Genomic DNA, 54,233 nt, shown 5'->3' with positions numbered 1-54,233 from the left:
ATAATTGAACTTAAATAAATGTTATTATATAATATTTTGATAACTTCATTTAATTTTTGTAACTGCTTTTCTTTCGCTGGTCTTGGCTTTACCGTTTTTTTTGTTCTTTCAAGTTCAGACATTTTAAAAATAAATTAAAAATAATAATAGATCCTCGACACTCCCCATATTCCCTCAGACTAACCGCAACACATTATTCGTGCTACAACATCACTATGCTGCTGCCCCTAAATGTAAGTTTAAAGTTGGTCAGTAGAAGTTTTTACACCAAGCTTCTACACAAATACTTCTACAGTGTTTCTTCCAGACTTTTTTCTTCGTGGGGGCACTTGAAATTTTCGGGGGGGGGGGGGGGGGCGGACACTGTTAAAAGTATATATTTTCTGTATAAATTATATAAATTTCATTTCGTTCGGGGGGGGGGGGGCGCGGTAGTTTTTTTTCGGGGGGTTTCGACACCCCCCCCCCCCCCCCGAAGATATGCCTGGAAGAAAACTCTGTATTTCTATTACTAGCTTTATTACGCCGATCTTCTCGTTCAGTTGCGTTCTACCGATACTTGCCATAAATAAGATTCGTTATTTGGCCTTGACCTACATGGAAACCCTTATACGGAATTTCCACTTACATAATACGTGCTTGAAAAAAGGAACCAACGTACCCATTTCTGCACGTGTTTGTTTTTAAAAATCTTTTTCAAATAGACCCAAACCTAACAGGGTAGCTGACATAACAGTCAAGTTTTTTTTTACTAATGACTTAACAAAGGAAAGTGTCCCCCCCCCCCAAACTTTTTCTCCCGTGCCCTAGCGAACACCTTTTGTTACCTGTATCCAGTTGCCGTGATGTATTGACATGTCGCCCGTGGCCTGACCGCGGGCTGTCACTGGCTATTGTGCTTGAAACATCCTCTACCTGGACCGCTGAGATGGACTCTCTCCCCTCCCCCCACCAAACCCCTAATCCATATTGACACGTTAATCTTCTTTTGTACTGACCCCCCGCCCCACCCCCTCTTCTTCCCTAACATAATTTGTACAATTTCAAAGTGTCCTTTGACTCACCCCTCCCCCCCTTCCCCATACCATAATGGTCAAACTATCACCGTTAGCGACGCAGTGGAAGGTACCTGCTAACTAGGTTGTCAAGCCCCCCCCCCCCCCGGGGACTGTTTAACTTGGCAATACACCTGAGCCGAGTCCCGCAAGAAACGACGGTCCCCCCAGTCGCGTCAAATTATGATCAGGCTATCGGTCACTTCCGGTATAGTTTGTCTCCAAGTTTCTTCTCCACCGCTCTGTTGATGCATACAGTCGCTGGGGTTCTCAACGTGTGAATGGGGTCTACACGATTTACTTAATGAGCATTGTTGTCCCTAGATCAAGAAAACATTGTGATTTATTACCGTTTTTTTTTAATTTTAATATGCTTGATTTATATCATATCTTAATGAGGTTCTTTTAAAGTGCGGGATGGACAGTGTTTCTTCCAGACTCCGGGGGGGGGGGGGGCGGACACTAGTAAAAGTATATGCTTACTATATAAATTCCATCTCGTTTGGGGGGAGGGGGTGGCGGTAGATTTTCATCGGGGGCAGAGTGGGCCCCCCCCCCCCCAACTGCGGACTTTGATAGATTTATTTTAAAACAAAAAAAAAAACCATAATGTACATCTGCTAGTGTGAGAAACTATGGCTCTCCTTAAAAACTGCCGGAAAAATTTTGGTTTTCTTTGTTTTATTGTAGTCTAATCAAGTGAGGGCGCCTAGGGTATCCTTACAAAGCACTGAAAAACTGATAGTGGCCACTGATGTTAACACTTCACTATTGTCAAGTCCCTCGTTGTTAAGTTATTGATAATGTGGATTCGAATAGAAGGATGAGGAGAATTGTAATAGAAAAATTGCATTGGCATATTATTAACGATAGCGTGATTTAAATGCTGTAATTTTTTTTGTTCTGTTTAGCCTTTATGGTTTGTCCATAAATGACGTCACACTCTTTGGGGAGGGGAGGGAAATTTTGTGACATTGTGTGACGGGGGGGGGGGGTGTAGGGGGATTTTTTGACGATGTGTGAGGGGGGAGGAAACACTTTATCATTTTAAAAAGTAATGTTAGAAACCAAGTGTAGTGGTTAGTTCAGGTTTTAAAAAGACCGTTCTTGTAAATGGTATTTGAAAAGTTCAGTAAGTATTTTAGAGAAAATATCGATGTTATAAACATTCATTTAAAAATTGAATTTCGTGGTGGGTTGTAAGAGATGGTGGAGTGGGGGTGGTCTTGCTGTTTTTCACGATGTGAAGGGTGAGGTAAACATTTTTAAAATCGTGACGTCATTTGGGGATCACATCTAACGTGCTAAATAATGCAACCCCCCCCCCCCCCCCCCCCCCCCCACACACACACACACACGAGTTTTCAAGTTTTTCTTTACTGTTGTGTTCAGCAAAGCTTGCTGATAGACACATCTGACTTCACTTACAACAAGCTTTCAAATTATGAACTTGAACAACATGTCGACCCAACATTTGTCCATTATGTTATCACGTGAACAAGTTCACGGTGACAACAAATCGTGTCAACATATCCTGGCCAGTTCCAGTTGATATGTTTTCAGTTCACTTCACTGAGTGATTGCTTTAATTGTCAGAACCGTGGAGAATTTTTCTTAAATCGTGCGATGTTTGACTGTTTCTTCAGTAGACGGAGTTTGATTATTTGTATCACTATACAACACTGATTATATTTTAGCATGGGATTATTTATGGCAAGTAAGTGGAGATCTTGGTTGTTTGGTTTGGGCGGTTTAGTTACAGTAAATATGCTTACTATCTAGTTCTTAATCTTTTACGAGACTACACTACGCATACTTCTGTGTAAGAGAGAACAACATTGAATATAAGTTTTGAAAGTTGTCCTTTTATAATTTATTGATTTATTTTAAAATAATAGTTATATCGCCTGGATATAGTGTGATAATATATAATTGTTAAAACTTGCACCCTTATTTATGTTCTAATTTCTTTACTGTAAAGAATAGTGGTTATAGCGAAGAAGTCATTTTTTTTTATAGCCGCCCATGAAATCAGCACGACGGGATGCCTTCCCTTGTATTTAGTTAGCGTTTCGTGTGGGCATTTATTTGTCTGCAAAAATTCAGGTCCAAGTTTTCGATTTTGCCCTGCTTTTTGTGTTACTCAAGCGGCTTGTTCAGTTGTGTCTTAACATGATTTTCTCACCTTGTTTTTTTTTTTTTTTTGAGTATTCTTTGGTAGACTTTAGAGAAATCCCGTGCTAGCGAAAAATATAATCATTAGTGACGTCGGGATTAGCTCATGGGGAAAAGGGTGTTAGAATTCCATAATTTGTATTCAATAATGCTAATAAGATAAATCCTGCGTATAGTGGAGGTAAATATGGAAGCGAAACAAGCACGCTGTTGCCTTTTGCTGTAGAGAACAGTAAGAGATGGCTGTCATTTTTTGAAAAGGAGGGGGGGGGGGGTTAAATGGCGGGGTCTAAACTCCCCCCCTCCCTCCTGCTTACAGCGCTAAAAAAAGAAAAACACGAATACGATAGTTGTATAATCTTTTAAATTTTCTACTAAAAACGATTTTTTTTTTTATTTTGGCAGTTGATGCGACAGCTCTAGAATAAAAAAAAAAATAGTGACAGTTTACATGAGTGTCTGGTGGAGAAGTGGTCACATTTTTTTATATTGCGGCTGGGAGAGGTGGCTTTTGCCTTAGTGTAGGGGAGGAGTGGCAAAACCCATTTGTCGCATCTTTAAACATGTAAATTCTGGGGCGTAAAACTAAACCCGCCTAAGTGCTAAAATGTGTAGCCGGGTCGTTGTATAAATCAGTTTTATCGCTTTTTCTTTTCTTTTGTCAGAAATCTTACCTGATCTGTATTAGTCTTGAGGTTTAAAAAATAATCAGGAAACTGTTGGTATTTTTTATGTTGAGTTTGTTTGCGAGATGAAAAATGTTTTTGTGGGTTGAAAAGTTATCCGGAAATAATAGTCATAAAAAAAAGGCCTAGCCCTCACACCCAGGCTGTCCCCAAATTGTGGGGTGGGATGGCGACGGTCATGGGGATGACTGTTAGATGACCCTGGGATTGTTGGTCGCGTCGTGGGAACCGGAAGACGGGGTATTGTGGTGAAAGACGTCGGAATGCCGAGGTGTGGGGCGGGATGTGGATGGGGGGGGGGGGGTGAATGGAGAAAAGAAAGTTGGAGTTTGCTGAATTTTAAGGTGGAGATGGGGGAAGTGTATTTTAATGGGTGGGGCAGGTTTGGCTTAAACACCGTAATTTTATGGAGGGTCAAGGTTGTTGGGTGATTCACCGGAGTATTTTTTAGAGCCAGTATGCAAACGCATGCGTTTTTAGCTTTTTTTCACATTTTGAAAAAAAATATCAGAATTTGTCCCAACATTGTAATAAAAAATTACAATTCCTACATATCCTATAAAGTTATCAAAGATTAATTTGCATCTGATTATGTTACTTGAATCAGCTATGGTACTAGAGTCAACCAGTGTTTCTTCCAGACTTAAAAGTATATAATTTCGATTTCGTTGGGGGGGGGGGGGGGGGTAGACTCTTCAGGGGAAGGGGGGAGATGTCTGGAAAAGATGCTGGAGTCAACTTGAGTACGGTATTCATTTGTATGGTCCCTAATTGGATGCTTTGCTAATTCGCAACCATTGTTGCCATATTTGGCAAAAAACGTGGGTCGGGCAGATTTATGATTAAAGCGAAAAGCACACAACACACGAATTTTGGAAATTTGATTGTGAACGTACCCACGTTTTTTGTCATCAAATGTATGAACAGTCATCACAAGAACCTGCACAGCTCGAGGAAGCACAAAATCTACGAGCAGTCATTGGTAGATCCCCTAGGGTCGGAAGAAAAATTTATTTTCTACTTTTTAGTCCACAAGAAAAACGTGGTTTTTTTTTAAAGTTTTTTTTAAGTATTTTTTCTATTTTGTTGGATGGGGTAGCTGGTGAAAAGGGGAGGGGGGTGGTGGACATTCCCTCCCTCAGCAAAGTTTCCACAAAAAACCACTGATTGTATTCGCTAAGTATAAGACATGACATTTACAACTTTTGTATTTAAATTTGTTTTGGGCATACATTTAAATCTATCAATTTTTTCCCCCAACAGATTCACTGCTGTGTCCACTGTTGATATGGAATTTGAAAGAATTGACATGAACCAATGTCCAGAGATGCAGGGTAACCCCCTGCCTAATGCCTTCGCTAACACTGCTAGGTGTCGCCCATCTACAACTGTAAGTTTTCCTGATAGCTTGGATTCTACTGTCTAGATCTAGTCCTAGTTTGCTTAGCTGTAATCATATGGTAGCTCATGGTTGCTAATCCGAAAAGTCCCGAGTTCGAACCCTCGGGCAGATGAGGCTCGTTAGCTGGGGACAGCCACTCCTCTAGGAGAGACAACTCCAAAATCAAACAACTGCTGCCTTGTAGTTTGTTCTTGGTTGGACAAAGGCTATGGAAGCAAATCCAAAAAAAGAAAAGCAGGCTGAAATCAGTGTCAATGGCCTCAATGGCGCATAACCAGTTGAAACTTATCCTTAATTGTGATGGAGGCGTGGTCGAGTCTGCAAAAGCTCATGGTTTAAATTCGAAAAAGTCTCGACTTCAAACCATCTGGCAAATAAGGCTCGATCCCTTCCAACACTAAAAATTAAGAATGAAGAAGAAGAAGAAAAGGTAGTTATGGGTCTTTAAGTTAACCCATTGAACTTGATGGTAAATAGAACATAATGTAGAGTTTATCTGTTATGTGACAGAAGCTGGTGTGGTCTAGTTGATTACGCTCATGGTTGCTGAACCGATAAGTCCCTGATTTAAAAAACCCTGGCAGATGAGGCTTGATAGCTGAAGAAAACAACCGTTCTTGGAGAGACAAACTCCAAAATCAAACAACTGCTGTAGTTTGTTCTTGGTTGGACAAAGGCTATGGAAGCAAATCAAAAAGAAAAGCAGTCTGATGTCAGAGTAAATGGTCTATATGGTGCATAACAAGTTAACACATATTACTTAATTGTGTTGGACTGAATCCCCTATAATTAAGAATGCAGGAGAAGAAAGAAGTTATATGACCGTGACATATGATGGTATAGTGTATTGTGACTATAGCATATGATGGTATAGTGTACTAAGTACTATTCCCAGCCGCCTTTACTTTCCCATTTACGAAATAAGGTACCATTTAGAGCTGTGTGGGCTCAGGGACATCCTCTAGACATCCATCCAAGAACTGAACTTGAGACATTCTAGTTACCATTACAGTCCTGCTTGTTTTGTTAAGCAATTTCTTTTATATTTTCTAAATTTTTGTCTTACTTTTAAAAAAGCTAGTTCTACTATAACTATCTCTTTAAAAAATGATTTATGTGCTCTACAGTGTGAGCCTCTGATGGGCTTTGGTTTCCGTCGCGGTGGTTACCAGTGTGTCTGTAACCCTGGTTACTACTACCCCTGGTGGCATGACGGGCCCTTCATGGGCCTGGAGCTAGAGCAGGCCACCAGATCTGAGTGGGAAGTTGGATTTGACTGCCTCACTGTAGCAGGTATGTTTTTTTTTATTCTGGAAGTTTTGATTTGAAAATACCAATTTTTAAAATCTACTGACTGTTTAATATCTTTTTTTTTCTCTCAATTTAGCATATACTTCTAAAACAAACATAATTTAAATCAACTTATCATTTGTACTTTAATAAAAATGAAAATAGTCTAGGATAGAGGATGTAATAAATTGTAGATTGGAATAGTATCTGCATAATTTTTTATCTCTAATATTACTTTAATAAAATTGAAAATAGTTTAGGATAGAGGATGTATTAAAATGTGGATTGGAATAGTATCTGCATAATTTTTTATCTCTAATAAAAATGTTAAGTAATATAAGGCATGTGAATTTTAATATTTTTTTAGCATAATTTTTATCTTTCAAACTTGTTTATATTTCAAACTTGTTTATAAAAATGGATATAACACTGAGTGGGTAATTAGAAAAACATGGAATGGATTATTTAGCACAATTATTTTCCTCCACCAGATCGACAGGTAATTCCCAATGTGATGCCAACATTTGTGAGGAAAAGGAGGTCAGTAGCTTCCAGCAAGGATCTCTTCCTACAGGAAGTCTTGCCCCAGAATCAGAGCCCACGTCTGACCAGAGCCTTGAAGCGGACGCTCATCCCCAGGATCCAAGAACTCAGAGAAGAGTTCCAGCGCCAGAAGAGAGAAGCTGATGCTGCCAACCCTAAAGTTACCATCAAGAAGAGATTCACCGCTAAGCAGAAGGTGCTGTATTCATCTGTTGATTTTAGTAACTTTCAATTGTTGCAATTGAAATAGTAGTAAAGTTCCTTTCAAACCTGGCGGTCTATGGGGTGAAGTACAATTCACTTGTTTCTGTGACCTCGGCATATGAAGGGATAGTGTGGTCAGCACTATGCCCAGCCGCCTTTACTTTCCCTAACGTTAGTTAGGCACCCATTAGAGTTGGGTGGATTCAGGGATGGTCTACTGACTTGAACCCGGATTCAAACTCGAGACTTACGTGCTAGCAGTCCAGCTCTCTACCGCTAGTCCACCCCGTCCCTCAGTTAAAATAGTAATACCAAGAAAGAAAGATTCTTAAAAACAAGGCATGTTTTGCTTACTACTCAATGTTTTCAAAAACGTTTAACATTATCTACTAGTTTCTCTACATGTCCTTGCTAATTATAAACATATTGGAAAATAATTCATGGGTTTTAAAGTGGTGTACCTCATTCTTCTATGTTTTGTTCTCAGCCATTCGTCAGCACCGCACACAGGCGCCAGAAACGCGAGGCCACAGACGAACAGGCTGTGAACCGCATGATGAAGATCCTACAGAGGTACCAGCAGACAACTCCAGTGACTTGCAAGGACATGAAGGCCTACGAGCTTCTGCTCCCCGGTGATGCTGCGTATGGTATGAACACCCAGTTTGAAGCCCAGGGACGCACGGCTCTGCGTCTGGCCCATTTCTTGTCAAACTTCTTGCAAAATGTGGACGAGTACGAAGTGAGTGCCTTTGTTTCTTGAGTTTCTTGTTTGTTTACTGTCCAAAATCAAGTTATTTGAAAAATCTAGAACTTTTTCCTTTAGAAATTTAAAAAAGATCTTTAAATACTGATAGTATAGTTTTTTTTAGTTATCACTTTTAGGTATATTATGGTCAGGGCTATATTTGTAATTAAAGAAATGTTAAGACAGTAGTTCTGCCTCATGCAGAACTACTCAAAGGACTGAAATAAATGGCAGAAAATATGAGAAAATTAACTTTGATGATTAACGGTGATTGAATGAAGATAATAGTTGAGAAATGATACAACTGCATATAGTTAAAAATACATTAGCTTATTACTTAGTATAAAAAGTTCACTTTCTGTTCAAATTTTAGGAATTCGGTAATTTGAGAGGCGATCGCCGTTTGAACGAGTCCCAAATTTTTGCCGAAGTTGTTGCCAACGTCATGGCCGACTGGAAGATAGTCGGCAGTGGCGTCTTCTTTGACCGCTACAAATTCCGCATGTCGCCACCTGTCAACAACACTGACCCACGTTTTGTCAACGGCATCACAAGAGAGTTCTTTGGTCCCTACGCCTGGAAGGTCAAGGCTACAGGTGTTGGCAGTGTGGGAGGGGCTGACTTCTTCAGGGCCATGGATTTCGCTGGCTTTAAAACTTACTACACTAATGAGCCTTGGTTCCGGAGCATGAAGTCAAGATGGGCGACAAACTTTGTCGCCTTGAAGAAGTTTACTGCCAAACCTATGATCAGGTACAAATAAGTTTCTAGTCCATGCATTTCTTTTTTTTTTGTTTCATAAGGGAAACATTTTCGCTTAACGGGTAGAATATATTGTAAAACTGACTTTTTAAAATTAGTTTGCAATAAAAACCTTTAAAACTGTTCTGTGTATTAAAATGTAGAATTTTCTACAAAATCTAAAAATTCAAGCAAAATGTATATAATGGCATGTTCATAAATAATTTCTAACACTGAGCATTTTTTCATGGTAGAATACTTTGTACTAAAGGATTGCAATTACTTTATGAGAAAAAATTGAATATCTCATAACATAAATGAAAACCTTTTCATATTTCCTCAGGTCAAATTATGAAGGCACCAGTCTTGTTAGATTTGAGTACTACCCATACACCTACAAAGCAGCCCAGTATGAAGACGGTGAATGGCTGAGGCCCCAGTTTAAATGTGATGACAGAGTTAACACCTGGGTTGTCACTTACCTGGCACCATTCTTTGGCAAAGATGATATTAAAGAAAACATCGAATTTAAGTGAGTCATTTTGGGGCACTCACGTCTATAACATGATAAAACATAACTATAATAGAGTTAAAAATAGATCCCTTTTAGATTTGTGGATTTTTCAAACTATTGTAGTTCTGAAATGAAAATCTGGTCACCTATACATTAAACTAATCGTAACTAGAATGTCAGGTTATTAACAAAGAGTTAGATAGGGTCAGTATACTTTGTATAAAACATAGGCTAGTGTAGATGAAGGCCTGTTATAATTGAGGAGTCCACTTGCAAAACCTATGTTACTTCTGGCTGATTTTGAGGAAATTGACTTTTAAATTCATTTTTGGTTTATTATTCTTAGTATTTTTTATTTTTTTACTATTACATAATTTATTTTAATGTATACCTTTTTGAAAAAAAATAGTATACTACTTTAGTTGCCACTAATTAAGAAGACTAGATAGGAATAAATCATTTTTTTCAAAAAGTGGAATTAGCAGGTTTTGCAAGTGGACACATCAATTAAGCTTATTTATATTTACTAATGCTAGTTGATATTTTAAAAAATTACCTCATTCTCCAACTATGTGTATCGATTTCTTCATTAGAAAGCTTTGAAAACCATGACCTTGACATTTCAGGGGTGTTGTATCTGTGGATGTTGCACTGAATGAGCTCAGCTTGAACCAGTGTCCAGGAGATTTCCACACACCCAATGCCTTTAAAAACACAGCTCGTTGTGACTTTGAATCTCAATATGTAAGTTTTCAAAATTTTGTTCCTTCAACTCCTGAATTTTTTCTGAGCTGCTTTGATATTTATTTACTGCACTGATTTACATTTTTGTTTTAGCATTAAATCTGCATCGTAATTCATTTTTTCAACTGCACCTACATTTTCATTTATTGTAATACTTTTTTACTGCACTTTTTTTTACACATTTTTTCTGCAATATGTTTCCATTCTGTGCTCAATATTGTTTCCTTCCAGCACTTTTTAAGTGCCCAATGTTTGAAAATGTGTTGAAGTTATAAAGTAAATTAAGATATTTCACCATGCAATGTAAAAAGTCAGTTGAGCTGTTGAGGAAATCTAAAATTTGATGTTTACTACATAAATTTCAAGCAGTCAAGTCACCCATTATATCATGAAAAATAATTTTAAATTGAAGGACAGTTTATGCACCTTTTTATTTCATGAATTAACAAATCATTGCACGTTTGTTCATATTGAACTTCTTTAGGAAAGTGTCCAATTTTTTTTTTCGCTGATATAACTATAATTTGCCAGCACTTTTCTTTCTTGCTTATTGATATAACTATTCTACATATGTCGAAAAACACTATTTTTTTTTAAAATTACATATTCCACTTTTGCCTGTCCTTACAAAATACATCAGTCTGGCTGCTTATTTTTGTTATAAAAAAAAAACTTTTGACAGGTTTTAAAATAACCTAGCTTAGATTTAGGGAAACCTATTTTGACATTGATTATAAACTGCGCAGAAGGGTGTAAGGAATGAGAAAGTCTCACCCAATTAGTAGACCTTTCTCATGGTAGCCAGGCGTCACCTGGTCTGTCCTTTGATTTTTTAAAAGTGGCAGCCTCCAGCTTTGATAGACACTAATTGGCTGTCATGGTTTTGCCTTGTCCTGTTTCATTTCTTGTTGGGCTCACTTGAGGATGAAAATGTAAGGGGCATCACTCTCCCAGTTTACTTGAAGTTTGTGGTTTAGGCGGGTTGTGGGACTTGACTTCAGTTGTGCATACTGTTGTTGCTTTTGCAGTTGACTTTTATGCCATGTATTTGATCCATTTAGTTGTTAGTATTGTATGTAGATATATAGAAGGGAAAGGTATAATTATGGTATTTTTTAAAAAATACATTATCAAAATAAATATCAGTATTATATTTAGATTAATTTTCATTTAACATTTTTGTAGTCTTTAAGTTTAATTTTAAAAATTGTATTTTTATATTTTTAACTTCGCATTTAATAACTGCTCAAATGTGTATTTAAAGTTATAGCCCATTAATGTAATGCTTCTTCACAGTTGTGCTAGCACCTTGTTTTGTCTGCCTGTTTTCGTGTATTGCTATTATTTTAACACTCCTGTTCCTGTCCTTGGCACTGGCGGAATAGTCACGGGATGAAGGCAGTGATTGTTTCCTGGTGCCAATAACAGTGGCAGCGACGGTCGACACTGATGACAGGAGCAGAGAAACGCTTGCGCATGCTTACAATTTCTTTTATTTTTATGCTTATTTTAATTTTAATACTAATTGATCATTCTATCTAGCCATAAATACTGCATTATAATCTCATCACTTAATTTTATTTTTAAAATTATTTGTTAGATAATATTAAATTTAAGCAATTTTAGAGAAAAATTTTGTAGTTAAAATTTTGAAATTTTTAAAAATATATTATTTTATACTTAACATTATACAATACATATGTTTAAATGAAACAGCTTCCTTATCTTTTTTTACTTAAATCTTTCTTCAGTGTGTTCCTGTCGAAGGCAGAAGGTATCAAACTGGTTATTACAAGTGTGAGTGTCGTCAAGGCTTTGAATACACTTTCAATGATCTCAACTGGTACTTTGATGGCCAGACGATGGAACAGGAGTTCAGCAAGATGATTCGAGGCCAGCCAAACAGGTCTGTAGCTTCTTGCAATAAATATTAGACTGTTTGTAAAGAGATGTGTAATTAAACCAAATATGTTTATATGGTTGTACCATACCTCAATGGGGGATGGACTGGCCTTGTGATAGAGAACTAGATTACCAACCTGTAAGTCTCAAGTTTGAATCAGTGTTCAAGTCAGACCATCCCTGAGTCCACCCAGCCCTGACGGGTATCTGACTCAAGTTAGGGAAAGTAAAGGTGGTTGGGCTTAATGTTGACCACACTAACCCTTCATATACCGACGTCACAGAAACAGGTGAAGTCTACTTCACTCGCCCCATAGACCATCAAGTTTGGAAGGGGAACTTTACTAACATACCCCAAAAGAAATACTGTTGATGTATTGATCCTTTCTGAGAATATAAAACCCTTTTAAACCAAAATACTCCAAATTCACGTTGTAAAGTTAGACAGTCAAAAGGATTTTTATTAGCTGTTTGTGTGGCTGACGTAGTAGAGTACCCACCCTCTTCACTTTCCTCAAGCAAAGTCTGTTTCCTGTCATATGGGTATATCATAGAGACTCATCCCCACCAAACTATCTAAATGTCTTACTTACATAAAGTTAAATGCTAGTTCAATATTACATTCTCTAAATGAGTTAAGAACCAAAAATACTTCAATTGCTTTATGCCCTGCAGATAGAATCTTCCTCATCAGTTACACTCTGGTTAGTTCAGTTTTTTAAAAACTTTTTAAATATTTTGTTTCAGGTTTGAGACATTAAAATGCCGTAAAGCAGGAGCCGCTTCAATCACAGCCAGCCTCACTTTAGTAATCTTAATAGCTTTGGTAAATTTGTTGTGGACTAGACAGTGATATGGTAGTTTAGAGACAGATGCAAATGTGTTGATTGATCTGTGTGCTTGAGATTTTTTTGTATATACAAAAACACAATGAAATTATTATTATTTTTGTACTGGTTTTGACTTTTTCATACTAAAACTTTAAAAACTCATTTGAAAATCATAGCGATGTTTTTGCAGCTCAGTTTTAATTTTTATATAAGATTAGATCACACTGACCATACCTGAAATACTGCCCGTTTTTAAGTGCCACAACAAAATTTCTAACACTTATTTACCTCAACTTATGATTTTTAAATCTGCTAATAATGCTAAAAATATTTTGTATTCCTAAAAATCTAGCTGAAATTAGTTAATTTTATATTGTCCTTTTATTTCTTGCATATATTATCTAAGGTACAGAAAAGTCCAAGAAAAAAGACTTTTTGTTAATGTAAATAGTTGATCAATATATATTTGTAAATGCTTTGTTAATGTAAATAAATGTTTATTAACTTCAACATAATCAATTTTAGCCCTGAACATTGAACTTTATGATTTTAGAAAAAAAGTATTTAAAATAGTCCTGACAAGTTGATTCACTCTTAAAGATGGAATGTGAGTAGGGGTTTTAGGGGCTAGAACTAAAAAATCAAATTTGATGTGGAAAATTAAGATTCAGCATGAAACACTCATCCATCATTGTAAATAGTTCTTTCATCAACTGCAGCATATTGTGTTTGGTTGTTTATATCAAGACAATGACATAATGTGTATAAAAAGCTTATTTTTAAATCTTATAGCCGTATGCAAGAAGAAAAATTACTTTGTCTTGTTTATATACTTTTACAAAAGACTTTGTAATCTTTATCTGAGTGTTAACATTTTTTTTCAACAAAGTAAATTTTAGTTTATTTTTTAATGCATATTATATAGTTCATTCACATTCCAATATTTCTACAATTTATTCTGTATGGAAAGATTATGAATTTATTAAAATTTTTATAGATTTGTTGATCTTTTTTAATTTTTCATGATTACATGTGTCTACCATTTTCTGTTTTATTAGAGTCAAGGTAAAAACACAACACTTAAGTTAAGCTAACAATTTATTGTCCATTTGGTCAAGAGTATATTTATAAATGCTTCAAATATTGCACAATATCAATAAATATTTCTCATTCAAGCCCTTAGTAAAACTAAAATATCTGGAGTAATATACATTTATGTTGAAAACAAAGCCTGGTAAGAAATGTAAGAGAAAAAACAATTTGGATATTAATTTTACAACTAATGCGCAGTTGCTGTTTAACATGTGGACCAGTCAAGATTAAATGAACATTACACTATTGTAAATAGACAAAAGTATGTACAAATTTACATTTTAAAAAAAGTTGTAAATTAATACTGCTTACATATTATTCTAGTAAAAATTTTAAGTTTGAATACATTTACAAAGAATAAAAACGTACAAAAATTTTTGCTCAGTTACATATTGTTTATACATAAAATAACTAACTGGAATGCTAATAAATAATTGATCCAACAGTAGTGAATTTATGTAATGCTAGCTACAAAGAGGGAGTGGGAGAAAACAAGTTTAAAAATAGCAAATAAAGCTATATCAATTCACAGAGTAAACTATTGATTTAGATAAATTGGTACACAGTAGAGGTTTTGTTTAGCTCAGCAGATAAACTACGTACAAAGTATTTTTTACTTACTTTTTTTTTGTAAAGTCTAGTTAAAATAACTTTATGGCAAGCCTACTTAAAATAGAAACTAGCAAAAAAACGTAAGTTTATGATTGCTAATGCCTTTTTTGAGTATTGCTTAAAGTACTAAACCACAAACAATACAATGGTATGTCATCAGCACAGACATGTACGGTTAGGATAAATAAATATAATGACCAGCAGCTTACTGAACACTGTCCGATGAAGTTTTGGTATCATTGTAACTGGACAAGTTAACATCAGGGTGCAGAAAGTCAGAGGACAAGGTTGGAAGGGGTGGGGGAGGCAGGGTGGCTTGGGGTGAGACTGGGGGGAGGGGGAGTATGCACTTCTTCTGTTTACAAGCCGGGCCATGGCGGGTCAAGTTTGCTTTGGTGCGGAAAGCTTTGCTGCAGTGTGTACAGACATAGTTGCGCTCGTTGATGTGGATTTTTAAGTGTTGCTTGTAGACTTGCTGCTTGTAGAAGATCTGAAAAACACAGTAAATTTATTTTCTTTTGTAAATTACTAAACAAATAAACCATATCTTGATGTAGTATATCACTTTCAGACATCTTTTAAACAGCATAAAATAAATTCAAGGTATTTTAATGATACACATAGATTATAGTATAATTTTAAATTATTATTATGTACAAACATGCAAAATCTGCTAAAATTCATATCTTCTTATTCTGACTCTAGCCGGTCACTTCAAGCCAGTGAATGAACTGTATGGTCTATGTTCAAAGTTGGCCGGTCAATGTAAGGCAATATATGTCACTTCATAAACTGGTAAACTTTGGGCTTTCGTAGTAAATATAATGCACACACATCTAGGCATATAAATACAGAATGCAAAAATTGCAAAACAGATTGCAATGATGCTAATGGCTCTGTACAAGAATTACAACCCTACATTATCACAGTGGACACTCTGAATCTAAAAAACCTACCTTATCACAATGGATGCACTGAATCTTACAACCCTACCTTATCACAATGGATGCACTGAATCTTACAACCCTACCTTATCACAGTGGACACACTGAATCTTACAACCCTACCTTATCACAGTGGACACGCTGAATCTTACAACCCTACCTTATCACAGTGGACACACTGAATCTTACAACCCTACCTTATCACAGTGGACACACCGAATCTTACAACCCTACCTTATCACAGTGGACACACTGAATCTTACAACCCTACCTTATCACAGTGGACACACTGAATCTTATAGCTCTGTACAAGAATTACAGTGGACACACTGAATCTTACAACACTACCTTATCACAGTGGACACACTGAATCTTACAACCCTACCTTATCACAGTGGACACACTGAATCTTACAAGCCTACCTTATCACAGTGGACATACTGAACCCTACCTTATCACAGTGGACACACTGAATCTTACAACCCTACCTTATCACAGTGGACACACTGAATCTTACAACCCTACCTTATCACAGTGGACACACTGAACCCTACAAACCTACCTTATCACAGTGGATACACTGAATCTTACAAGCCTACCTTATCACAGTGGACATACTGAACCCTACCTTATCACAGTGGACACACTGAATCTTACAACCCTACCTTATCACAGTGGACACACTGAATCTTACAACCCTACCTTATCACAGTGGACACACTGAATCTTACAACCCTACCTTATCACAGTGGACACACTGAATCTTACACCTCTACCTTATCACAGTGGACACACTGAATCTTACAACCCTACCTTATCACAGTGGACACACTGAATCTTACAAGCCTACCTTATCACAGTGGACATACTGAACCCTACCTTATCACAGTGGACACACTGAATCTTACAACCCTACCTTATCACAGTGGACACACTGAACCCTACAAACCTACCTTATCACAGTGGATACACTGAATCTTACAAGCCTACCTTATCACAGTGGACATACTGAACCCTACCTTATCACAGTGGACACACTGAATCTTACAACCCTACCTTATCACAGTGGACACACTGAATCTTACAACCCTACCTTATCACAGTGGACACACTGAATCTTACAACCCTACCTTATCACAGTGGACACACTGAATCTTACACCTCTACCTTATCACAGTGGACACACTGAATCTTACAACCCTACCTTATCACAGTGGACACACTGAATCTTACAAGCCTACCTTATCACAGTGGACATACTGAACCCTACCTTATCACAGTGGACACACTGAATCTTACAACCCTACCTTATCACAGTGGACACACTGAACCCTACAAACCTACCTTATCACAGTGGATACACTGAATCTTACAAGCCTACCTTATCACAGTGGACATACTGAACCCTACCTTATCACAGTGGACACACTGAATCTTACAACCCTACCTTATCACAGTGGACACACTGAATCTTACAACCCTACCTTATCACAGTGGACACACTGAATCTTACAACCCTACCTTATCACAGTGGACACACTGAATCTTACACCCCTACCTTATCACAGTGGACACACTGAATCTTACAACCCTACCTTATCACAGTGGACACACTGAATCTTACAACCCTACCTTATCACAGTGGACACACTGAATCTTACAAGCCTACCTTATCACAGTGGACATACTGAACCCTACCTTATCACAGTGGACACACTGAATCTTACAACCCTACCTTATCACAGTGGACACACTGAATCTTACAACCCTACCTTATCACAGTGGACACACTGAATCTTACAACCCTACCTTATCACAGTGGACACACTGAATCTTACACCCCTACCTTATCACAGTGGACACACTGAATCTTACAACCCTACCTTATCACAGTGGACACACTGAATCTTACAACCCTACCTTATCACAGTGGACACACTGAATCTTACAAGCCTACCTTATCACAGTGGACACACTGAATCTTACAACCCTACCTTATCACAGTGGACACACTGAACCCTACAAACCTACCTTATCACAGTGGACACACTGAATCTTACAACCCTACCTTATCACAGTGGACACACTGAATCTTACAACCCTACCTTATCACAGTGGACACACCGAATCTTACAACCCTACCTTATCACAGTGGACACACTGAATCTTACAACCCTACCTTATCACAGTGGACACACTGAATCTTACAACCCTACCTTATCACAGTGGACACACTGAATCTTACAACCCTACCTTATCACAGTGGACACACTGAATCTTACAACCCTACCTTATCACAGTGGACACACTGAATCTTACAACCCTACTTTATCACAGTGGACGCACTGAATCTTACAACCCTACCTTATCACAGTGGACGCACTGAATCTTACAACCCTACCTTATCACAGTGGACACACTGAATCTTACAACCCTACCTTATCACAGTGGACACACTGAATCTTACAACCCTACCTTATCACAGTGGACACACTGAATCTTACAACCCTACCTTATCACAGTGGACACACTGAATCTTACAACCCTACCTTATCACAGTGGACACACTGAATCTTACAACCCTACTTTATCACAGTGGACACACTGAATCTTACAACCCTACCTTATCACAGTGGACGCACTGAATCTTACAACCCTACCTTATCACAGTGGACACACTGAAACTTACAACCCTACCTTATCAGTGACACACTGAATCTTACAACCCTACCTTATCACAGTGGACACACTGAATCTTATTCTGCTTAGTGTGCTGCAGTTCATGTTGCTTGCGGGTGAAAGCTCGAGTGAACCTCTCCCCACAGATCCCACACTGTTCATTCTTCACAGGCATGTGCGTGTTCATGTGGTGTTTGAGGTGGGCTTTTTGACGGAAATCTTTGCCGCAAAGCTGACATTTAAAACAGCGTTCATCTGGGAATAGTTGGTATTTCTTTAAGTTGATGCTGTTAGTCAAATATTCTTAAAATATTTTAAACTTGATAAAAATAAGAAAAAGTTAATATTCAGTAACCTATACAAAATTTCAAACCTTTTTTTGTTTTGAAAATCTCATTTTACTTTAACATTTGTATATATGTATATATAAAAACAGGTGAACTCTACTTCACTTGCCAATTGGACCATCAGGAACTTTACTTTATTTACTTAAATTACATACCAACAATTTAGTTGATTTAAAAAAAAGACAATCTTTTGCAGATAAACTGCTTTCTAACAATAACAAGAAATAATTGAAGGGTCCACTTGCAAAACCTTCTAAGTCACTTCTGATCAAATTTGAGGATATCATCTTTTAAATTCTTTTTTTTTGGTTAACTATTCTATTAACTATGATTTTTAATATTTTTAGTATTACAAAATTTATTTTTTAAGTATACCTTTTTGAAAAAAAATTAGTATACTACTTTAATTGCCTCTATAAGAAGACTATAAGAGAAATTAAGAGAAATATTTTTTTCAAAAAGTGGACTTGGCATGTTTTGCAAGCGGGCTCCTTAAATACAGATTAAACTGACCACTGTGAGCTTTGACGTGCTTTCTGAAGTTGCTGCTGTCTGAAAACCTTTTGCCGCACTGGGGACAGACGTACTTTTTATCACGCAGGTGCACGGATGCAATGTGTGCGTTGAGGTGCGACACCTGGGAAAACTTTCTGTTGCACTGACTGCACTTCTTGGTGCACGGCTTTGGATGCTGCAGCCTTATGTGGTTACGCACCTGAGCACAAGACATTACGTTTAGACGATGTCTCGTTTGCATTGGACATTAAAAACAATTAAGGTATTAATTCTTGATTTAAAATGTATTGGCCCGTAAAGTTATATGAGTGGGGGTGGGGGTCACAACAGTTCTCCTGACATGGTTACACACCCGGGGTGAAGTAAAAATATTTTATCCATAAAGCACGTACTTGTTTTCTATCAGGGAAAACTTGTTTACAAACTGTGCAGTGTGGACAAAGCTGGTGGTGGGCATTTTTGGGCTTGGCTGAAATACCTAAAATAATAAAAACGATTTTTTTCAATGAGAAGCTAATACCATTAAAATAAAACAAAGTTTTTCATGAGGGTCATAGTTCAGAACCAAATACCAATAATATTAGCAACAATTTTTTCATGACTCACAAGGAGAGCGTAATATCTATAATAAAAAAAAAGTTGTTTCATGAGGCTTACAGTCCAGAACCAAATACATACATAATAATATAAATGGCATGTTTTTAAGAGGTTCATAATACAATATCATAAACATTTTTTCTAAAGTTCACAGTTAGTCTGATATTGGTACTTATAAGTTTATGGTTTCAGTCTCCAGCAAACAGACATTAAATGCCCATTTGTGCTATTAGCTTAGATGTAAGACAGAAAAAGTTTTATTTATTATACTTCTGGATATGATGATGCATCAAACAGCCTTCTTTATACTGCTAGGTACCCACTGCAGCTGAGTAGGCTCAAAGTTGTTCAGTGGAATTAAGCCAAAGATTTGAATTAAAGAATGTCAATTTGCAAATCACATACTCTAACACTACCTGTTCATGCACAAGACACATGGGGAAGATGTGTATTTCAATGACTTTGGCATATGAGGGGAGAGTGTGGTCAGCACTATGCCCAGCCACCTTAGTTTCCCTAAAGTTGCACAAAGTATCTTAACTTACACACAATAATATACTCAAATACACATTTTTGGGGACTGAGTGGTCTAGTGGTAGAGAGCTGGACTGCTAACCCGTGTGTCTCGAGTTCGAATCCAGGTTCAAGTCAGTAGACCGTCCCTGAGTCCACCCAACTCTGATGGGTACCTAACTCACGTTAGGGAAAGTAAAGACGGCTGGGCATAGTGTTGACCAAACTATCTCTTCATATGCCGAGGTCACAGAAACAAGTGAACTCTACTTCACTTACCCTATAGACCGTCAGGTTTGAAAAGGGAACTTTTGTTTTTTTACACATTTTTATATTTGCTAAAATGAACAAAACTTCATATCAAATGTGAGTACAAGGTGCCAAAAAGTACTTACAAACAATAATTTACAAAAATACACATATTACTACTACAATAATAAATGACAGCTTGAAGCACAAAACCAACATACCAAGCATCCTGGCATAGTCCTTAGCAAACCAGTACAAGAGTTCCTGGCCGGGCTCAATGTTGACGCGGGTCACAAAGTACACGCTGCTGCCGTGCTGGAACGCCACCAGATTTTGTTCAGACGACAGCCTCGCTGGTTTGACAAACATCAGCCAATTGGATGAGTTTTCATCACTTGTGTCCACCACTTTAGCATTGGTTCCGATGAAAGTCTTTTAAGTTTACAAAATAAAAAACAAGTTTTTGATATATGTCGAACTAAATTAAAAACTATATGAAAATTTTATAAAAATTAAATTTAACAAATTTTAAAAAATTATTTGTGGAAATTGAATTTAACTTATTTTAAAAAAAATATTTGTGTGAATTGAAATTTAATTTTTATAGGAATATTTTTTTAACAATTGAATTTTCATTTTATAAATTTGTAATATTATTCATGGAAGATAATATGTAGCACTGTAAAAATAGTTTTTAAAAAAACCAGTAGACTGTACCTGCCATAAGGAAAAACTTCTGGTTGAGCCCAGCTTGTCACATGACACTGGGGAGCCAATCAGAGGCCCAAACTTTGTTCTGACAGCTATACTCTCTTTAGCAAATACACCTGGCATTGGATACAATGACACAGTGACAACACATTTTCTGGTGTTAAATTTCAAACATAAAACTACCAGCTAGGTGTTGGGCATTAAAAAAAATATTTTGATTATTAAAGAGGTTACCCTTGGTGCTAGGGTTCAGTCAAATACAAGGAAAAGTTCAAATGTTTATGACATGGGTTAGCATTTTATCATCATATGTAAAATGACACAGAGGTCACTCAACCTTAATGAGTACCAGCCATTGAGTGGCGGGGAGAGGCGGGAAGAAAAATTGGTCTAAGCTTTGTGCTGGCTATAGAATTAGGTGATCTATACTTCACTTATATAGATTACAGTGGAAGGAAAGCATTTACTTAAAAACAAAGAATAATATACAATCTGGACACCTGCATATCTTAGCAAGGGAAAGTGTACAATTATGAAGGATTCTATATACTGATTTCTACACCACAGTGATAGAACTTACATACATCATCAGTACCAAAGCCTACCAATTTTATATTGTGTGTCTTACTGCAGACACTTAAGTACTGATTGCTACACCACAGTGATACAACTTTCATACACTATCAGTACCAAAGCCTACCAGTTTTATATTGTGTGTCTTACGGCAGACACTTAAGTACTGATTGCTACACCACAGTGATACAACTTTCATACACTATCAGTACCAAAGCCTACCAGTTTTATATTGTGTGTCTTACGGCAGACACTTAAGTACTGATTGCTACACCACAGTGATACAACTTCCATACAAAAACACAGCCTACCAGTATTATTGGTATGTCCAGCAATGTCCGAGGTGGCCAGCCTGAGGCAGTTGGGCAGGGTGAGCCTGGCGTGCGACAAGATGGGCGTGTCCGAGATGTAGGTGTAATCGCAAGGGTGAAACTTGCACTGGGCTTTGTACATCATGTTGCATTCAACACAAACTGATGGCACAAAAAAAAAGTAAATTCTTTCCCTTTAACAGACTAAAAATAATTTTAAATATTAAACTTTTAAATTCAAAAACCAAAAAAAAAAATTTAAGTAGTATAAATCTTCAATTCTAGAAAACACAAAAATGTTCAAATAGTAAATCATCAAAATCTACAACACACACACAAAATAAAAATAAATTAGCTTACAATTTCCAAGTTCCTGTGCAGCATCAATGGTTCCACCTCTACCATCTGGGTTGCCTCCCCTTACATACATTTCATACACTGCACAGAAAAATTCAAGATGTGATTTCAGATTTTTAAAAATATAAATAACTTCAGTAGACGTCTGATTTTTAACAAAAGTATAAGCATTGAATTAAAGAAGAAAAATATTTATTTATTTAACTCCTTTCTTGGTCTCATTTGGTCTTTATGAAAATGTTCAAACTATTGTAGAAAAACCTAAAATAAAACACTTACTGGACAAATTAGGGAAGGTTCCATTGTACATGTTCATCCCACTAGGATCAGGGGTGGCAGCTTGGTCCGCAACACTTGGAGGGGAGAAAGACGCACTGGGCAAGACAGGCTGTTTTTCTATGTTACTACCATCCTCATCGTCAGGGGGAAACCGGTACTCTAGATGTAGACCTGCAATATAGGCATAAGGTTACACTTGTTTTAGTGTGGTACTCTAGACCTGCAATATAGGCATAAGGTTACACTTGTTTTAGTGTGGTACTCTAGACCTGCAATAGAGCCTTAAGGTAAGTTACACTTGTTTTAGTGTGGTACTCTAGACCTGCAATAGAGCCTTAAGGTAAGTTACACTTGTTTTAGTGTGGTACTCTAGACCTGCAATAGAGCCTTAAGGTAAGTTACACTTGTTTTAGTGTGGTACTCTAGACCTGCAATAGAGCCTTAAGGTAAGTTACACTTGTTTTAGTGTGGTACTCTAGACCTGCAATATAGGCATAAGGTAAGTTACACTTGTTTTAGTATAGTACTCTAGATGTAGATGGGACGGAGTGGTCTAGTGGTAGAGAGCTGGACTGCTAACCCGTAAGTCTCGAGTTCGTATCTGGGTTCAAGTCAGTAGACCGTTCCTGAGTCCACCCAGCTCTGATGGGTACCTAACTCAAGTTAGGGAAAGTAAAGGCAACTGGGCATAGTGCTGACCACACTATCTCTTCACATGCCGAGGTCACAGAAACAAGTGAACTCTACTTCACTTGCCCCATAGACCAGTCAGGTTTGAAAGGGAAACTTTACTTTAGATGTAGACCTGCAATATAGGCATAAGGTAAGTTAAACTTGTTTTACTGTGTTCATGTTTTCCAGTCAGGCAATACAGCATAATTTTGACTTTGCTGTTAAAGTTAGGGTAAGATTTTATAAGGGTTAAGAACTGATAGCAATAAACTTCTTATAGCTAAGCCTACAATCAAGTATGGTAAGTAGAGTTTTTTAAACAAAAGAGTAGTACTGTTTGTTACCTGTTGGAGCAGTGCTGAATGGAATGTTGCATGACAGTGTGGCTGATGTGCCCAATTGGGGAGCCTCAGAGCCAACAGCACACTGCTGAGAAAACATCGGCAGATTTGAGGAGACGCTGGCGGTGTCGTAGTACTGAGATGAATACTGGCCGTCCATGAATCCAACGTTATCCCTGTGATCCGTGAATATCCGGGAAGAGTCCGGGTGGGAGAGAGACGAGGATGGGTACTGGTGGGTTTGGTGAGTGGAAGGGAGATCATCCATGTGGTACTCCAGGTCTTGGTGCGAGTGGGTGGGGTTGTAGTGGTGGAGATTCTGTTGCTCGTGGAGGTTGGCCTGAGGGGGGTGGGGGTGTTGGTAAAATAACCCATCCTGGTGGGTGTCTGTCTGGAACCCATTTAAATGCTGTAGCCTTTCGTTTGACCCCAGAAAGTCATGTGATAACGGCATGTTATTTTTTGTGATGTCTTGGACATTGAATGACGAGTCTTCAGTTAAATTAGTCGGCATGATGTAACCTGAGGCAGCTTGACTACCTAATGCTGAGTTCGCTTCACTGTCAAATGGCTGGGTCGCTGTGTTTTCGTAGGACTGGTGGGCGGGGTTCTGGAATGAATTTGTTTTAAAATTTGTGTCAGAGTCGTTGAACGTGGGAGACGGCTGGCTGTGAGTATGGTGTTCTAGATGAAGGAAATTATTGTTCTGTGAGTTGAAGGGGCTGCTTTGATTCAAACCCGAGTCTGGGAGATTTTTATGCGTGTTCTCCGGCTCCAAGAAGGAGTCTACCTGGCAACGAAATTGAGATTCGGGTGACATGTTGTTTTGGGACAAACTGAACGAAGACTGGGCTGTGCTGAAGTGCTGGTCCTGTAGGACTTCCGCACGCTGCATCGAGTGGTACGAAGAGCTGGATGTACCGGTGTTTAAAATTAAATGCCGTAGAATGTCTGTATCGGATTCGGCTGACTTATCCGGGGTTATGCTTGGCGAGACGTTGGATGTTTCCTGAAGACAGTTGTGCTTTTGAATATTCAAAGACGAACCTAAACTAGCCTGCTCGTATGTTGCTAGCAGTTCCTCGTCGCGCTTATCTCCACTTCTGTGAGATAGTGTAACCGGGACAGAGTTAGACTCGGAGTCAAGGTTCACCCTGACAACCAGGGGGTCTGAACAGGACTTGCAGTGAAAACTCTGGCACGAGTTGTGGTTAGAGCTATGCTGGTAGTTTTCTGAATAGTCAATTGGTTCGTTTTCTCTGTTTAAATGGCAACTAGAAAATGAGGTTTCGTAGGGTTTTGATCCCATGTCCTGCATGTTGAAGTCTCTATCTCCTTCATGAGCCAATGTAAGGTTATCTTGGTTGCTGGTTGAGTAGCTGGATGTGATGAGATCCAGTGCATTTTGTACAGATCTAAACTTCCCAGAAGAGGATGAGAGAGCTCGTGGATCTCTGTATAAAATATCTCCCTCATTTGGGTTATTGTTAATATGTGAATGACCAACATTATCAGGGTAAGACATGTTTTTTCCTGGGGTGCTGTTGAGATGCGAATGCGTGACGCTGTCGTTGTATGTCATGCTTTTTCCTGCAAATATGCTTTCAATTCTCTTTCCTCCGTTGATGTAGAAATTACCGAGACCAGTTTCGGGGTCATGGTTGTTGTTTTCCTGTGAGGTGGGGACGGTCAGTAAATCCTGGTGGTTGGTTAACAGTGGTGTGGGCACTCTGTTCAGCAGGTTGATGAGCATGGTGTTTGGCGTCATTGGTGGATTCAGTGGCGCAATGTGATCTAAAGGCTGGTTAGAGTTTAGGGATAATGGAGACTTGGGACTCGGCATGCTCAGTGGTGTGGAGAGGTTTTTAGGGGAGTTGGATGTTCTTTCACCCATGTGTGTGCGGGATTCCATGCTAGAGTGGTGGTCTAAACTCATGTCATTAGAGTAGAGAGAACTAGAGGAGGAATACAGGCCATGCTGGAAGCTAGATGGCATCTCAGCAGGGTTACTCTGATGTGTGTGTGCCAGGGAACAGTAGGATGACGCTGGGCAAACAGGCAAAGGGAATGCAAAATCTTCACTTTCAGAAGAAGGCAAGGGAAGGGATTTGGTGTCGGTTCTGATGGCGGCGTCGCTTTCCTTTTTCCTGGTTTCCGGAGAGGTGAGAAAGTTGTAGTCTATCTGTCTAGAGAAGCTGCCTCTGTTCTGCTGTTGTCGAATGAGGTCTGTCAGAGACAGAGGGCTCTGTGGGATATTTAAACTGCTACTGTGAGCCGATGTTTCCCAGCTTGCACCTGGAACTTTCTGTCCCTCGACTGTTGAACATTGACTGTTATTATCTGGTTCAAATATATTGTCTGCGATCCTTTTCATGGGGTCTTGTGGCGACTCTGCCTTCTCGTCAGAGCTGGGAGATGAAACATTGTCCATTTGTAATTGTTCATCGTCTTCACCTGTTTCAATGACCAGAGCTCTGGAGCTGGATCTGGAATCAGTTGACGAGCTACTGTCGCTGTTGCTGTCTTCATCGGCAAAAGTTTGGAAGCTAGCAGGAAGTTTCGCAGTGCCTTCAACGCTATGGTTCATGTTGGCGTGTTTCTCTAAGGTTAAATTTGAAGTGCCAGGCAAATCAGAAGATGCTGGAAATTCTGGAATTCTACTGCATGGTAAATTCTTACTTTTTGTGGTGACAAGACCAGGTTCAAGTTGTTGGGGCTTCTCAGGAACAGGTGGTTGAACTCTAGGGGAGGTGATGACAAAATATCCTTCTGAAATTCCCTGTTTTCTTAGCAACGACTGTAAATGTTGGATACCAGCAGGGGAGATAACTAGCTTGGCTTTATTGGAGGACGGAACAAGAAAATGGTTTTGTAATTTGTTTTGTGGATTTGATACAGGGTTTTGATTGGTTGAGTAGTCAGGTGGGGCATGGTTTGGGGGGCTGATAGAGGGTACAGACAAAAGTGACGATTTGGTTTCAGACAAAGATACCATCGCTGCCACTGCTGCCGCGGTGGAGAAGGTGGAATCTGTTGATGTGGTGGAAATAAAAGTCTGAGAGCTAGGCACCAGATTATGATGTGAAGTGTTAGCTATAGAGGAACTGGAGATTAAGGATGTGGAATTTGTGACCAGTGTTTTTGAACTGCATTTGGCTGGGTCAGGTTTCTGGAAGATGTGGGTAAGATAGGGGGCTGAGACAACAGTCAGGGGTAGTTTTGTCAAGGGCTTGGTTTGCTGTGTTAGGTGGCTGACAGTTGAGCAAGTTGTAGAGGAAAGGATGGATTTGATTGATTCCTGGTGAGAGACTGAGCTCCGCAGTCTTGTAAAACTTGAGGACTGACCATCATTAGAGGACATTATTGTGGCTATTGATGTCGTATCCGTTTGGCCTAAGTGAGGCTTGTTTAGCCTAGAAGATTGAGAAATCTGGCTCAAGAAGGTTTCAGTTTCACCAGCTGTTGTTATAGTTGTAACTGGTGGTATGGCTGTTTGGCTTGTATGTGGTTTATTTTGGCTTGACATATGAGAAATCTGGCTAGTAAAGGTTAAGTTATCACTAGATGTTGATAAAACTGGAGAGCTTGAAAGTAATAAAGATGGACCTTCATTACTAGTTTTAGGTACAGACTCTACAGTAGTAATAGGGTTAGTGAAAGCCAAACCAGGATTTACAAGCCCAGCATTCAAAGCCTGTGATGGCAGGCGCACTACAGCTATGGGAGATTTTGTAGGAGTCTGCGTTTTATTAGCGTCAATGTGATTTTTGACTGGTGAGGACCAATCAAGTTGGCTGACTTGTTTAGTCAGTGCTGGCTGCATAAGGGGGCTCACCGTGGATTCATGAGTAACAGGATTAGAAGACTTGCTTGCCGTTTCCATGGAAACTGTGGGTATCTTAATAAGTACTGTTGGAGTGAGTTTGGGAACAATGGGGGAGAAAATTCGACTTGGATTTGAAATGTTGGTTGTACTTTTACTTGAGATGGGTGGGCTTTGAAGAATGGAACACAGCTTCGATTGGTTTGTTTTGATTTCAACAGATTTTACGTTAGTCTTTTGGGGATTGTTGGTTTGATCTGGGTTGTTGGTAGAGGGAAGTGGCTTGGTGAAAACAACACCCCCGGGACTAGAGATAATGCTGCTGATGAGATTCAAAATGGCTGCTGATGAAAGGGAGTCTGCAGGGCGTACCACACAGGGAGTTTGAGATTTCTGAGCATTTGTTTTAGCCAAGTCTGGTGAGATTTTATTGCTTGGGTTAGATACCATCATTGGCTGACCAAGGGGATGAATTGTTGATGCAGATAATGAGGAATTTTCCATATTGTTTTTATGCACATCATTCTTAATGTCTGGCTCTCCTTTCTTCAATGAATCATCCTGAATAATAGTTGATTCTTGTAAGACAATAACACCTGTATCGTTTTTTCCTGTTTTTAGGTGGTTGTTCTGCGAAGAAGTGCTAAGGTTTATTGGTACAGCTATGATTCTTTGCATGGGCACACTGTTGGGGTGAATTTGAGTTGGCTGTAGTGTTGATATTGCAGTTGTGCTGTTGACCATTTTGGGTGCCAAAGGTATGCCAAGTTGTTTGTTAGCAGTGGAAGATGTTGAAGTTGTGGCAGTCAATATCAGCTTCAGGGGTGAAGTTGTTGGAAGGGTTGCATTTGAGTCTTCTTTACCACTTACTGGTGTTTTACAGGGTGTTGATTCATTACTTATGTCAACAGACTGAGCAGGCGCTGCAGTACGAACAAACACGTAGTTGGTTGTGTAGCGAGCTAGACGCACTGGCATGTTTTTGATGTCCAATGGACTGCGGGGGTTGGGGTTGTGGCTTATGGTCACTAACTGTTTGTGTGTCACAGTTTCAGGCGTGGCTTTTCGTAAACTTGCTTGGATTTGACTTGGTATTAAAGGTGGAAGAAGCTTATAATTTTTGCGACTTGAATATTTTTTGAAGACAGCCGCCGTATTCTTGTGTGGTTGCTTATTTTTAGGGCCACTTGTAGACTGTTTAGTTTTAGACAGAGTGCTAGTGCATGGTTGCTGCAGATCTATTTGATTTAATTTTGACAAGTTAGATGTAACAGAGGTGGATAGACTTTCCAATAGCTCCAGGGTAGTTTGTTGTTGTAAATGTGAAGTAGTTTTATTCCCTTCACGAAGCTTAGACTTTGGATCTAAAAGAAAATAGAAACTAATTTTAAAATGAAAACAAAATGTAACAGATGGTAGACAATTACTTGATGCTATAATTTAAAGTTTGTCAGCAATACATTTTTTATGCATTTCTTAGACCCAGCTCTTAACCTTTGCTTGAAAAATGTTTAATAATCTGGATGATTTTACACCAGTCCAATAATAGACTCTTCCAAAAATAGGCGTGTTAGGTTGTAAGTAGTATTGTAATCTCGACTAGTTTTATGGTTAGAATTTAAGATTAGGTGTATGGTAGGACCAGGGTTGGGGTTAGGGATAGGATTAGCATTGACATTAACAAGCCATGTGTGTATTTTAGTTAACTGCCAGTAACCTAACACCCCTTTTTAAAGAAGATTCAATTATTCAACAGAAGTATAAAAATTCCCCCAATAATCTAATTAAGGTGATACCTTTATTTGACCAATCATCTTCAGGATTGTCTGTGTCAAGGTCTGATAAAGCACCACCAGCTGCTAGGCTAACTGCTTTAGTCAGCTGGTCTGCATTAATTGTAGGGAGGCTGTCAGACAACGGATCAGATTTCATATTTCATGGTCATTTCATTTCCTTGAAGTAAAAAAACAGTATCAAAGTAACAAAGTATTTTAAAAGTATTTCAGTAATTTTAGACATCAGTTTTAATTATCATAAAATAAAATCCCTAATTGTAACTGCATTTTTTTTCCATGAATTAACCAATAACATATTTTTTTACAATTTTACTGAAAAGCCCTCAATATTACTCAATAACAAAATTAAAATCTTTACTTTTTGATTTAATTTAATAATTAGGCTAGATCACTGCGCCTCTAATCTAGAGTCTAATTTTAATTTTTTTATTTTAGGCCAAAATTTCTAGATCTAAATTAAATAAACCGGCAGTGATCTCCCCTAAACTTTCTCAAATATTCTTATATAACTCGGAATATAGACATGATTTTTAATTACTTAAACTTTAAAAAATAGAATAGAATCTCATAGAAAAAAGAATTGCGCACTAAGCGAACGCCAAAACAAAATGTGCATAATAGTGCGCAATATTATTAGTACTTTATAAATTTACATGCATTTTTTGAGAAATTGGAAACAGCGTAAATTAGTACTTCCGGTCAACGGAAATTACTCAAAATTTGACAGAAGGTAGAGAATTAGATCTTTTACTTACATGTGAAATTTCATTTATCTATCTGAAATAGTACTCAAGTTATAGGCTTTTGAAAAATTCGAAGTAGAAAAAGTACCACTTCCGGTTATCGGAAATCGCTCAAAAGTTGATCAGGATGTACGATTTTGATAAAATACTTATATATGAAATTTCATCAACCTAGCTGTAACGGTACTCAAGTTATCGTGTTTATACACAGACATACGGTCAAGATTGCAAAATTATGTTTTTCCGTATCAGTGAGGTGTAAAACATCCAGATTTGTAAAAATCTTGATTTTTTTTTTTTTTGCACGATTACAATACTTTCTCTATACTTCGTATATACGAGAAAGTAAAAATGTTAATAAAACTTCAATTTAGGCCTACTTTTAAGTAAATTTAACTCTTTAACTTTAACATCCCTCACTCTCACTCAATGCAACTGTTACTGTGTGCTTGCAACTTTTTAAAAATCAGTCTGCTGACACTACTGACTAGATCTAGATGTAGTACTATCTAGATCTAGTTGTTACTACAGTAGAATCTACTAGCTACTACTCTAGCTAGTGAAGTTATGATTATGAGAAGCGACTAGCACTAGACTTCTAGAGGCTAGTCAGTAGCCACTCAAGTTACTGTGACTGTCACTGTGTGTGTTTACTGTTTGTTAATCTGATACACGGTTAAAATCCCGAATGCAGTTGACGATATATTATAGATCATAGATCTATAGATTTAATAAACTAACCCTAATAATAACAGTATTACCGTCACCAAGCCACGGTATCTTAGTGTAGCCAAGTTAAAAGGAAATAAACAAAACAGTCAAAGCCTATTTATAATATGGAAAAAAATAGAGTGATCGTTCTTGGGTTTGTGTAAAATCTTCATCTAATCTTTCCTTTAAAAAAAAAGTTTTTATAGACCTAGGCTATGATTTTCATTGCAATATTTGTCATAACAGAATAAAATATGCATCTCTCCTGGAATCTACGAATATTGCACTTTATGCAAGATTAGTAGCTTCCAACCAATCCCTGTCTCTTTATCATCATTATGCCTTGATTATACTTCATACTATGATAGCGTTGTAGTTGAAGTTATAGATCTCCTATAATCTATAGTGTGGATAGTGTAGAGTAACTAAAACTTAGTAAGTCCTTAGTATAGGGCCAAAATAAGCGTTAGTAATGTGATCAAAAACTAAAAAAAAAACACTTATTAAAAACATAAAAACATTTATAGATCTTATGATAAACCGAAAAAAAAGGTAAATAAAACAGGCCGAATTCGCTTTCAAATATGTAGAAGGACAATATTTATACGAATGAGGTATTATTGGAAATATACAGCATATTTTTCAAGTAAAATATAAGGTTTTTCAGACTTTGTTGGCCTAAAATCATACACTTTTGCTTGCATATGAAAAAAAGAATCACTTAATAGAATCTGGTAACAAAATCAATAGAGTCGTCGTTATGCGCGGTGCCTTGCGTCGACCATCCGAGCAGGGCCTGATATTTTCATTGTAGTCTTAAAAAACGTGTAGCAGCAAAATAGTGTACCAATTTGAGTGTTTCAATTGTTCTTAACGTTTTCCTCCGTTTCGGAAAAGTGGCATTTTTTTCCCTTCTCGAAGCATATCTATTATTACAGCCCCATTTACCACCGACAAACGCCAGCCCTGTACATAGGAAAGACAATGACAAACGTTTCGTTCACTCGTTGGGGGAGGGTGTTCCGTAATTTTGCGGTTAGGGGAAGAGGTGTTCAACATGTGACGTAACACTTTTGCATTTAAAGAAATTAATTGTATAAACTTAATTTTAGCCGTTATTTCGCGTTTTATAAAACTGTTTTAATAAATTGTAATAGAAGTGATTAAAATAATCTACGTTTACCGAGCTAAGTCAATATTTTATTGGGGTCAGAGTTTCTTCCAGGCATCTCTTCGGGGGGGGGGGGGGGGGGGCTCCGCCACCCGAAGAAAGTCTACCCCCCCCCCCCCCGAACGAGATGGATTTTATATAGTAAACATACACTTTTACTAGTGGTTTTTTGTGATGATGTGTGACACAGTATTTAGTAATTTATAAAATGTTTTATATTTTTACTTTTTAAATTGTTCATTTTTAATAGTTAATATCTTTCATAAAATGTCAACCAACAAAGAAGGATTACACTCGGGAGGCCTAGATTCGTGTCATTTCAACAGGTATACTTTTATAGTATTCACCGCTCTTGTTTCTGAGCATGTATTATCACTTCCGGTCTAAATTGTAATGACAATGAATATCAAACGGCTAGCGTTATTTGTTTGCTGATTTGTCTAAACATTATTATGTTAACTTAATTAGGTTAAATACAGACGATTACATTTTAAAAATTGGTTTAATATCGTTGTTAAATAAGAATTGTGAAAATGCAGAATATCATGCAGAAAATTATACATGCTGCAACAATACCAGCTTCTCCAGCTGACCGAGGTGCCCTGCCAGGAACGCAAAAACCGCTTGTCCCCGAGGTAGTCTCGATTTAATTCAAGATAGATCTAGATCTAATCTAGACTAGATCTACATTTTCTATATCTAGAACCTAGACTAGGTTTAAAAAATATGTGTTACATCTGATGATTAATAATGGACACGAGCGAGAAAACTCTCAAAGGTATTTGAGAGGTGTAGCCTATAAACTATAAATTAGTTTAAAAATCAGGCACGGCTTAGTTACAATTAATATGGTTATAAAATCCTGTCTGTCTGGTTTTTTTTGGACTTTACTAAAGATTGGACGTATTTGATGTTTATAATATTTTCGGTAACTAAATAAAAATTAAAAAAAAAGCAAAAACAATTTGGTTTTCACGTGTAATGGCGACATAAACAATGGCATCCTGCTATTGGATAGGCCGCCATTGATTTTATTGTACACATTGTAAGCTAAAAATAGAAAACTAGGTCATGGGTTTTTAAAATTTGCATTGTCATTTAAAAACTTGATCTGCAAAGTTTTGTAAACAAATAGTTATCGATCACTAAGTTACTGTACAGCCAATCAATATTTGTCTTACGAAAGTGAAACATCCGGTTATAACTTAGGCTTGTTGAAAATAAATAGAAATGTAGCCTTAAACTCAACAAATTATTTTCAAGTTCTCTGGATTTGCAACTTTTATAGCATTTATTCTAAAAATATAAAATTTCTAAATTAATTTTAGGCTTAAGTTTTTATTTTTTATTTTTTTTTACGGTCTAAATCTAAAAAGCACGTTTTTATTCCATATCAACAACATTATGGAAGGAATCTCGTCAACTCGCTCGCCTCCATTGGAAATTTAAGCTGCAGAATAGATCTAGTTCTAGTGCGTCTAGTCTAGAGGCCTTCTGTTTGTTGGGCCTTGATAAATTATTAGTAATATAGTAATATTAGATAGGCCTAGTAATATTATTAGGAATATTATTATTAGGCCTAGGCTTAAATATTTTTTAATTATTTTTTAGATCTGTCTCTAGGGCGGCTAGGCCCTATTTCTAGTATTTCCCATTCAGATTTTCTTGGCCTGTTGTTTATTGAAAGGCCCATCATTCAAGAATTATTAGTTTTACTAAGATTAGATGTTCAAAAGCCTACAGCTGATTTTAAATCTTTAAAAAAAATTGTACCATGCTATGATTTTTTGTTCTATCTTGACAATGTATTTTAATAAATGGAAGAATTTTAAATTATTTATTCACTCTTAACAGGAGCAAGGGAGTGGCTATATTGCTGACAAACTTGTTAAAGCTGAGAAAAGAATACAGGCCTATCCTTACGATACAGAAGCATGGAGCATATTAATTAGAGACGCACAGGTAAATGGTACTTATTATGGACACATTTCTTTGTACATTATTAAAGTTAAAGTAAGCGCTGTTAAATTTGTGAAGAGATTAACATATTGCAATGTTTATTTTTGTTGGCAGATAAGGAAAATTGAAGATGCAAGGTTAACCTATGAAAGACTGGTGGAACAGTTTCCAAATGCTGGCAAATACTGGAAGATCTATATCGAACATGAGGTTTATTATATTTACAATTCTTTTATCCTGATTCCAATAGATGAAAGTCCTGGTTGAGATAAAATGGTCCATAATTTCTTCTTAAAACAACCCTATGTAGGGTTACATGCTCTTCACTTTTGAAGTATGGTTACTCAGGTTGCCCAAAATAATCAAATTGATGGTTTCATGCAAGATATTTGATTTATTTTAGTAGGTGGGCATTTAAAACTTAAACTTAAATGACTTTTTTCGCACAAGCAGATCACTGATCAGTCAATGCTTTTATTCTTTCTCCCTCAAACACATTAATGGACATATATTGTATCTTTCTACTCCATTTTAAAGACTAACATTATTGGAATCAGGTCTAATTATTAAGTATATTAAAGAAAATTGAAATACTTCCCTGTGTTGGTTCATAAATTAGAAGTTTTCAAACAAATATGTGTTTGACTTTTTGCTTTGGGCAGGGTGGGGATGTGTTGTGTTTTTCCTTTACTAATCCCAATTTGATTTCAGCATTGTCAATACAATTGAACACTATAGCCTAAATAAACTTTGAGGTTGTTTAGTGTTAATATTTTTAGTGATTATCATTGTGCCTGTGATCTCTTTGTACAAATGATTTGAATTTGATGGATAAAATGTGTGTAGGAATCATTCAACTGAGTTTGACTTGTTTTTATACACATTATTCAGTGTTTTGAGTTTGTCTTTAGTTTTTTTTTTCATTGTTTTGTTGTCATGGTTTATAAATGGGGCTGCAGATTTTGAAGGTCAATAAACAATATACCGGTATTTTATCACAATGTGCTTTTACTTCATAGGACCACCATTTAAAATTCACCAGTCAATTTTTTTTCAGTAAAAATATTTAAAACTCCCATTTTATTGTCATAATTCTTTCAATGAAGTCAAAATCTGCCATTGCAAATATTCAGTTCGTAAAAACGTGAAACATATATTTAGTCATGTTTTCCCCATGTTTTTCTAAACAGTAATATTGTTATGAAGAAATGGCTGCATTCTTATTCTTTGGGAAGACCTGCTTTGATAATTTTTTTTCATCAACCTTAAAATAATTTGACTTGCCTTATATAACGAAGAACAATTTCAATACAATGCCAAAAATACACATACAGTAAACATTTTTACTTAGTATATTTTCAGTTAGCTTTAATGATTGGCTATGGCAGATGGGTAGATATATAAAAACAATCCTTTCTATTGTGGTTTCCAACTTTTGGTACTGTTTCAGAAGGTTTTTTAAAACCATAATAAAATAAGTTGAATTTGTGGACTCAAGAACATTTTTAAATAATCAAATTTATTGTGGATTAGATTGACTGCTTGGTGTTTATCCAAAACCTGTACCAAAATAAAATGTCGGTTTTATTAAGTTTTACCAATTAAACAAATCACCAGTTGTAATATTTAAGAAGAGTGAGGAAGAGAGTTGAATTCCCAGATGACGATGGGGCTTGCTGACTCTGATGAAGCCAGTTCTTTTCTATTAACAACTCGATTTTAAAAATTAAATTTAAATCCAAGCTTGGGCAAATGTTTGCAACTTTATAAAATTCATTTTAACATGTTTTATAAGTTAAAGCCTATTATTCTGCAGTGAATATTTCCAAAGGAAAGAACAATTTGTTCCAAAAATACTATTTTTTATAATGATGAAGTTACTATTCATGCAGTCACCACCCTACACTTTATAATTCAATTTGACTGTTACAAAAAAGAATTAAATACTGAGCGATGAAAGCTTTTATAAAATTTTAAAGCAATCTAAAACTCAAGTCAATTTTGAAACTGTTCAAATTTTTGATAGTACAGTACTAGTTCAATTTATTTTGTTTTCAATTTATTTTTATTTTTAAAATACACCTGGATCAAATTTTTTTTTATTTTTTAGATTTAACCTTAATTTGAAATAAAGATTAATTTTACACATTTACAATGGTTTTCTCAAGTTCTTTTTGAGTTAACATGGCTGGTCTTCAAAATACAATGATAGTTTATATCAAGGATAGAAAAAAAAGAAGCTATAAGTGAACTATTCTGCATGAGTAACATACATGTTCATATTTTTTATAAGAATAAACAAATGTCCCAAACAATTGACAGTCTGATGTTTTATCTTTGTTTTGTTTGTCATGGCTTTTTCAGTTGAAACTAAAGAACTTTGAAAGAGTGGAAAAGGTCAGTAATAAAAAAAAAACTTTTAAAATGTCAGTGTTTTAGTACCAAGATGGTAAGAGAACTGTTAAAGGTCTTCAAAATAAATATACTGTGGATAGCAATAATTAAAAATCAAACTTTATCTTGCAAATAAATTATTTAATAACAGAATTTCTTCATTGTTTGTTTTGTGCATTGAAAGGCATTACTATAAACATGCAAATAGTTATGGAACATGACTTATGATATATGTAATTAATATCTAAACCGAATGGCTGTTCCGCTGGTGTTAAAAAATCCTGTTTTGAAGACCTTATTCAGTGTTTTGTTTTTAGATTAAAAAAAATTCATAGTAAGAAATGAGCCAGAGTTTCTCTATTACTGCTGCCAAATAGCGTAAACTTTTTGTTTTTAACCATGAATTTGAAATATGTAGTATTTTTCTACTTTTACTATATAAAAAATTAAGACTATATTCATATTTTTCCAAATTTGTATTATTTCTGACAAAATAAAGAATATGAGCAAACATTTTTAGGGTTTTGTCATGTTTTGAGTTTAGCATGTTTACTTTGAATCTTTGTAAGCTGAAATAGTTAAAACTGAACGTTGAACACGTAAGCGATAATCTGCATGGATATCTTAATATAGTCATTTTTTTACTGTTCGAACTCCATTTTCCATGAAAACATCCTTATGCTGGTTTGGATAATTCTAGCTGTTCCAAAGATGCCTTATTAAGGTTCTTAATATAGAGCTTTGGAAACTCTACCTATCATACATCAAAGAAACTAAAGGTTCATTACCATCATACAGGTATGAAGTTACAAAAAACACTTTTAAATATTAGTTATCTAGCTAATTATTAATAATTTTTTTTTACTAAAAACATACACAATCTATATGTTCTAACTAATAACAGATTTTTATTTTAATGGCTTATTGCAATCTATTTTCATGGTATGAATTTATTTCAATTGGTATTAAAAAAAATATTATTTCAGGGAGAAAATGGCACAAGCCTATGACTTTGCATTAGAGAAAATAGGAATGGATATAATGTCTTATCAAATCTGGGCAGAGTATATCAGTTTTCTAAAATCTGTGTAAGTGCTCAACCATTTTTTAAAATACAATCTAAAAATGTACACTATCAGTTGATTTTGATTCCTTTTGTAGTGATTGTAATCATACATATATCTTACATGTACACCTATATCTTATGTGTACATATTGCTTTATTCTATAGAGAAGCTGTTGGCTCCTATGCAGAAAATCAGCGCATCACTGCTGTAAGAAAAGTTTACCAGCGAGGTGTGACTAATCCAATGATAAACATTGAATTACTATGGAAAGATTACACAGCATATGAAAATGTATGTACAATAGAAATCTAAATATATGTATCTGAGTTTAGAAATTTTATTAGATGCGTTTAAAACTTAACACAAACACGTTCACATAGTCCTCATCAAACCAGAATTGTTTTTTATCCCATACCCTCGTTTTTCAAATTGTAGATTTGATTTATACTAATCATCATCTTTTCCTGATCGTGCCAAAGATACATGGGGCAGATGAAATAGATTTCACCTGTTTACTGAGTTTGGTAGTCTAGTCAGTGGACTCAAGGACAACCTACATACTCTAACCCGTTATCCGAACCTTCGACTTTGGGTTAGCAGTCTGACCCCGCTTTATAAAATATATTTCTACCCCACTAAATTTGAATCTGCATTTTATTTTCAGTTTAAAACTTATTAAAAAATTTGATTCCATTTTTCTTATTTGTTCTCAGAGCATCAACAGTCTTATAGCCAAAAAGATGATTGATGACAGGAGTCGGGAGTACATGGGTGCCAGGCGAGTAGCCAAAGAGTATGAGGTGGCAACACGGGGTCTTGACAAAAACGCACCTTCCGTCCCACCACAGAATTCTTACAATGAAACCAAACAGGTACAACAATCTTCTATATGTAAATTAAAATAAAATGCTGGTTATTTTTGTTGCTGCTTATAAAATAGCTATATTTATAAAAACTTTGTTTAAAAAGTTGCAGGTTTAAAGTGATGGTCATTAATAAATCTACATATAGAAAGTTAAATTTATTATAACTATGTTTGAATAAAAACTGCTTCACATTTTGAACTTGAGTTATAATCTACAATTTGTAATACAGGTGGATCTGTGGAAAAAATACATAGCTTGGGAGAAAAAGAACCCATTAAGAACTGAAGACCAAACAATGATAACAAAAAGAGGTTAGCCAATATTTTTAATACAGTTTATTTAGTTTGTGTACATTGAGAATATTTTTAACCTTAAGGCTTATAATGTTTTGTCAAATTTGCTTATATAATATATGAATTAAATCATATTCTTTAACAACTTTATTACTTGGATATGTGTTGTTCACTATAAGGAAAATATGTGATTTTATTTCAGTGATGTTTGCTTATGAGCAGTGCTTGCTGTGTCTAGGTCATCACCCTGATATTTGGATTGAAGCTGCATCTTATCTTGAACAATCTAGCAAAATTCTTATTGAAAAGGGGGTAAGAACAAGCAAATAAATGCAATGTACTTTATGGATGAGTTGGTTACGCAATGCCTTATTGTGCTTTAAGTACAGATAAAGAGTAACTTATCAGCCTGAAGTTATATCTTTATTTTCTATCATCAGATATTTTTATTATATTTATAAGTGTGTTTTAAACAGGAAGAAAAGGAATTCCTGTTTGTGTTGAAGTTGAATATATATTTGATAGAAAAAACTCAAGTAATTATGGGATTTCTTAACATGAAACATAGCACAATAATTATGCAGTTTGTATGCATTTTTTTTATGTAGGATCAAAATGCTGGAAAACTTTTTGCTGATGAAGCTGCTGCCATCTTTGAAAGGGCCATTAACTCACTAATGAAAAGGAATATGTTGATATATTTCGCTTATGCTGACTTTGAAGAGGTTTGTTGATCACTCAATTTTTTTTAATGATCTTTTAATTAAAACTATTTACTTTTTTAGTAAGAATGTTATGTTTTTATTTATTACAGGGTAGAATGAAATTTGAAAAGGTTCATCAAATTTATAAAAAATTCCTTGATGTTGAAGATATTAAACCCACTCTGGTAAATAGATTTTTAAGATAAATTATTATTATTATTCATGTCTAGTTAAATATTTAAGTATTGTTTTACAGTATTATTTTTAATATTTATAGTGTCTAATCCTTCCAAATAAAAATACAACTTATGTAGTGTAAGATTTGTTATGTAGGTTTATTATTAAGATGACAATCATGAATGAAACAGAATAATTAATAGCTGTCCGAGTTAAGAAAATGTGAATTGCAAATTGTGTATTTCAGGCCTATATACAGTATATGAAATTTGCACGACGGGCTGAAGGTATCAAATCAGCTAGGCTTGTGTTCAAAGCAGCAAGAGAAGACAAAAGATCAGATTATCATGTCTTTGTTGCTGCAGCTCTTATGGAGTACTATTGTAGTAAGGTATGTTCTTTAGCACTAATATTTAGATACCTGTAGTAAAAATCATGTCAAAGTAACAATTTTTATTTATTGATTTGGTAAAAAAAAAAAATCACTATTTAAGTTAACTCTCAATGTTTTTAAAGATCAAGAAATTACTTTTTTATAAATATAATATAAAACCTTAAAATAAGATAATACTATAAAAGAATATATGCAAATAAGGTAGATTACTTGTTTATAGGTTCCTTATATTTTAAAGAAAATACTATGGTAATTTTTTGTTATCTGTTATTTTCTTAATACAGGAAAAGAATATTGCATTGAAAATTTTTGAACTTGGTCTAAAAAGGTTTGCAGAGAATCCGGAGTATGCTTCCTGTTACATTGATTTCATGTCACATCTTAATGGTAGGTCGAAGTGCTGCAATTACAGTAATTGTTCTTGTAGTAAAAAATGTAAAACTATAACTCACTTTCCTCAGCATTAAGATTTGATTTAGATTGTTATTTAAAAATGTATTTTTTTAACAGAGGACAACAACACAAGAGTTTTGTTTGAGAGAGTCCTATCATCTGATCAACTACAGCCAGAAAAATCTACGTAAGGACTGGTTGAAATTCCACTATTTAATTTTTTTTTAAAAAGATCATTTTAAATTTTTGAATAAAGCATCATATTTATTTTGTTTTTAAAAATATATTTTTCATAAATGTGAATGATTATTGAAAATGTGTTTTGTGTAAAGTTTAAATATTTACAATCAACAGAGATATATGGAGCAAATTTTTGTTGTTTGAATCTCAAGTTGGTGATTTGGCCAGTATTGTTAAAGTAGAGAAAAGAAGAGCTTCAACTATAGAAAAGGTAATATACTAAATAAAGAAAGATCATTTTAGTAGCTAGAAGTTATATGTTACTTATTTCTATACATATTACTATTTAAATTTAGGTCAAAGAGTTGTGATACTGTACACTATATGTTTCTGTGCACAATAAATTAAATGTTAATATTTTTTATATGATTGCCTGATTAATTTGATAATTCTTATTTTAGATACAAGCATTTAATGAAAAGGAAACAGCTTTGTTGATAGACAGATACAAATTTCTAGGATTGCTTCCTTGTGCTGATAATGAACTGAGGGCCATAGGTTATTGGGTAAGATTCATAAGACATAATTCACCTTTTTGAAATGTATTTTATGTCTTTGTGATTGTGAAACAAAATAACACTAAAGTAAAACTTTCCAACATTATATAACAATGCTATAGACCATCATACTTTTCTAAGACCCCAGTCCCCCATCCACAAACAAGACTACATTACATAAAGTTAATAGAATAAATTTGAAGTATAACAGTGTTGTCTATGTATTCATACAACCATTTATAAAATTTAAAGCAAAAATTTTGAAAAATTTGAATAAAGACAATCAAAGGCAGGTGGAGAGCATAGAACACCAAGTTTGTTAACAATCATATTGTATTGCTCCCATGGGTATGTGCTGAGGTTTTTCCAAGGTTTAATTTGTTTTTTCCTGGGTCTCTATGCTGAGTTTCTTCTCATGAAAATTATGTGTCAGGTCATTCAGTGAGCATCTGATGGAATGACACCCTACAAATCCTAGTGTTTTCTATTATAGACGCGATCTTGCTATTGCTATCACTAGAGGTAACACACGCTCACCTGAAATGAACTTATTGTGGATGTTAACCAATGTGTATATTCTTCTACCTGTAGGACTTGGTCAAGCATCATGTGCTGCAGCTGCCCACAGGTGGGGCAAAGTTAGCTCTTTTAGCAACAGCTGATGATGATGACGAAAAATCAAAACGGCCTAAGTTCCCACAGCCTGACACAGATCAAATGTTACCTTTTAAACCTCGAGCTGTTGTTCGTAAGTCACGTTCACTTGCATTTTCTCTTTAAGAGTATTATATACAACATGCAATATGTTCAAAACACAAAATGAACTTCTGCATTGATTGGAAATGAAATTTTAGCCTTCTAATATGTAATATCATATTGGATGTAGGAAAACAAATTCCTTAACAATAACTATACTAAATAGGGGTCGGCGTTGTCGAGTCGGTAAAGCGCAAAGTTGTTAAACCGAAAAGTCTTGAGTTCGAACCCTCTGGCAGATGAAGCTTGTTAGCTGGGGACAGCCACTCTTCTAGGAGAGACAACTCCAAAAGCAAACAACTGCTGCCTTGTAGTTTGTTCTTGGTTGGACAAAGGCTATGGAAGCAACTCCAAAAAGAAAAGCAGGCTGAAATCGGAGTCAATGGCTTCAATGGCGCATAACCAGTTGACACGTATACTTAATTGTGTTGGAGGGGGATCCCTTCCAACACTAAAATTAAGAACAAAGAAGAAGTCTATGCTAAATTAATTAAACTTATGTTTTATGAATCTAAGTGTTAAAACTAAAAGAGTGTTTTTGTCAACCTGTTTACTTGCAGTGTTGGGTAATTGTTAAAATGTTTATTTCAGCAACTGGTGCACATCCAATACCAGGTGGGGTGTTTCCTCCACCACCAGCAGCTTCTGTTCTACTGCAGTCATTACCACCCCCTGAATGTTTTAGAGTAGGTTCCCTTATCAATCATTGTTTCATAGTAGGATTCAACCTCACAAATTGACCTTTTTTTAACGATTAAAAAATAATTTTCATTAAATACAACCTCATTTCTAATTTACAGTTTTATTTCCATTCAAATTTTCTTTTACATTTGTCATTTTCTTTCTTTCATTAGGGTCCTCATGTGATTGTAGATAAATTAATAGAATTCATGAGGATTGTCAAGCTTCCAGATAGTAAGAATTTCTCTGTTTTAAATTGATTAACTCAAAACATTTTTGGTAGATATATTGCATTTTTGTAGATATTGCTGATAAAAATATTTAAAAATCCAAACCTTACACTAATGACTATAAAGTACATCTCTTTAACAATAACACAATTCTGTATGAATCAATTTTTATCTAAAGATTGTATCATATACACAATTTTGTTCATTATACCACATACTTCAACATTCTGTTTACATTTCCTTTAATACTGTTGACTGTTATATTGAATAGTCAATGTTTCTGTCATTACTAAAAATTGTAATTTATTTTAGGGCCTGTTGGGGAAGAAAATGGAAAAGATGGTGATTTTAGATTAGACCCTGGAACTCGACTCTCTATTGAGATAGCAAGTGGTGCCCGCAAAAGAAAAGTTACTGAGACAGAAAGTGATGATGAAGATAATGATATGAACTTAGCAGCACCTGTCAATGATATATACAGAGCACGGCAGCAGAAGAAAGTAATAAAATAATTAAAAGGATTGTTAATGTTTGTATGCGATGTATGCTTGATAAGGAATGTTTTTCTTTTTAATTATCATGTAAAAAAACATTTAAAACACAAAATTAACATTGATATTTAAAACAAGCTTTGGTCATGATAGTAATTGTTGCATTGGTTCAGTTTTAAGACCAAAATTTTCTTTTGGATAATGTAAATAATTTTTAAAATGAACTTCACCCATCCTTAATTGCAGCTATGTTACATTATGTTTTATCATTTAGCATTTTGTAATGCAGGATCATTCAATATTTTTTTTTAATACTGGCATCACAAACTGTTCCCATAATTTTAAAAAGTTCATACATAAATAATATTGAACATTTTTCTAATTTTAATAAAAAATTGTTCATTAATAAATGTACATATTCTTTAGCAAGCCATTATTTTATGATGTTTTTATGACCATTCATATCTAGCCTTTTTTTTTAAAATATTTATGGTCATAAAGCTTTTACTTGTCAGGCCTATGATCATTGATATTAAGTAGAAATTTAAAAAGTTATGGTATATAAGCATCCTTATACTTTTTTAATGTCTGCTGCTCATGCTATGAATTTTGTCATTGTTGTTTAAAAGTATTGAATGTAAAAATTGAGACAATGTTACAAAATAAAAATCACAAACAGCAAGTTTTTTAAAATTTTATTTTAAGTACTTCTGACAAGACCACATTTAATTAATATTTACACAAATAATGCACAACATGAGTCCCCCAACACACTTAATAAAGTAATCACTTAAGACATTTATATTAGAAAAACACATTTTCAAATTTCATGTGTACTGCATAGCCATAAACAGCCTTGTTATAATATCAGTAGTCCATTATGATAATATTGTGATAAATAAAGCAAGGAAATATATAGCTATTCTAGTTTCCATAAATTGAGTTTTGACATTTAAAAGTAAGTCACTGATCTTTGAGGGTAAAAAAATTATCATAAAAATGACCTTTTTTGCATCTACATTGTTGAGATGCAGGTTAATTGACTTTTTGGCTGACCAGAATTGAAACTGAACAATATTTCCATCGTCAGAAAATTCTGGATTGCTGCCCTTTTTTTTTACAGTAAAAGTTTAAACAGGTGCCAACAGTTTCATTTGGTTGTTGCATATTTGATTTCATCAAAAGCTTTTCTAGCTTTCCTCAGCTCTTCACTCATGAGCAGAAGTTCTTTGACTCTGGAGTATTTCTTGGGATCCTTACGAATAAGAAAAATGATATCTTCCACAATGATGCGTCCTGATCTACCAATCTCCATGGCTTTTTTGGTCTGATGAAAAAATAAGCACAACAGCATTACACATTACATAAACAAACACAAGTGTTAGAAGAAGATTAGGAGAGCATGGTATAGTACATGAATGGGAGCAAGTTAGTCTCAGGTTTTTTCTCTGGTAATGAGATGTTCCATGAGACTCACATTTAGATAAGTTAAGGCCAATGCAGACCACACCTAGACTACACTTATAGAAATCTAAGAAATAAGTAAAATCATTAGCCTTATTCGGTCAGGTATGAAAAATGTTATAAAAGACTCACCATTTCTGTAATGTACTCGATGACTAGATCTTCTAGGAGATCAACAGATTCAGTGTAAGGATTTTGATCATCCCCAAAACCATACATCATGCAGCGCACTATACATTGAATATAAAACAGTCATGACTATTAAATGTCATAATGTAGTCATTCTGACAAATTTAATTTAGCGTCTATTTTCAGTTTAAGGAAGACTAAATGAATGAAATATTTATTTAGACAAATGGATAATAATTAAAATAAGATATAAGATTTCTCTACGGTGAGAGAGAGTTTATATTTAAAATAGTATTAACCATTGAAAGGCTTACTAAAATAAAAATAAAAAGCTATCTTAATCAACAAATCTGAGTGAGGATATTAAATTAAAAATTAAAAGTGCTAATACTAGGCTAATAAAAACAAAACCATTTTTGCTGTTTATGAACTCACATTCTTTGGAAAATATTTTCTTTCGTTTCTCAAGGGGGGCATCTTCTTCCAAATCATCATCATCAAACTATAAATAAATGACATGACCATTAGGACCCAACAATCTACTATCATTCTCCTTTACAATAAACCTTTGTAGCATAAATATATATACTATAATATATAGGGCATTACAGGGCCTATATTTTGCATAGCAAAAACTATTTTTTTTAAATACTATATTAAATTCTAAAAACTAATTGAATTCTATCAATTCAGGCATATGTATTCCTAGTGATGGGGTACTGTTATTTTCTATGTCCAACACTAGTCCTTAAAATAGGTATTTTTTTAGTCAATTTAGTGTTATGGTAAGAAATTATTTTTATGCCTTAATGTTATGAGTTTTAGAAATTCGGCTAGATCAGATGCTGGCCAATGAATGAAAGAGGTGTGCATAACACACAGGTCAAGCATGTTTCCATACAATTCCCTTGTCACTTGTCAGGCATCAATGATTCAATATAGACCCAACTATCTGGGTTAGTTAGGGCTATGGCAGGAATCTGGTTTGTGTTGATTAATGTTGATATTAGTAGCAAGTCCTAAAATCTTATCTTATGATGCTGCCTATAGACTATATAAGATCTATATTGTTGGGCGTTGGGTAATCCGAGTAACAACCCTTTTTTTTAAATTTAAAATTGTGGTGTTATCGTCTAGATTTCTAGATTAAGATAGAATCTAGATTCTAGATCTAGACTAGTCACCTAGGTCCTAGAATCTAGATTCTAGATCTAGTGGTTTTTCATTATTTTTGTCAACTAGAAAATACTTGAAATTAATCAAGGACTTGTCAGTGTTTCTAAATCAAACTAATGTCAGAGAATACTTTCTAGTTTCTAAATTCTTTGTTTGATAGATCTACAACTTCTTGTTCTTGTCAATCATGATTCAATTTATTATTTATTTTTGAATTTATTATTTTTATTTATTTATAGGCCTATAAATATAGGCCTAAATATTAAAATAAATATTATTTTGTTTATTTATCAGCACATCAATCAAGGTTTAGTAGTATTTATGCCTATGTATTCTAAATACTTTATTCAGTTAGATATTAAATGTGTATCTATCAATTGGAAAATGCATTAGATCTACATGTTGCACGTTAATTCGCCTTAGATCAACATTTAATAGTAAGTTAATACGGCAATACCTCAGTCGTACTACTATCCTTGTCTCCACCGTCAGCCATTTTGAAATTGGATTTACCATCTTTCGAAAACTAGCATAACTCAGCAGCAACGTAGGCTATACTGATCTAGATCTTTACCGTCCTTCTAGCAAGGCTACAATTCTTTTACCCTGAAAAAAAAATAGAGAGAAATTTTTTTCTGGTTAATGGGTCTTCGACATGTGGACACAGACACCCACAAGTTGTGTCGGGATGGGGTGGGGGCGTCCTGGTAAACAACACACACACACACACCTTAGCTACCATCCATAAGCAACACCAACACCAGAGTTTCTTCCAGGCATCTCGTCGGGTAGGGTAAAGCTGTGCCCATTTAGGAATCAAAACCTTTGACTATTTTCCGAATTTAATTAAGTCACCACAAGGCTGGGAAAGCATAACAGTGAGCAGATTTTTTTCAGACATTTTTCTCCGGGAGAGGGAGCAGTTGAAACATTTTTGGGTGGGGGGGGGGGGGGGGGGAGGGGTGCACTTAAATTTCCGGCCGGGGTGGACACCGGTTAAAATATCGGACGGGTGGGGTTAGAGATGAGTTGTGTGGGGAAAAAAATGCTGGTGAATTGATACCTCATATAGACGTCGTTGGGTTATTATAAATAGTTTTTAAAAAAAACAACAGAAAAACAACACGTAAGCCTATCATTTATTCTGCTAATTGCACCCCCCCCCCCCCCCGCCCCATACCGATCCTCTTAACAGCAGTTAACGCTGTATTTTTCCTACCTTATTTTGTTCGGTAGTTCTCACGAAATTTTTCAACACGTATCCCGTTCGGTTAGATTCCGGGCGTCTTGGCAAAAAACACGAGCTATATTTCTATAAGTGCTACGACTTTTTGGATACGAGACCGCAGTTCAATTTACAAAAAGAAGGCCTACATTATAAAGCTACACTACATACAACTTTATTGTATATTAAGCTGATTTTCCCCTCTGCGGCTGGATGATATATAGTTGTCAATCCTGTTTGCGTTGATGTTGGTCTATATTTAGATTTAATTGGCATATTGATATGGTTTTAGTTTTTATTATATTTATTAAAAACTGTTTTCTTATTTATGGGTGCTTTTGATAAAAAAATCTTTGTAAAACTTCAGGCCCGAGCAGAGTTTCTTCCAGGCATCTCTTCAGGGTGGCAGAGCCCCCCCCCCCCCTTCCCGAAGAAAGTCTACCCCCACCCCCGAACGAAATGGAATTTTATATAGAAAACATACACTTTTAACAGTGGCCGCTCCCCCGGAAATTTTAGTCTGCCACCCTAAAATTTCAAGTGCCCCCCCCCCCACCCCCTCGGAGAAAAAAGGTCCAAGATTACAAGCAGTACTACTAACAGTTTACAGGGTCAGTTGTCACTGCTGTCGTCACGACAAGGACAACAGAACTTTCTATTCAGCAACCAGGTCATCACGACATTTCAATCAACCAAAACCAGGTCAGCTTGACATTTTCAATCAACCAACCCCAGGTCAGCTTGACATGTTTAATAACAAGAGAGTGGGTGAACATGGCGATTATTATTTATTTTTTTTTCATTTTTTTTTCATTTCTTTATAGTTTGAATTCACCGGTTTAAAGCGTTCTAGGTAGATTTTGGATCAATTGGCTGATTTTTGTCTGAGTTTGGTTCACTTGGCTGACTGGAGATTCCAGTGTTCGTTGGACAGAGTTATGGGCGCCCTACACAGAGTTTGAAGGCCTTTCTTCTTCGTTCTTAATTGAGAATATGGTGGAGGATTTAGACAACAAGCCTAACTTGGTGAATGAACCGGACTGTGGTCTCCAGATCAGCAGGTGCCCCATATAATTTTTCCCTGAGTGGGGTGAGCAGGGGCCAGTGTCTGACTCGCGGCTGGCTATATAAAGAACATTCCTGAAGGACGTGCTCCGTATTCTCCGGGGCCTTGCCACAAGGGCATATTTCGCCAAACCCGATTTTTAGTTTTTTATGCATGTGTTGATTTAGTCTGTTATGGCCTGTTCTGAGTCGAAAGATTATTAAAGATTATTTTCGTGTCAAATTGTAATATCCATCATCCATATTGTAGTGAGAGTGTGTGTCAGACAACATTTGTGTGTGTTTGTTTTTTATTATTCTTTTTATTTCTTTTGGGTGTAGCAAGATTTCCGGTTGTTTTTTTCCTTCCCTTAATTTTTGCCATTTGGTCCGCAATCTCATTACCCTGGATCTGGCAGTGGCCCGGGATCCACTGCAGCATAATTCTGCTGCAGGTATTTATTAGCCTTTCTAGTGCTGAAGGCCTAAATGTAACTAATAATCGATAAAAAGTGACGCCCCGGACTGTCAATCAACACTAACCACCGCCTATAAAATAAATAGATATTCGCCCAGCGTTTAACTTAGAAGGAAAATAAAAATCGCAGGGTTATTCACCAGGCAGAAGGTTTTGATAAACAAACCTTAGCCTGACAGAGTTTCTTCCAGGCATCTCTTCGGGGGGGGGGGGGGGGGGGGGTTGAAGCCCCCCGAAAAAATTTTACCGCCCTCCCCCCCTCCCCGAACGAAATGAAATTTATATAATTTATATATAAAATATATACTTTTAACAGTGTCCGCCCCTCCCCCGAAGAAAGTCTACAGCCCCCCCCCCCCCCCCCCCCCCCGAAAATTTCAAGTCCGCCCCCCCCCCCGGAGAAAGAAGTCTGGAAGAAACAATGTAGCCTGATGGATCTGACTCGCTCAATGGTGTCACTAGGTCAGGTGTCGTCCGGTGAAGGGACTTGGGGTGTCACCCCACCCCTTTTAACAACTTTGTATTACGTGTTAAGTGTCACCTCCCCACCTACTATTTTTATTATTTTCACTAGTTAAAATATTGTTTTGACAGTAACAATTAAGATTTTTCGGTTTGGTGTCACCCCCTAATAAGGTCATCCGGTGCGTACCGCACCGCCCTCCCCGTCCTCGCCTTGTGACGCCATTTCTGTCGCACGTTAACGCCCCAAAGTCTGAATGTAAATCATTACCTAGGCATTTTTCTATTATATACTACAAACTACAAGGCAAAGGGAGACCGCAACTTATATAATTATTATGGAAAAGTATAATATAGAGAGCTCAAACCTCAAAGACATTCGTTCTTCAAGAGCGCTGTAAAATCAGTTTTATGCAAATGCTATAAGACGTATGTGTGTGTGTGGGGGGGGGGGGCATCAGTGTTTCTTTCAGATGTTTTTCTCCGGGGGGGGGGGGGGGGAGGAGGTTTAAAACTCTCAGGGAAGGAGGTTGACTGGTTAAAGTTTATCTATCTGTATAAATTATACATTTTTTTCTATTTCGTTTAGGGGGGGGGGGGGGGAGGGGCGGGGCTGTGGGCGTGCTTCATGGGAGGGGGGGGGGAGTCCAGACATTTGTCCGAGAAAAGTAGACCAGGACAGATAACTCTGGAGAGCTGTAACTGGCGACACATAATGTCGCAGGAGTTGTTCAGGAACTTTCAACAAAGAAGGGGTAAAAGTCTGGCTTGTTTGTCTTTTAAAATATGCGACAAAGTGTGCCCGTGTGGAATAGAGATATTTTTGTAGGGTAGTATTATAGCTTTTTAGAGATGAAGCCCACAATAATAAATCAAAACAAGTGGCTTAGCGTGGAGTGAAAATTTTAAATTTTCTATCCTTAACAATAAAATCGCCAATACAGAAAGATATCAAGGCCCGTAAATGGGGATGGATCGGACACACGTTAAGAAAAGAAAAAGAAAACATTTCAAGGCATGCATTGGACTGGAATCCCCAGGGGAAAAGAAGGGTGGGCCGGCCAATGAAAACATGGAAGAGAACGGCAGAGGAAGAGGCGAAAACAGCTGGGCTCACATGGGCACAGATTAGAGGAGCAGCCCAAAACGGAGTCCGCTGGAGATGTGTGGTTGCAGCCCTTTGCTCCCCAGGGGCCACAAAGGAGTGATGATGATGATGAACAATAATAGCATAAATTTATAAATATTTGCACACATTTTTGCCAGAAAGGCACCTATTCAAAAATAAATTACTGTTATATCATTTTGATAAAGCTAATAGAAAATAAGAATCTATTTAAATACATATAAGATGCGAGAGAGAAATAGGTTATAAAAAACATAAAACCAATTTATCAATGCCACTGTTATAAAAAAAATTGCATTTTTTAAAATTATTGTGAGTTTCATTCAACCTTCACTCTATGTCACTTGTGACTTAAATGCACTTTTTAAAAAAAATTAAATGGTGCGTCATTACATGGACACGACTAAGCTAAGCCTGCACAGTAAAAACGCCAACTTAATTAATTCGCATAGTAAAAACATCAAGCTAACCAATCTACACTTAACAAAAAATATCTAATTAATTAGTCTGCACATTAAAAACATCAAATTTCCGATAGCTGTCTCTCGCTTTGTATATAGGTGGCGCTGTGTGTGACAGATGACCTATTGTTAGCACGGTTGTTCATTAATACCCATCACTTCTATGTTAACTTGCAGCATTATATATTTTTATTGCACACCTACTGCTCTAAAGCTAATTCCCTGTTCTTAGTAAATTATTCACATGAGTAGTTATTCAACGAAACAATTTTCAAACTTATAAAATTTTAATTTTTTAAAGTCTCTCAGTATGTTCCACGCCTCGCCTACTCCTCGAACCCAGTGTTTCGTGTTTCTTTCATACATTTTTCATCGAGTGGGGCATGCACTTGAACTTTTGAAGGAGGGGCACAGTGGCGTTGGCAAGGGGGGGGGGGGTGGTGGTTAGGGGGTTATAACCCCTCACATGGACCCCGACCCCTATATATATATATATATATATATATATATATATATATATATATATATATATATATATATATATATATATATATATATATATATATATATATATACGTATGGAAACATTTTTTAACCCCTCCCATGACCAATCCCTGGCTACGCCACTGAGGGGACCACATAATATATTTTGGGTTGGGGCACTTTAATGTGAGGGGGCGGAGAGGGGGGGGGGCGCACTTACAATTTTAAAAAGTATTTTCTATATAAAATAGATATTTTTGTCTACTTCGTCCAGGAATTGTTGGGGTGGGGGATGGCACGAGATGACTGAAAGAAACTCCCCATGCCCCTATCACGTGACACCCACTGCTACCAATACGAGCGTTGTTTATCAAACGAATATCACCGAGTCAACCCCTGGCTAACCACACCAACACAAGTTAAACCAGTTCATGTAACCTCGGTCATGCCAACCCCCTACCCCCTTCACCTCAGACGCAACTCGAGGCTTGCAAATACTTTTGCTTCAGTTGTTTTGAATTAATAGACGCCATGACACACCGGGTCAAAAGGACAAGGTGGTTTGAATTGAGCTCAGGTAGAGAAGCTAAATTCTTTTCTGTGAACGTAATAGAAGTCTTTATAAACCAGATTGCGTGGATGGGGGAGGGGGTCACTAATGACATCACTTTATATATATATATATATATATATATATATATATATATATATATATATATATATATATATATCGTCTGTAGCGGCATCCTTATGCTGTTTGGCTTACTGTTAAGAACACAGAATTTATATTCTAACTATGGGGAGTTACCTGACCTGTTGTATGTCTTGTCCTCTCCTCCCTACCCCCACCCCCCAAGAACACAGCTTGTTACTATTTTCGATCTCTTTTCGAACCTGACGGTCCATGGGACAAGAGAAGTAGAGTTTACCTGTTACTTTGACCTCGCGCTGTGCTTAGACGCCTTTACTTTCCCTGGACTCAGGGACGTTTTGCTGACATGAACCGGGATTGGAGACTTTTGGGTTAACAGTAGACTACGCCGTTCCATAGTTGCTATATTACTAAGTTCTGGTTTTTTTAAAAGTATAATTTAGAAATTCATAAGGATTCAGTTTAATTTTAGCTACAGGTTTTTTCCAATTATAAAAAAAAAGAAAGTTTATATCCTATATTCATAGCTATGTAATGTAATGTAATGTAATGTAATGTAATGTAATGTAATGTAATGTAATGTAATGTAATGTAATGTATGTGTAATGTATGGGTGTATTTGATGTGACAGAAGGGATGGTAAGCTTGATCGAGTGAATATTTGAATCCACTTATTAGTAAATATTATCCCTTAAATACCAGGACAATCCAGAGGCGTAGCGACGGGGGGTACATATGTCCCCGGGGTGCCGACCCTAGGGGCGCTAAAATGGGTTTTAAAAAAATAATTATAAGCTCATTTTAGCTGCAGTTTTGAATTGTAAATATAAAAAAATATAGAGGGTGGGGGAAGGGGGCGAGAAATTGAAAGTTTGTCTCCGGGCGTCGGGAGGGGGGGGGGGTCACTAAGCAGTCTAAGGACAGTCTATCTTGACTCCTTGATCCGTAGGTTATTCCACAAAACCCCATGATAACCGGTAGATCTATGTTGACCCTATGAATAGTAGGATGGTCTTACTTTTGCTCAAAACATTACCGTCTGTAAGTCGGATTAATACATTATTATATTCAGCACCTGTTGTCAATTAGTGCTTTCAGTATAATTATTTCTATTTCTACAGCCGACCTCTTATCGCACTCATGTATATCTATGTTAATTATTAATTTTAAAATGCAGCTAGAAAAATTATAAAGGAAAATTTAACCTATCCTTATCTGATAACCTTAGACTGTTTCGACTTATGTAGGCCCTATGTGTAAGACTGTGTGTCTGTCTACAAAAGGATTTTTTTAAAAAATATATGTAAATATAAATATATATGCATATAATAATATATGCACATATATAAAATATCATTCACAACACACACACACACACATATATATATATATATATATATATATATATATATATATATATATATATATATATATATATATATATATATATATAATTATTTTACTAGGTTGTGTTTTTTTACGTGGATACAACTCGGAAAAAGACAAAACTATCGTAGCAATTTTCTCTTTGTTAACTTTTGTCAATAAATCGCTCGTAAACAAGTTGACAAGTACACAACACACTTAGCCTTGTATTCTACTCTAGTGGGCAGATTTACATAACTCGACTTGCAAGGGTTCTCAATGTAGTATCATAGTATCACCTCACCGAATACGCAATCAATTTCCTACATATAATTTACGGTAAGACAGTTTCTTTAATACACTCATAAGAAGTTCTCAATGTACTATCATAGTATCACCTCACCGAATACGCAATCGATTTCCTACATATAATTTACGGTAAGACAGTTTCTTTAATACACTCATAAGAAGTAAAACTTTGATCGAACTCAAAAATTATTATTGAAAAAATAAATCGATGTTTTAAAACACAATAATTCTCAATTTTTATTATGGGGTTGGGGGGGGGGGGAGAAATCTGGGTTGTTGTGACAATTTGTGACTATGGGAAGAGGGGGAGGGGGGGGGGGGGGCTTAAAAACCATCCTAAAAAAGTTTGACGTCATATCTGAATGACCCCATTCACTATGTGAAGGGCGTAGATCGGGCTTCTGTAATTGTCGTTAGAACCTGTGTTACACAAACGCCTCATTCTTTAGCTGAACTTAAGCCCTTTACTTGAAAAAACAATACAATGAATGAGCTGGAATGTGTCTCAAGGCCTAGAAGTAAAGCTAGCGCCACTGTAAGATAAAAACCAACTTTATCCTAGCTTGTTCCAAATCCTAAATTTAGATATCCGTCTTATTCTTAATATTACAAGAAAAGAAATAACTTTTCGACACATACACATGCAAACACACGCACACCCACAGACACATGCAACACACAGACAGACAGACAGACACACACACACATATGCAGAGCTGGCTTTACACTACTGAGAATAATATGGTGTGAAGGTGTGGGGAGGGGTGGGGGGGGGGGGGTGGGAAGGTCGAATCTTCAAACACAATTTCTTTAGCTTATTTTATTATTCTATCTGCTAGATGCATT

General features: G+C 36.1%; 4 protein-coding genes across 6 annotated transcripts; 2 read left to right on the top strand and 2 right to left on the bottom strand.

The window, feature by feature from the left end:
- Positions 1-5,179: 5,179 nt before the first annotated feature.
- Positions 5,180-13,834, top strand: LOC131936271 (uncharacterized; the record flags this gene model as incomplete). The annotated part of the gene is made up of 9 exons (XM_059293183.1): positions 5,180-5,306; positions 6,446-6,611; positions 7,100-7,347; positions 7,843-8,097; positions 8,477-8,856; positions 9,188-9,376; positions 9,985-10,102; positions 11,854-12,008; positions 12,752-13,834. Coding segments are annotated over 9 exons (1,744 nt in total), but the record flags the coding sequence as incomplete, so codon positions are not given.
- An 829-nt stretch (positions 13,835-14,663) lies between these two features.
- On the bottom strand, positions 14,664-30,817 carry LOC131936296 (serine-rich adhesin for platelets-like). 2 transcript variants are annotated; one of them, XM_059293214.1, is made up of 12 exons: positions 30,751-30,817; positions 29,247-29,403; positions 23,631-28,814; positions 22,615-22,785; positions 22,339-22,416; positions 21,979-22,140; positions 21,101-21,210; positions 20,605-20,815; positions 19,417-19,502; positions 19,022-19,223; positions 18,214-18,416; positions 14,664-15,028 (listed from the first exon to the last, which is right to left on the bottom strand). In XM_059293214.1, the coding sequence occupies exons 2-12, from the start codon at positions 29,380-29,382 to the stop codon at positions 14,744-14,746; spliced, it is 6,828 nt and encodes a 2,275-aa protein (XP_059149197.1). In that variant the 5' UTR covers positions 29,383-29,403; positions 30,751-30,817; the 3' UTR covers positions 14,664-14,743. The 2 variants fall into 2 exon arrangements, with proteins under 2 accessions (XP_059149197.1, XP_059149196.1); XM_059293213.1 differs by having other exon boundaries at positions 30,731-30,801.
- Positions 30,818-32,243: 1,426 nt separating this feature from the next.
- LOC131936294 (cleavage stimulation factor subunit 3) lies at positions 32,244-43,372 on the top strand. The gene is made up of 21 exons (XM_059293210.1): positions 32,244-32,506; positions 33,726-33,833; positions 33,945-34,040; positions 36,195-36,227; positions 36,925-37,022; positions 37,211-37,312; positions 37,456-37,582; positions 38,005-38,163; positions 38,387-38,468; positions 38,653-38,762; positions 39,059-39,175; positions 39,265-39,339; positions 39,579-39,722; positions 40,010-40,112; positions 40,236-40,305; positions 40,473-40,569; positions 40,760-40,864; positions 41,447-41,603; positions 42,203-42,297; positions 42,466-42,526; positions 42,835-43,372. The coding sequence occupies exons 1-21, from the start codon at positions 32,405-32,407 to the stop codon at positions 43,032-43,034; spliced, it is 2,241 nt and encodes a 746-aa protein (XP_059149193.1). The 5' UTR covers positions 32,244-32,404; the 3' UTR covers positions 43,035-43,372.
- A 344-nt stretch (positions 43,373-43,716) lies between these two features.
- LOC131936295 (transcription initiation factor TFIID subunit 13) lies at positions 43,717-46,376 on the bottom strand. 2 transcript variants are annotated; one of them, XM_059293211.1, is made up of 4 exons: positions 46,182-46,313; positions 45,042-45,108; positions 44,610-44,707; positions 43,717-44,340 (listed from the first exon to the last, which is right to left on the bottom strand). In XM_059293211.1, the coding sequence occupies exons 1-4, from the start codon at positions 46,296-46,298 to the stop codon at positions 44,164-44,166; spliced, it is 459 nt and encodes a 152-aa protein (XP_059149194.1). In that variant the 5' UTR covers positions 46,299-46,313; the 3' UTR covers positions 43,717-44,163. The 2 variants fall into 2 exon arrangements, with proteins under 2 accessions (XP_059149194.1, XP_059149195.1); XM_059293212.1 differs by having other exon boundaries at positions 43,724-44,340; positions 46,240-46,376.
- Between the last annotated feature and the right edge of the window lie 7,857 nt (positions 46,377-54,233).

Source organism: Physella acuta, unplaced genomic scaffold (genome assembly GCF_028476545.2).
Source record: "Physella acuta isolate Inbredline_101_S28 unplaced genomic scaffold, ASM2847654v3 ptg000174l, whole genome shotgun sequence".
Classification (NCBI taxonomy): domain Eukaryota; kingdom Metazoa; phylum Mollusca; class Gastropoda; family Physidae; genus Physella; species Physella acuta.
The sequence above is the reverse complement of the archived record's forward strand: the minus strand, read 5'-3'. Positions and strand labels throughout refer to the sequence as shown.

What these genes read in the sequence shown, in the direction of transcription:
- LOC131936294 (XM_059293210.1), top strand. Translation starts at nt 32,405, where the DNA reads ATGCAGAATATCATGCAGAAAATTATACATGCTGCAACAATACCAGCT. An exon ending in AAATTCTTATTGAAAAGGGG is followed by an intron (nt 38,763 to 39,058) that starts GTAAGAACAAGC and finishes TTTTTTATGTAG; the next exon opens with GATCAAAATGCTGGAAAACT. An exon ending in CTTATGCTGACTTTGAAGAG is followed by an intron (nt 39,176 to 39,264) that starts GTTTGTTGATCA and finishes TATTTATTACAG; the next exon opens with GGTAGAATGAAATTTGAAAA.
- LOC131936296 (XM_059293214.1), bottom strand. Translation starts at nt 29,382, where the DNA reads ATGAAATCTGATCCGTTGTCTGACAGCCTCCCTACAATTAATGCAGAC. An exon ending in TGCACAGGAACTTGGAAATT is followed by an intron (nt 22,141 to 22,338) that starts GTAAGCTAATTT and finishes TTGTGCCATCAG; the next exon opens with TTTGTGTTGAATGCAACATG. An exon ending in GAAGTTTTTCCTTATGGCAG is followed by an intron (nt 20,816 to 21,100) that starts GTACAGTCTACT and finishes TAAACTTAAAAG; the next exon opens with ACTTTCATCGGAACCAATGC.
- LOC131936295 (XM_059293211.1), bottom strand. Translation starts at nt 46,298, where the DNA reads ATGGTAAATCCAATTTCAAAATGGCTGACGGTGGAGACAAGGATAGTA. An exon ending in GGCGAATTAACGTGCAACAT is followed by an intron (nt 45,109 to 46,181) that starts GTAGATCTAATG and finishes ATTTATTTATAG; the next exon opens with TTTGATGATGATGATTTGGA. An exon ending in TCGAGTACATTACAGAAATG is followed by an intron (nt 44,341 to 44,609) that starts GTGAGTCTTTTA and finishes TTTTTTCATCAG; the next exon opens with ACCAAAAAAGCCATGGAGAT.